The sequence below is a fragment of the Ranitomeya variabilis genome, chromosome 3, assembly GCF_051348905.1.
Source record: "Ranitomeya variabilis isolate aRanVar5 chromosome 3, aRanVar5.hap1, whole genome shotgun sequence".
Lineage (NCBI taxonomy): Eukaryota > Metazoa > Chordata > Amphibia > Anura > Dendrobatidae > Ranitomeya > Ranitomeya variabilis.
Window position 1 is genome coordinate 746,292,168 of NC_135234.1, and position 72,089 is coordinate 746,364,256.

General features: G+C 44.7%; 1 pseudogene; it reads left to right on the top strand.

Moving 5' to 3' along the window:
• Positions 1 to 7,672: 7,672 nt before the first annotated feature.
• Positions 7,673 to 46,496, top strand: LOC143817793 (CWF19-like protein 2 pseudogene; annotated as a pseudogene).
• Positions 46,497 to 72,089: the final 25,593 nt, after the last annotated feature.

Consider the following 72,089-nt stretch of genomic DNA (forward strand, 5'->3'; position numbering starts at 1 on the left):
TAATGGCAACTGGGCAACTGGTAAACTGGTAATGTGGAACTGCGACAGCCATCAGCTTTTGGAAACAGTCTGTATCCACCAGGCGGAAAGCAGCATTTTCATGGCCAACATATTGAAGGTGAAGTTCAATCTCTTTGCTCTGGCATGTGTAGAAGAGAGGACAGGGCTGCACGTGCTGCTGTAGCGCCAGTTCTGGAACTGCTGGGGCCAAGCCTCCTGTTGCTAGAGGGAGCCAGTAACCTGGGTGAAGGGAGCATAGCCAGGGGAAGGTTAAAAAGGGTTGCACGAGAACTGCAAGGGGCTTCCTGCCAGAGTGCTGAATGGGTGCAGACCGCAGATGCAGTGAGGAGAGCGATAGGCCGCAGCACGCAGAGACAGAGCAGCCATGTGAGAGACTCTCCTATATCGGTGGGTGCGCAGGGAGATGCGTGCCGAGCATTGCAGCACAGATGTTCAGGTATCGGCCAGCACACAGAGGAGCGCACGCTGGGCAGAGCAGCCATTGAGATGATGGCAGCTGCTCAGAGAGACACGTGCCAAGTGGAATTTTGCAGAGAGCTCTACTCTTCTACTCCGCAATTGAATGGACTAGGGGCTCAGAGGGAAAAACGGGTGAACACCTGCTGCCACCAGAAGCAGTACCGTGTGTTGGGTGGGGACGCCTGAAGACTAGTGATGAGCAGGTATGCTCGTTGCTCGAGTTTCTCCGAGCACGCTCGGGTGGTCTGAGTATTTCAGCATGCTCGGAGATTTAGTTTGTGTTGGCGCTGCTAAAATTGCAGCTGCTAGGCAGCTTGAATACATGTGGGGATTGCCTAACAAACAGCCAATTCCCACATGTACTCAAGCTGTCTAGCAGCAGCAAATCATGCAGCTGCGTAGACAAAAAACAACAATTGAAAAAAATTATCATTCTAAAACAATGTGCTAAATTCTGCAGACACATGAATAAGACGTGTACTGAATCAACCAGAGCCCTCTATGACTAAGAATGGTGGATTAAAAGAATTGTAGAAAAATCCATCAGTCTCCTTTAATAGAGCAATGGCAGTAAGTGGTGCTGTAAAACTGTTGGAAATCACTAAGAGGTCATTAGCTAATAGAATACGCAGAAGAGATATAAGAGAAAATGCAGCAGACGCACAAAATTCAGTGCAGAATCTACACTTTTAAAATAGGGGACAGTGACAGTGAAGGGCCCCTGTGCAGGACTTGTGTCAGGGCCCCCCACCATCAATCCCCACCCATATAAACAAGCGCATTTACATGTATATTCACATTATATACAATACAACAAAATATTCACATGTCTGTTTACACACTACAGACTTGTACATAGTAAACACGGGCACAAAATATATAAAAGATGCACATACACTACTTTCCATTACTGTGATCCACTTGTTCTCATCATGATAGGATTGAAGAAAAAGAAAAAAAAACCAACTAGGATTAACAGTCGCACCTTTTAGTTACATGTTATGATTCTAGTGGTAGAGAATCTCTGGTATTCAGACTAAGTCCGCAATAACATAGAACTGCTCTAGGGAGGTGGAAACTAGGCTAACCGCATAACTGATCCTAACACACAACTAGAAGTAGCCGGTGAACGTGCCTACGTTGATTCTAGACGTCTCGAGCCAGCCGGAGAACTGACTACCCCTAGAGGGAAAATAAGACCTCACTTGCCTCCAGAGAAATTAACCCCAAAGATATAGAAAGCCCCCAACAAATAATAACGGTGAGGCAAGAGGAAAACACAAACGTAGAGATGAACTAGATTTAGCAAAGTGAGGCCCACTAAACTAGATAGGCAGAAAATAGAAAGTGAACTATGCGGTCAGCAGAAAACCCTGCAAAAACATCCACGCTGAGTATTCAAGAACCCCCGCACCGACTGACGGTGGGGGGGAGAATATCAGCACCCTAGAGCTTCCAGCGAGCTAGAAAATCACATTTTGAGCAAGCTGAACAAAAAACACTGATAATGCAAATGATCCAAGGTATGCAAACTGGACTTAGCTTTTCTTGCATGAGGCAGATGGCAAGGAATCAGGAGGAGACCAAATAGGACTGAATACATCGATACCAGACAAGAGACTGAGTCCTAAGGAGGACTAAATAGGGAAAACCCACAGCTTAATGAAACAGCTGAAGCCCAGGCATGCAGAAAGACATGACTCATACAATACCATTAGTGACCACCAGAGGGAGCCCAGAAACACAGTTCACAACAGTTACACAAGTCTCACTATATCACAAGACGAGCTGTGATTTTGGTAGCAGTGACTTTCCCAAACACACACAAGTGTTACAAATATATTTTCATATGATTTCAATTTTTAAAGTTTCTGTAAGTCCAGGGTGTAACAGGAATTTACCTCGGGGGTGGGATATATTTATGCGGATAGTGGCAGAGTTAAATATACACCGTCCTTCATCGTGGGTAATTCTACTACTAGAACGATTTTAGACAGATTAACAATGACAATTGATGACCCAACCAGAGAGTGTCTACACCTCGTGGGCTGTCCTCACCTCGTGGGCTGTCCTCACCTCGTGGGCTGTCCTCACCTCGTGGGCTGTCCTCACCACGCCGTGTGATTCAACCGTTACGTTCCCCATCATTAGGTTTCACACGAGGGACTTTACTGCCCGCCAAAAAAAAAAACCTCTGCCGATGCTACAGTCCATGCGGCTGACGCTATGGCTTATACGATTGCTAAAAGCTACACTTGTACAATAACGTTCTATTATTCTGTAAGAATTATAATGGTCTTTATTATTAAATACAGATCGTGGTATATTATTGTAATGAATTGCTCTGCTCCATCATTCTGAAATGTCCCGTGTCTGACTCGTGCTTGATCAATGAAGCCTTTAAAAACTTTACAATATTGTGTCTTTTATACAGTTAGTAAAAAATTAACTCTATACTTTATACTTGAGATCTATAAAGAGGTGGGAATAGCATTTTTGGAAATAGTATTATTGGTCATATAGATAAAAAACAATAGGAATTCCATCACACAGTAACAAGGTGGGAATATCACTACCTAAAAGAAGGGGCTGCGAATGAACTAAATTGGGAATCTCAAGTAAATATACAAATATCACTGGCGCTCACTACTAGTGCCCACTAGATGAGTGAGAACAGACTGTGGAATCCCCCAGCTGCTGGTATCCCCAGAAAATGTGCCACTTCTGTAACAATCAGTACATACAACAACTGATACCGCGCTTGGGTGATAGTAAAGGACTAGCCCTAACTACAGGAATGCAATCAAACCACATGAATATGTGCAGTAATAGATATTCAAAATAACACATTGCACATTATAGTGAACCCAATTGCCAACTGCTGTATGGGCCGTCAACCTGCTCGCTCCTTAGAACATGTACCACACATCCATATATTCCAGTAAAAAATGACCATAGACACATGTAGCGCCTGTACCTGGTAGATAAAACACACTTATGAGCTGGAATAAACTTGTCAATGACAGTTCTTACCATGTGGAAGTATAGTCCGCAGGATAATGTGTGTTATGCTGGACTCCCACCAACCTGCTCGTGGTGGGTACCGGGGATGGTGTGCGATATCTCACCGGTGGGAGCGGCAGGTCCGGGGACAAAGTGAAGTGTAGCTGCTCAGTGCAGAGTCAGGAGACGTCCCGGCCGGAGGCGTCCCTGGTTACACTGAAGGAAAAAGATGGCCGCCGCTGACAAGCAGCCTGTGACGTCACAGGCCTACGGAGCCTTGCGTAGGACAAAAAGGCTAACTGACGCGTTTTTTTTTGTGCCTATCTTCATTTGGCAGCCCCACAATGGCAATCAATGCTCTACGCGATAATAGGGAATACCGTTTTACCGCAATTCCGGAGCGTTTTTCCTTCAGGCCTCCTGCATTGTCTGAATCAGTTGTAACAACTAGACTTCTCAAGGATTTGGAGAAACTACTATTTACAGAGATGAAGGATATGTGGGAGGTAGCCTCTCTGGAAAAGTATTCACAAGCCCGAATAATTCCTAAAAGCCTAATAATCCATAAAACGCTTGCAGGAGATTTTGGTGATCCCAATATTAAAACAGAATGGGATGACATGTTTAGAAAATTCTCTTTACCAGCATTGCAGTTTATCATAGACAAACGCTTGGTCACCCTTAAGCGAACTAGCCACCAAATAGTGGAAATATTTGAGAAACTACAAACATGTACCATCACAGACAGTATGCAAGAACTAGCAGATAGTATCCTGCATAGACTAAAGGAAAAACAGAAAGATTATTGATAAAAAAAATTAGGAAATTTAGGAGGGATAATATACCTGAACAGACATAGTGTTTACCCTATACAGAATAGGGGTAATGAATCTGGTAATGATCAACTGCTGGATTCCAGCCAGCTGGTGGTCCTGGATGAATATATCTCCAAACCACAACACAGCGGAATGGATAATTTAATCAATTTATCACTATATGCCGATTCCAATTCAACTCAGTATACACCGGTCCGCAGAAGAGACCAGGATTTAGGGCCGAGTCCCTCAAGTTGTAATAATCACCCGGCCAGGTATCCTCCTGACCCTATTGATCAAGATAGGATATAAGGAAAACTCTAGGGTTCTAACACACCATTGACCATGGAGCCCAGTTCACCTGTAGACTAACATCCAGACAACTGTCCCGGTTCCAGTATCTAATAGATTTTATCCTTTGTCATCATATAGGGAAGAGGACTACATTATCACATCAACGGTAGGGGAAGCGTGTTCCAGCACTGCCCGATTGGGATTAATAAGTGGTACAGAGGTGGGTCATGGGTCAAATAGGGCAACCATCCTCCCTAGTAAAACCAAAACTATAAAACCCAGGGCACACACACACACACACACACACACACACACACACACATTAAGTACTACAGCCAGTAATAGCCCCATATCTGGCGGAATGGTGAAAGGGAAGGGAAAGGGCCCTGCCCCCGCACACAAGATTGAAAGGATCAGGAACACATACACCACTTAAGGATTTTTTTCGGGTAAGACCTCTAAAACCAAAAGAGGCAAGAGGGGAGGGAAACTCACCAAAAGGAAAATAAGAACTACATCCAAAAATTCTCAAAAAATATACAATCTAAGTTCATATCAGCTAACAAGTAGCGATATTTCACTTCTACAGAAGGGTCTCAAATTTGCCCCCACTACTTCTATCAAACCCTTCAGTCTATATATTGGGATGAAAAAGTTTTTGCGTAATATGGCTTTAAAGAAATATTTTTTTAAAAAGGCTCCTTGGGGATTCAATCACCTATAGAAAATTAAATGGGTGATCCAACCCCACAGTATGTGAAGAAATTGAAAGTTCTGGGCCTTAAAGGTAAATCATTGGGCATCCTTAACAAGAAGGAGTACATGTTTGTGACTAATCTTAGTCCAAACGTGGCCTTCTTTTATCATATACCCAAGGTGCACAAGAACTTGGTGGACCCCCCAGGGAGGCCCATTATTTCAGCCATTGGCAGCCTCACGGCAAATTTATCTCGATAGGTGGATACGCACCTACAGAAATGTATGCCCTTGATTCCGGCATACCTAAAGGATACGGGTCATACCTTGGAGATTTTAGAAACAATTAAGTGGAATCCCAAATACCTGCTGGCAACTTTGGATATTAAATCCCTATATACTGTAATCAATCAGGACATGGGATGCCAGGCGTCTGGGTATTTTTTGGAAAAATTAGGGACATACATCAGTCAAATTGAATACATACAGGAGTGCATAATGTTTATTACCAAGCACAACTATTTCATGTATGAGGGCCGTTTTTTCCTACAACAATGGGGCACGGCAATGGGGATGTGTTTTGCCCCTTCGTTTGCGAACATATATGTAGCCAAGTGGGAGGAGTCCGCTATTTATGAAAACGGCCAATTACGCACGGGAGTGGTACTGTGGCGTCGTTTTATTGATGACGTCATACTCATCTGGGAGGGTTCCAGGTCTGATTTAGACTCATTTATCCTTGGTTTAAACACCAATAATTTTGGCTTTGAGTTTACATCCACTGTAAGTGACAGCACCATCAACTTCCTGGATCTGAACATCTTTATAGAAGGGGGCCACCTGTGTACAAAATGTTATCGCAAGGAAGTAGATTCAAATAGTTTTATCCATACCACCAGCTGCCACTTGCCGGAGTGGCTCACTAACATCCCGAAGGGGCAATTCACTAGGATTCGGCGCAATTGCACCAACCTTAGTGATTTTGATCAGGAATCCGAACATCTTACATAACAGTTCCTGGAGAAGGGCTATGCTCTGCCATTGGTTGAACAGGCAGCAAATGAAGCAAGGGCCATACCCAGGAGTACCCTGGTACATAGATCCAGATCAGATTTCAAAAGAACGGAAACCATCCCTGAACAAAATTAAACAACTGCCAATTATAACAGTTTCATGCAGGATACAAGCAATTTTAGGGGATCGTTCGTAAACACTGGGCAACCCTCCAGAGGGATAGGATCATAGGGGAGTATTTACCATCATATCCCAGGTTTGTGTATAGGAGAGCCCAGACGTTAAATAATCTTCTAGCCCCTACAGCCAAACTGGCCTGCAGCAAGCAGGAGCTAGTGCGCAGCCAGCAACCCATTTCTAACATGGGTTTTACACCATGTGGGGGGGTTTTTGCTGTATCATTACAGTTTTCAAAAAAATGTGCCAAGTTACATTCGGAAATTCTGACAATACTGAGATATTTAAGATTCAGGATAAGATAACATGTTTCTCATTGGGAATAATTTATTTAATCCAATGTCCATGTAGAAAATTGTATGTTGGTAGGACTAAGAGGAAATTAATGGTACGAATAAAGGAGCATCAGAGAAATATTCAGAAAGGGTTCCTGGGTCACCCCCTATCCCGTCACTTTAAAGAGAAACATAATAGGAGCATTGAGGATGTGCAGTCTCTGGGAGGTGGTAAACTAAGCCTAATGCTCCCACTGGTAGGCCCTTGATTGTGACGGCCTAACAGCAGAAGTTGGCACCCTAATTTTGCGATGTGGTACCCCCGCTCCTCGATGGCTGTCCCTTCAATCCCTAAATCTATAAATGTAAGGGGGTCAGAAACTCTTCCACGTCCCTACCCCGTTAAAGTAGAGTATAATGCTTTACTGCTATGTATGTATGTATGTATGTACATACAGTATGCACGTACAGTATGCATGTACGGCCCAGGTGTCCATGTAGGGCGGATAGTTCTGCAATGTTAGAGCAAAGTACCCAGCCATCCAGAGTCCAGATGGACAGAAGCTCAGCTGAAGCAGCTGTGCGACAGCAGTGTGGAGCAGAAGCAAGAGAAGAGGTCCTAAACAGTACGGGGATGCAGGTCGCTCATCATGTGGAAGATCATCCCATGGTCAGATTCCCTCAGATCCGATCCAAAACAGACGAGGGAACCCCCAAGCGTAGACTCTTGACATGGAGTATGCTGCGTTACCGCAAGAGGCGGTACGACCCAGGCACGTACTGAAGAACCTAGAAAGAAGTGCAGGGAAAGTAGAGAATGTTAACTGTATGGAACTCTATGCTGATGCTGTATCTGAAAAGGATGTGCAGTGAACAGAGGAAAGTACAGTTTTAAATGGACTGTCTTTATATGCAACAATGCCAGCAGCAGAACTTCAGCCAGCTCGATGGGACCCCGACGATGCAGAAGGTGAAGCAGAAGGTATGCTGCAGATGGGACATTATATTCTTGTGATGGGAGACCAGGGCGCATTAAAGCACATACCCTCAGCCACGGCCATGGCCCTGGCATACCCTCACATAAGGAGAACAGAGCGACAGATGCAAGAGGATCCAAATGGATCCAATTCATTTGTGAAGATTCAAACACACTAGACCACTGAAGTGTATATAAGCTTGATAATACTTTATATATAGGCTGTCAAGAAGAGGAAATATAGCAATAGCAGTTTGATTTTAACGGACTAGTAATAAACTATGTAACTAGCATCCAGATATTATGCTGTATAGATATCATGGACCGACATCCACTCAATTAATACGGTCTCAGAAGCATGTACTTAGGTGTATACTTTATCTATAAAAGGTTCTTACACTGACTAACTCACAATATATGGTGACATAGGATGACCACAAATGTTACAAAGGGAGACTCAAAGATGTACGAGTGTCAGGCTAACAGTATAATGGAAGGCTATGGTGTCAGTTATAAGGTGACCATTATGAGAGTGGCCTTTAGGTCCCTCAAATGAAGGACAAAATACAGAAAAATATTTAAACAATAAAGTGCAAGTGTGCTTGACAAGCAATAGCATATCTTATATAGTGGAGTGTTGTCCTCCACTGCACCTCCTCCCCTGCATCCATTTACTACTTGCATTGAATAAAGAAAGGAAAGTTTTACTGCATCACGGAGTGCCAACTATTTTTTCCTCCTTGGCCAGACTGTCTACAATGTGGTGCTGCTCAAATAATAAGAGTTTTTGATTTTACACAACTATATTTTGTTATATTATTCTGAAATGTCCTGTGTCTGATTCCGCTTATGGTTTGATAAATTAAGTCTTCAAACTTTACAATATTGTGTCTTATTTCATCTAGATGGAAGAGGCTAAAATCCAAACTTCATGTTTGGGGGCAATCAAAAATCAATTTTCTTAGGTTCTTAAAAAAGGGGTCTCCTGTCCTTGTTAATGATATGGAAAACCAGGTAAAACATAAAAAAATCAATAGGATGAAGGCACCAAAGAGCAGTTTCACACAAGGCACCATTCAGGCTAAGGCTGGCCGTGGCCATTGTGATTCATTATGTGAAACAATACTTACCTGGGAGGGGAGATGTCATGCTCTATAAGGTGGATCTCCTGGGGTGGTAAGAGTTAATTAAAATTTCATCATGGCTGGTGCCAAAGTCTCATGTGTAAAAAAACACCATTTGTTTACTGGTTAAACTGGACTTGAATAGAATTGAACTGGAGACTTCTCATTGGATTCCTTTTATTTCCTGCAAGACAATGCTGGTCAAGGGCTTTATAAAGTTTCTTTTGAGACAAGTGGACATTGCCTGAATATTTTCCAGAAGTGGAAAGAGCTGAGTGATCTCCCACAGGTGAAGACTTGGAGCTTTATTCCCCTTTTAGAAAGCCCACCAACATCCTCACGACCCGAAGCAAAACCACAACCTGTCCAAATGCACAGTGAGGAAGAGATGAAGAAGCTCGGTGCCAAGATTGTAAAGGCGGAAATAATGGGGAACACTGAGATGGCTGCAAAACTCAAAGCTCAAATGGAAGAAGCTCGTCAGCAAAAGCGAAATCGACTGGAAGACTATGAGAAAGAAAGGAGAGAAAAATCCCAGAAATCCGAAGCTGGAGAAGAGCAAGAAGTTCTGCTGGTGAAAACGGACCTGTCTGGTAGAGCGTGGCCAGTAAACTCCGTGGCGGGTCCTGCAGAGCCGCGGGGAAGGCGGCGAAAAAGACAACTGGTTGAGACACACGTGGACAAGGAAAGGGTGCGTTACTTCCATGATGACGACCATCAGAGCCTTCAAGATCTGGTCAAGAGAGAAAAGATGGGAACAGCCGAAGACCAGAACAAGCTATACCTGAGAATGGCAGCCAAGCTCAGAGAGAAGACTGACCAGGATTACTACACCCTGGATAATATGTTTGTCTCAAAAGCTGCAAAGAAAGAGCGAGCAAATGAGGAAGAGGAAAGAGAGAGGCGGCAAGCCATGGCCGAGCATCGGAGACTGGCTGCCAGAATGGAAAAATGTCCATTTTGCTTCGATAATGCTGAGCTGCCAAAGCACCTGATCATTGCTAAGAGTGAAGGTATATTTGTGTCTTCCCAACCACCTTTCCCTCACGGAGGGACATTGTCTGATCGTTCCTTTACAACACCACACTGCAGCGACGCTTCTGGATGAAGACCTATGGAATGAAATTCAGATGTTCCGTAAAACATTAGTCAGGCTATTTGCCGATAACGGACTGGACTGCATCTTTCTGGAAACTAACATAAACTTAAAAAAATGCTTTCATCTGGTCTATGAATGTATTCCCCTGCCGAAGGAGGTGGGAGATATGGCACCAATTTATTTCAAGAAAGCAATTCTGGAATCTGACGAGGAATGGTCTATGAATAAGAAGCTAATAAAGCTGTCTACAAAGGATGTTCGGCGATCTGTTCCAAAAGGCTTGCCTTATTTCTCGGTGGATTTTGGACTACAAGGAGGTTTTGCGCACATTATCGAAGACCATAACAAGTTCCCACATTATTTTGGCAAGGAAATCATCGGTGGCATGCTGGATCTGGAGCCCAGAGTCTGGAGAAAAGCCGTGCGAGAGAACTTTGACGATCAGAGGAAGGAGGTTTTACAGTTTGCACAGTGGTGGAAGCCCTTTGATTTCACAAAAACAAAAGAGTAACCTCTGTGCAATAAATGTATTGTAACTGTTATATTGTGTGTGTATATATTACTTCTTACTATATACACCGGGCACTTTATCTTTTTATTTTAAGTGTGATCTGAAAACAAAAAAACCTAAAATTTTAATAAACTTTGTAAATACTTAAAAAAAAAAAAAAAATACGTATGTGGTAATGATTATGGTGCTTGAACCCTGTAGGTTCAAGCAACATATTGTAATCCGATTTCTTATATTTTATTCTTCTCCGCGTTTTCCACAATTAATGCAGCCCGAACCGCTCAGCGTAGAGACCCCGTTAAGGCAGCGTTTCGAAGCCCTCGGTGGGGACAGGTGTGCTATGTATTTTAGGAGTCGATCCGATTTGTAGGTAGTTTTTTAAAAAAAATCGAAGTTAAAAAAAAAAAAAATTCCCATAGGAGTTAATGGCGACCTTTCCATGACCCCCAACTGACATAGATTAAAGCCATAGCGCAGGTGCACTGACCTTACAAAGATGGCAGCTAGCCCCTTAATGACCACCAATACGCCTTTTAACTGACCTGAGATATAAGAGAATAGTATCCCCATGCAGGTGACAATCCAGCAACTGTTGGCTGTACACTATAGCTGACAACTTGCTGCATCAGCCACGATCAGTGTTTGCACCGTCCAAATCTGTTTAACCCCTTAGATGCTGCTGTGAATAGTGACTACATCATTATAAATGGTTAACAGAGTGTGGGGGCTTCCTCTTTATCCCAATTGGTGCCCTCAGATCATGATTGTGTGGTCCTGATGTTTGCCAATGACAATTCATGACCAAATAGCGGCCTTAGAGTCAGACGGCTGTAGTAATCTGTTCAGAAGTTGGCGGCATTTATGTGGTAAAAATACAAATTTTCATTTCTGTCATGCTACTTTGTATTAATTCCTGAAAAGCACCTGAAGGGTTAATAAACTACCTAACAGCAGTTTTCAATATGCCAGGGGGTGCTGTTTTTAAAATGGTATCACGTTTGGGGGTTTCCCAATATATGGTACACCTAAAGGCACTTCAAACATGGATGATTCCCTAAAAAAAATACATTTTGTAAATTTCCTTGAAAAAAATGAAAAATTACTGCTACATTTTTAAACCTCCTAAATGCTAAGAAAATAAAATAAAAGTTTACAAATGGTGCTGATGTAAAGCAGGCATGAGGGAAATGTTATTTATTAATGTCTCGCTGTGGTATGACTATCTGGATTAAAGGGATAATCATTCAAAGTTTGAAAATTGCTAATTTTTTAACATTTTTCTCAAATTTCTGATATTTATTATAAATAATCAAAAAACATATTGACCTAAATTTATCACTATCATAAAGTATAATGTGTCACGAAAAAACAATCTCAAAATCACTGGGATATGTTGAAGCGTTCCAGAGTTATTACCACATAAAGTGACACTGGTCAGATTTTTAAAAATTGGCTCCGTCACTAAGGGGCTAGGCAAATGTACTGTGTCTGTATATAGGGGGATGTCTGTATATAGGGGGATGTCTGTATATAGGGGGATGTCTGTATGTAAGTAAGATAAGTGCCCCCCGTCCTGTGTGTGATAAGTAAGTGCTGCTGTAAAGCTGGCAGCGCTGTTCAAGCACCATGTATTTCCTTCAGGAAATGCCCATCTAGTTTGATTTGTTATTTGATATATCCACACTTAATCATGCACAAAGTGCAAGAGTGCAAGAAAAGCGTACTGGAGGAGTTAGAAATGGTGGTAATATACCTTTAAGGGTCACCTGGTTCCGTAACCACGCACGTTTTGGAAAAAAAACCCTGACGAAGGAAGTTTTAGCGAGACGCACGTTGGGGTGTGCCGAATACTTGACCTGGTGACCCTTAAAAAGTATATTACCCCCATATCCAATTCCTCCAGTACTTTTTTGCACTTTGTATGTGGTAATTATTTGATTTGTTAGTCGATATATCCACACTTAATCGTGCACATTGAGATTTCTTCCCTTTTTTTGCACATGCACTGTAAGTGTGACTAGTCATAATATTATACATACATTTATCCATCTGTATACATTTTTTATATGTGATATTTGGTGTTTGTTGCTCTAATTTAAAACCAGATAGTGGAGATGGCCTTCAATGTCTGCAATCTACTGACATCCAAGTGCAGTCCGATGTTTTCTACAGACTCATTCTGATTGCACTCAGCCATGCAACTCACTATGAGATCAAACTTGGGCATGCTGCAATTTTTCGTACCCAAGGAAAAAATCTGACATGTGCACGGCCCAATAAAAGCCTCAACTCAATCCAAAAAAAAAGTCCCCACTCAGGTTTGTCATCTGTCAATGTTAATAAGAGGGGCTTCCATGTTACTGGTAGTAGAAAAGCTCTGGAGAAACGCTATGACTCCTCGCCCCGCCAAAAGAAATCCAGCAAATCCTGCATGCCCCCATTCTAAGCCCCTGTGTGCCTAAATCACATATAGAATCCATGTGTTTGGCATTTCTGTAGTGATGAGAGCCGCCTAATTTACTGGGTGCATGTCTCCAGAAGCAAACTAAGGAATACAATTAAAGATTTGCAATTCTCCCTGTAACATCCACTGCTGCTTGTTTGTGGAAACCACCAATAGAGTCAAAAATCATTGCTACACCTGTAGATAAATTCCCATAGTGGTGCAGTTTCCATAATGGTGTAATTTGTAGGATAATTTTGCTCTGCCACCATTTAGGAGCTCTGTATATGGAATCCAAATACAATTCTCTGATGGTCTTGTAAGATCTGCCTGAGGTCACGTGCTCAAAAGGCTGCCTAGGACAAACTTAGCACAAGCCTCTCCGTCTGGCAGACTCCAGAGAAATCCCAAGACCCTTTAACCCCTGTACAGGGATCTGGATTTACAATAGGACTCAGTGGAATGCCGCCATGGAAGGGCTGCTGTCCAGAGGTAGGAATGGCCACCAAGCAGGGTCAGAGCAGAGGCACACCATGGACCTCATCAGTTTATCAGTTTATTAAAGTATATTATAAGTATCAAAGTTTAAATATTAAAGTGAATCAAGTGTACAAAAGTATCAGTGCACAAAACTAACAGTGTATTGAAGCAAACAGGAGAGAGGTAGAGTGGAGTCTGTGGACTGTAAATAAATGCATGGGAGTTACCATGTGACCCAAATAAAGGTGCAATATTATACTGGCTTGAGTGGCTTCCTCCCTGGTATGTGACTATGTGTAGGAGGAATGACAAATTGTATGTTTCTCATCATCATCTGAAATGACTTGCGAGTTACCTTTTGTCCCAAATAAAGATACACTTTACTGTGGCCTCATCCATGGCATATATACATATATGGTACTAGATGGTGGCCCGATTCTAAGGCATCGGGTATTCTAGAATATGCATGTCCACGTAGTATATTGACCAGCCACGTAGTATATTGCCCAGCCACGTAGTATATTGCCCAGCCACGCAGTATATTGCCCAGCCACGCAGTATATTGCCCAGCCACGCAGTATATTGCCCAGCCACGCAGTATATTGCCCAGCCACGCAGTAATCACTAAGAGGTCACTAGCTGATAGAATACGCAGAAGAGATATTAGAGAAAATGCAGCAGACGCACAAAATTCAGCGCAGAATCTACACTTTTAAAATAGGGGACAGTGACAGTGAAGGGCCCCTGTGCAGGACTTGTCTGGGCCCCCCACCATCAATCCCCACCCATATAAACAAGCTCATTTACATGTATATTCACATTATATACAATACAACAAAATATTCACATGTCTGTTTACACACTACAGACTTGTACATAGTAAACACGGGCACAAAATATATAAAAGATGCACATACACTACTTTCCATTACTGTGATCCACTTGTTCCCATCAGCAGATGATCGGATTGAAGAAAGAAAACAACTAGGATTAACAGTCGCACCTTTTAGTTACACAAGTCTCACTGTATTACAAGACGAGCTGTAATGTTGGTAGCAGTGACTTTCTCAAACATACACAAGTGTTACAAATATATTTTCATATGATTTCAATTTTCATAGTTTCTGTAAGTCCAGGGTGTTTTGTGTATGTCTGCTGAGTAAGCACTTCTTATTACTTGGATCTAGCTTTTCTATTAACCCATCTTACTCCTTCATCATGTTTACCTATGCCCTTATAGTGTCTGCTCCACTAATCCTCTCTCTCCTTCGATATCACAAACCCCAGCACTCTCTAACCTAGTAATCATCTCCCCTTCCCTCTTTCCTCCCCACCTGTCCTCCTCTGCTGACCTGCTCCTCAACCTCAAATCTGTCCTAAGAAAACATAAAACAAGTCGGCCACTCTTTCGCCCACCTGCTCTCTCTCTCTACATCTCCTCACTGCTGGCGACATCTCCCATCCCTGGACCACCTAATCTCATACCTCCCATTACTACTACCTCCTATCGCTCCCTATCCAACATGAACTACCGCAATCTTTCCAATATAAAACCCGTGCCCCTGACGCCAACCCCCCTGCTCCCTCTCTCTGGATCACTCTGGAATGCCCGCTCAATCTGCAATAAGCTTCATGTGATTCACAACCTTTTTCTCTCCCGCAACCTTGCCTTCCTTGGCCTCACAGAAACATGGCTAACACCCTCTGACACCGCCTCCCCTGCTGCGCTGTGTCACGGAGGCCTCCACTTCACCCACACTCCTCGACCCGGCAACAAACATGGTTGAGGAAAGGAGGAGACCCACTCCTCCAACTGCATCTTTAACCCAATCCCGCCTCTTCCTTCCCTTATCCTCCCCTCTTTTGAAGTCCATTCTATCCGCATCTACTCCCCCTCCAACCTCCAAGTGGCTGTCATATACCGACCTCCAGGCCCAGCCACTGCCTTTATTGACCAATTCTCCACCTGGCTTCTTCACTTTCTCTGCTGACATTCCCACCATCATCATGGGTGACTTAAACATCCCCATTGATAACCTTCAGTCAACAGCCTCCAAACTTCTGTCCCTTACCTCATCCTTTGGACTTACTCAATGGTCCTCCGCAGCCACCCACACAGACGGGCATACACTAGACCTGGTATTCACCCGTCTCTGCTCTCTATCTAACTTCACCACCTCACCTCTCTCCGACCACCATCTGCTCACCTTCTCATCCTTGTCCTCCTCACCGGTCATCCATGACCAGCAACATGCGCACCCCCGCAGAAACCTTGCACACCTAGACACCCACACACTGACTCCATCCTACCACTGGCATCCATATCCTCACTCCACGACACAGACGCTGCCACGGCTTACTACAATGCCACTCTCGCATCAGCTATTGACACGGTTGCCCCTCTCGTCCATGGCAGAGTGCGACGTATCAATAGACAACCTTGGCACAATAACACCACTAAAAAGCTCCGGCAAGTGTCCAGAGTTGCGGAGTGGCATTGGAAGAACACACACTCGCAAGATGACTTCACTGTATTCAAACAAGCAACACTCGCTTTTAAATCTGCTCTCACCTCTGCTAAACAGGCCTACTTCACAACCCTCGTATCTTCCGACCAGATAAGGCAAGTCTTCATAGTTAAACCACCACAACCCCTTTGTATACCAGACCAATGCCCAAACCCCATAACATCCCTATCCAACATCACTGAACGGGGGCTTAACTGTCTCCTCTCCAAATCGCACCTCACCACCTGTGCGCTCGACCCCATCCCATCCCACCTCCTCCCCAACCTCACCACCACACTTATCCCATCCCTAACCCACCTGTTCAACCTATCACTAACTTCTGGCACCTTCCCTTCTGCGTTCAAACATGCCACAATCACACCTATCCTTAAAAAGCCAACCCTCGATCCAACTGCTATGTCCAGCTATCCCCCAATATCGCTGCTCCCATTCGCTTCCAAACTCCTGGAGCAGCACGTCCACGCTGAACTTTCCTCCCACCTCTCATCTAACTTGCTCTTTGACAATCTACAATCTGGTTTCCGCCCCCATCACTCAACTGAGACTGCCCTGACCAAAATCACTAACGGCCTACTTACAGCCAAAGCTACTGGACAATACTCTGTACTCCTCCTTCTAGACCTGTCCTCTGCTTTTGACACAGTTGACCGCTGCCTCCTACTACAGATCCTCTCCTCCTTTGGCATCAAAGACCTCGCCCTATCCTGGATCACCTCGTACCTTTCCAACTGCACTTTCAGAGTCTCCCACACTACCTCCTCATCCCACCCTCTCTCTGTTGGAGTCCCCCAAGGCTCTGTTCTAGGACCCCTACTCTTCTCAATCTATACACTTGGCTTGGGACAACTCAAAGTCCTATGGATTCCAGTACCACCTCTATGCTGATGACACTCAGATCAACCTCTCTGGCCCAGACGTCACCGCTCTGCTGTCCAGAATCCCAGAGTGCCTATCAGCCATATCCTCCTTCTCCTCTTGCTTCCTCAAACTCAATGTGAACAAATCTGAACTCATCATCTTTCCTCCATCCCACAGATCTTCCTTACCTGACCTATCTATCACAATCAATGACATCATGCTTTCCCCCATACCGGAAGTCCGCTGCCTCGGAGCAACCTTCGACTCTGCCCTGTCCTTCAAACCGCACATCCAAGCTCTTTCCACCTCCTGTCGCCTCCAGCTCAAAAATATCTCCAGAATCCATCCTTTCCTCAACCTTCAATCTACTAAAATGCTTGTGCATGCCCTCATCATCTCCCGCCTCGACTACTGCAACATCCTTTTCTGCGGCCTCCCTGCTAACACCCTTGCACCTCTCCAGTCCATCTTTAACTCTGCTGCCCGACTAATCCATCTCTCTCCTCGCTACTCCTCCGCTTCCCCCCTCTGCAAATCTCTTCACTGGCTCCCATTCCCTCAGCGTATCCAGTTCAAATTACTAATACTAACATACAAAGCCATCCATAACCTGTCTCCTCCATATATCTCTGAACTAATCTCCATATATCTTCCCTCACGTAATCTCCGGTCCTCCCAAGACCTCCATCTCTCCTCCACACTTATTCGCTCCTCATCCAATCGCCTCCAAGACTTCTCCCGAATATCCCCCATCCTCTGGATTCTCTGCCCCAAAGTTATCCACCACATTCGGATCCTTCAGACGGAACCTGAAAACTCATCTCTTCAGGAAAGCCTACAGCCTGCACTGACCCCACTGCCTCATCAATACCGAAGCTACCGCCTCACCAACACCGGAGCTCCTGCAACCCCCAACCTACTGTCTCCTTCCCCATAATCCTGCAGAATGTAAGCCCGCAAGGGCAGGGTCCTCGCCCCTCTGTATCAGTCTGTCATTGTTAGTTTGTCTATTGTAAGTGATATCTGTAACTTGTATGTAACCCCTTCTCATGTACAGCACCATGGAATCAATGGTGCTATATAAATAAATAATAATAATAATAGTAATTTACCTCGGGGGTGGGATATATTTATGCGGATAGCGGCAGAGTTCAATATACACCGTCCTTCATTGTGGGTAATTCTACTACTAGAAAGATTTTAGACAGATTAAAAATGACAATTGATGACCCAACCAGAGAGTGTCTACACCTCGTGGGCTGTCCTCACCTCATGGGCTGTCCTCACCACGCCGTGTGATACAACCGTTACGTTCCTCATCATTAGGTTTCACACGAGGGACCTTACTGCCCCCCCAAAAAAAGACTCTGCCGATGCTACAGTCCATGCGGCTGACGCTGTGGCTTATATGATTGCTAGTGTTGAGCATTCCGATACCGCAAGTATCGGGTATCGGCCGATATTTGCTGTATCGGAATTCCGATACCGAGATCCGATACTTTTGTGGTATCGGGTATCGGTATCGAAACAACATTAATGTGTAAAATAAAGAATTAAAATAAAAAATATTGCTATACTCACCTCTCCGACGCAGCCTGGACCTCACCGAGGGAACCGGCATCGTTGTTTGCTTAAAATGCGCGCTTTTCCTTCCTTCCGTGACGTCACGGCTTCTGATTGGTCGCATGCCGCCCATGTGGCCGCGACGCGACCAATCACAGCAAGCCGTGACGTAATTTCAGGTCCTTCTAGGCATTCAGTATTTTAAAATTACGTTCCGGCTTTGTGATTGGTCGCGTCGCGGTCACATGGGCGACGCGACCAATCACAAAGCCGGAACGTAATTTTAAAATACTGAATGCCTAGAAGGACCTGAAATTACGTCACGGCTTGCTGTGATTGGTCGCGTCGCGGCCACATGGGCGGCATGCGACCAATCAGAAGCCGTGACGTCACGGAAGGAAGGAAAAGCGCGCATTTTAAGCAAACAACGCTGCCGGTTCCCTCGGAGAGGTGAGTATAGCAATATTTTTTATTTTAATTCTTTATTTTACACATTAATATGGTTCCCAGGGCCTGAAGGAGAGTTTCCTCTCCTTCAGACCCTGGGAACCATCAGGGATACCGTCCGATACTTGAGTCCCATTGACTTGTATTGGTATCGGGTATCGGTATCGGATTGGATCCGATACTTTGCCGGTATCGGCCGATACTTTCCGATACCGATACTTTCAAATATCGGACGGTATCGCTCAACACTAATGATTGCTAAATGCTATACTTGTACAATAACGAAGAACTAGCAACCACGTGCTCCAGAGGATTTATGGAGCTACTTGCCCAAAGTAATTCGAATAATTTGGAGACGCTCGATCAAAAAATTGAGGAATTACAAATAAGACTTAAACAGGATTTGTCTAGTGAAACCTTGGCCCAATTTAATGCTGAGTTAGATAGTGAATTTAGCAAATGGGAGAAAGGAATATGTGATAATAAATCCAAAAAATTCCAACGTGACCTGAACGACCAACAATCAAACACGGTCTATAGATGGAATAGAAGAAATAACCGGGTGAGGGGATCCTCCCGTGCCAGGTCTGCCTCCATGCTGTCGGTCGCATCAAGTGAAGAGTCAAACCCAACACTTCCAAGATATTATGATTTACGTAACTCTGGCTTTAATCGTGATAAGAGTTCTGTTAAACGCAAAAATCCTCAGACCAATCAGCCAGCTAAGAAAAACAAAAAGGGATTGGAGATAATAAATCTTTCTGAACACACTCTTACTAATGACCAATTGGAAGTGTTACAAAAGGGTTTGACCTTGTCTCCGACTAACAAATTCGATTTTTTCACAGCCGTCAAAGATCTGTTCCTCTTCTCTAGGAAATTGATTTTTAAAAAACTTTATGAAAAAGATGGCTTGACACAAACAAGCGAAGACATCGAGAGGGAGGCATTAATGGCACTGGAGGATCTATTAAATGAACAGACATCATCTGCGGTAAGTACGTTTCCACGAGATTGTAGGCCCAGGTCCACTAACTTTCCCCCCTTGTCTCTATGTCCTGCAGTGGATATATTTACCAAAATGGTAATAAAAGATTTTCAAAAAATATCCACAAGACGAAATAATGATAATTTGACATCTAGACAAAGAGTGGCATTAGAACAACTCCAAAAATATGATTTGGTAATTAAACCAGCGGACAATGGGGGAAATGTGGTCCTGTGGCCTAACTCTCTCTATGAAAAAGAGGCATATAAACATCTTAGAGATAAGGAAACTTACAAAAAATTGGACTCTAATCCAACCAATTCATTCTATCATGAATTAGAAGGGATACTGAAAGATGCCCATGATAGAGGTATCATACCTAAGAATGTTTTGGACGGATTACTCACTCAATTCCCCAGGGTTCCTACCCTTTACTTTATTCCAAAAATTCACAAAAATCCCATCGATCCGCCGGGCCGTCCGATAGTCTCTGGCATGGGGGGGTTGAGTGACCCGGTATGCAAATTTATTGACTATTACTTAAAACCTCTTGTTGAGTCGCTCCCCTCTTATGTCAGGGACACGTCTGACGTACTCCGTCGGATCGATGGGATTCAGCTTGAGGACAATATGTGTCTGGTCACTGCCGATGTGCAGTCATTGTACACTTGTATTGACCATCAACAAGGATTGAAGGCGGTCCGCTTCTTCTTGGATGCTAGCAATTGGGATGGGGCCATATGTGAGCTGGTCATGGAACTTTTGACGTTTATTTTGACAAGAAACTTCTTTGTCTTCAGGGATGTCTTTTATTTGCAGCGGTGCGGCACTGCGATGGGCGCGGCCTGTGTGCCCTCCTTTGCCAATCTCTTCCTGGGATACTGGGAGAGGGAGATTTTTGGTGGGGGGGGGGGACCGCAGGCCGCGGACCATGTGCAGTGCTGGCTGTGTTACATTGATGACCTGTTCATTATATGGCAGGGACCTGAAGACGCATTGCAAGAATTTATGAAACAACTAAATGATAATGTGTATAACATCAAATTGACACACCAGGTGAGTAGGACCGAGGTGGACTTTCTGGACATTAAGATCGAGGTGGATGATAATCTATATCCTGTTGGGCAGCATCTCAGAATGAAGCGGATATGCTCGTCTGTTGCTAGGTTTGAGGCACAAGCGGCTGACCTCAGGGTCAGATTTCAAGCAAGGGGATATAGCAACAGGAGCATTAAGGCGGGATACAGGCGAGCCAAACATGCACCACGTAATGAACTATTATGTTCAGGTGGCAGTAATCTGAAAAGAAATCAGCAAAAAGATGTCACACGGTTTATTTTGACCTATAATGGTGAATGGCTCACAATGAGGAACTGCCTCCAAAAACATTGGGGCATCCTCAGAAGTGACCCTACGCTCGCAAAGTGTCTTACCAACTATCCGGCAATGACTGCCAGAAGGAGCAAAAATCTGAGAGACCTGCTGGTCTCCAGTCATTATGCTCCGAAAATAACTACATACAATTTTGGCTCAGGTGGACCACGCAATGGATGTTTTCCATGCGGAAACTGTGTCACGTGCCCAAATATCAGTCGGACTGCTACTTTTGATTCGGTTGATGGAAGTAGAACTTATACCATCAATTATCATATAAACTGTAATACGATTCAAGTAGTGTACTATGCGGTATGCGGATGTCCAAAGGTGTACGTGGGTTTAACATCTCGCCGTTTGGGCACCCGCATACGGGAACATGTACGTGACATAGTGGCCGCAAAAAATGAGACAGACATTACACGTCTGAAAACAATACCTTATCATTTTAGACAACATCATGGGTGCAATCCCAAATCATTCCAGGCACGAGGCATTGACCTTGTCCACTGTGGAATAAGGGGAGGAAACGTGAAACGTATATTGGCCCAGCGAGAATGTCGCTGGATCACGTTGTTGGGTACCATGGCTCCCATGGGCCTAAATGAGGCCCAGGGTTTTTCATCTTTTTTATAAATTCTGTTGAGGTCCTCTTTTCCTGCCATTTCCCATTGGTTTTAATTTGTCTCTTTGTCTGTTATTAATTTCAATTTTTATTGATTTTGATTTTAGAGTTTTCATATTTTGGCTCTATTTACATGCTATCCGATGATGGGATGATGGGAATATTATAAACGTTGGACATGATACCATGGTGTGTTCTAGAAGGAGAAATTACATGAATTCCGAATATGGAAAACGTCAAGTACAGGAACACTTTATGGACTACACTCTATTATATTATTACTTGCTTTAAAGAATGCAAATATAAAGTCGGACTTTTGGCTTTAAGAGCCATTTTTGTATTTGGATATAATTATCATGTTCTTTTTCTTTATGTATATTCATGTGAGTACTTATATAGATTATACCCATGTATGTCGGTTATGTAAGTAATTTGGGCCATTATATACATATATGTATATTTTAAAATGTTTAAATTATGCAGTATTTACCATAATCGTATAATGAGCACTTTTAAGTTCACTCACTTATCTTATTGTTCTATATATCGTGCTTTTTGCTTTCTGATATCTAATGTAGGTGGTATATAGTCCTACTGGATCAGATAGACAGTACCTTATTATTGGCACTATTTGCACTTTCTCCACTTAATGTAGAAAACCGACTAGAATATTGAAAGGATATATTAAATTGAAAAACCAGAAAAAGCGTACTATCCTTAAAACGATATTTTATTATTAAATTGTCTAAAATCCCAATAAATAAGACTCAAATGTATGCAATCAACATCAGCCAACTGGGTTGGGTAAGCTAGATAAATAGGGTTATGGGTTAAGGACATAAATCTATTCCTGAGGAAATTAAGGTGGAAAAAGTTCTTTGCAAATAGTGATCGTAATAAGTGTCAACAACTTGGCATCCTGCCAGAGGATCTTGGAGATGTATGCCTCTTGGCTGACCTGGCAGAAGAGGGCGGTAGAAATCCGGGAGAAGGTCCGTTTACTGACCTCAAATGGAAAAGTACCAAAATGCCACCCTCTGGTGACCATGGTACCATTGATGCTTTTGAAAAACTTGTTGTGGATGAAATAAAGAGAATTAACCCTAAATATAGGTCAGCTAACCCCAATATATCTAGGGAGGAAAAAGATGCATTACAATGCCTTCAATCTGATGCCTCTTTGATTATAAAGCCATCGGACAAAGGGGGAAACACAGTACTGATGAATAGGGTGGATTATGTCAAGATGTGTATGGACGTTCTTGCCGATAAAACGACATATGAAGTATTACGCCGTGATCCATCTCCCGAATATAAAAATGGCCTAAATGACATTCTAAGCAGAGCATTGGAAGCCCATTTGATCTCAAAAAGTGAATTGAACTTTCTCCTACCTAAAAATCCGGTAATTGCGACATTTTATGCAATTCCAAAAATTCACAAGGGGTACCCCCCGCTTAAAGGTAGACCAATAGTGTCGGGGATAGACGCTCTGGGGCAGAACAGTAGCGTCTACCTGGATCAGGTGTTGAGGCCTTTTGTTGTAGCCCTGCCATCCTACACAAGAGACACAACTGACTTGTTGACCAAATTGGAAGGGGTCTCTGTGGAAGCAGGGACAATACTCATCTCAATAGATGTAGAGGCCCTATACTCGAGTATACATCATGAGGCGGGTCTCAAGGCAGTTAAATATTTTTTGAATACTCGAGGTAATCATCTGGCTTCACACAATGACTTTGTGATGACTCTATTGGAGTATGTTTTGTGTCATAACTTCTTCCTGTTTAATGGGAAGTTCTACCACCAGCTCAGGGGCACCGCTATGGGCAGCCCTTGTGCGCCCACCTATGCGAATTTGCTCCTGGGCTGGTGGGAGGACACGGTGGTCTTTGGGGACGGGGATGTCGTCTGGGGACCCCATATACAATTTTGGGGCCGCTACATAGACGACATCCTCGTCCTCTGGACTGGAGATATACCAACCTTCCAACTCTTCATGAAATCTCTAAATGAGAATCAGTTAGGTCTCAGGTTCACGTATGAGGTGGGTGGAAGAGAGATTTCATTTCTCGATGTGAAATTGTCCATTGAAGACAATGGCTCAATAAGAACTACCCTTTTCCGTAAGCCAACGGCGGCCAATGGCCTATTAAGGTGGGAAAGTTATCACCCTACCTCATTGAAAAGAGGGATACCGAAAGGGCAGTTCCTGAGATTGAGGAGAAACTGCTCCGAAAATGGGGACTATCATAACAAAGCAAGGGATCTGGAAAAAAGATTCACGGATCGTGGATATCCCAGGGCATTACTTGAGGAAGCAAATAAACATGCTGAAAATAGAGAAAGGACAACATTGCTTCATCCCCGTAATAAAGATAATGAGACCCCTATAACAAGACTGATCGGTACCTTTGATGATCAACAGGAAAGGGTGATGAATATATTGAGGAAATACTGGGGGATTTTAAGAACAGACCCAGATCTTAACAGATGGATCTCCCCCTATCCGTCTGTTACTTACAGGAGGGGTAGGTCCATTCGAGATATGGTGGTTGATAGCCACTATAATCCACCAAAAACTAAAGAGACATGGCTGGCGAATAGATCTGTAGGGACCTTCAGATGTGGCCACTGTAGCTTCTGCAATTATATTGCACCTTCCACTACGTTTCAGAGCTCAGTGACTAAAAGGATATATAAAAACAGACAATTTGGTAATTGCAAAACGGAGGGTGTTGTCTATGTCTGTACGTGCTCTTGTCCCATGGATTACGTAGGGAAAACTAAGCGACAGCTGCGGGTCAGAATGGGCGAGCATCTGGGAGACATAAGACATGGGCGAGATTCTCCTCTAGTCAGACATGTAAACTCTGTACATAATGGGGATGTTGACTGCATCTCGTTCAAAATCATTGAGGTGATATATCCATCTATCAGACAAGGAGACTGGGACAATAAGATCCTCCAGAGAGAATGTAGATGGATCTTTTGGCTGGAGAGTATGAGCCCTGGTGGGCTCAATGAACAACTGACATATACCTGCTTCATTTAGGACTGCTCGTGTAGAGGATTTAAAGTCTGGAAGATAACCCTTTTGGTCCATTTTATTGACTAACAGTGAGTCTAAAGACACTGTGGGTTATCCCTTTCCCCAACAGTGATATTGTCATCAGCAGAGGTCAGATGGCCTCTTAATGTGGGCTTATATGCCTTCTTTTAAAAAACATGATATACATACTATAGTGGTGTGTGCGGAGGAATGGTAGCAATATATGACAGTATCTGGTGCTATTTAAGGCCGGGAGCATACAGAATATTACTGATTTTGAGTATGCATTGTAGCTTAGAAGTATTTTGATATGGAATTAAGAAATATGCTCAAGTTTTTCTTTATTATTGGAAGACATATTTAGACCTTTCCCCTTTTTCTGAATATTATCCTATGCCAATGTACATGCTCTAAAAATATGGGCCAGCAGTACTTTCATGAGTGGAATTGGTATCCTGTCGGCAGATAGGCTCATATAAGATTTGAAGTGAGCCAGTGCGTATGTCGGCATCTGCTGACACGCATTTGCGTTCCATTATTCTGGGAGCGCCGTAAGGCATGGGATGTAGGGGTGGGTTCCAGCCGCATTGGGCAGAATTAGCACGCCTGAGTGGTGCTGGGACTACTTACTGGTGACACGCATTTTTTATGAGCATTTTTTGAGCACTGTGTATGTCGAACTGGTGACATGCAGTCTGCGTATTAAGCCCCCGGGAGGCCCGGGTTGGAATGTGACTCTGTGGGGAGTCACTTAAGGCCATGAGGCATATTGTATCTAAGAGCTGCGCAGACATCCTTTAATGCTGCCTTGCTAAAAATAAGATAAGACATTTGTTTCTAAGCATTACGGTAACATGAGTCATTAAGAATAACATCTGCTACTTCCGCACGCTGTAATCCACGTGTGTAGCCATTGCTGCTAGACTTCTGAAGCCACTGTTGCTATACCCGAATTTGTCCCCTGATGAGCCCCTAAACTGGGAAGGGGTGAAACGCGTAGGGATGGCGAGATGGGACTGAATATGTCACCTACTCAGATAAGTTTTTTTCTTTATGCTTCTCTGTCAAGACAGACCAAGTTTAGTACTTGCTTATAGGACAGCAATGAGGGATTGGCCTCAGTCATTTTGGGCTTATAGATGCACTAATCTAATGCTATTGAGAGACACTTTATGTGATACCAATTTATTTTGTGTTTCTTTAATATTTTGCTAATTTTTTCTTTGGTATGAGATGCGGAACTCGTATGGCATCTAGAGTGCAGACTAATGTGCTACTGACAGCAACAAAAGTGTATCAGATTATCCATTATAGAGAGGGTAATGAGGGATGGCTCTTAGCTGTTTCTGTACTCTGATGTACATTAGCCCTTAAACCAAATGAGAAATACTATATGTGATATCCTATAAGGGATTGGCCTCAGATATTTTGGGCTTGTAGATGCACTAATTTAACGCAATTGAGAGACACTATATGTGATACCAATTTGTTTTGTGTTTCTTTCTTTTTTCTGATTTTGTCTAATATTTTTGCTGATTTTTTCTATGGTATAAGATGCGGAACTCGGATGGCATCTAGAGTGCAGACTAATATGCTACTCATAGCAATAAAAGCTTACCAGATCATCTAATATAGAGAGAGTAATGAGGGATGGTTCTCAGTCGTTTCTGTATACTGATGTGCATTAGCCCTCAAACTAAATAAGAAATACTATATGTGATACCCTATAAGGCAGATAATTTTTTCATTTGGGTTTATTTTGTTTTTTGGTTTTTGATGAATATTTTGTTCTGTTTATTTTTGGACAATTTAGGGTGGAATATCTATATCACCCAACAACATACTTACATCCATTGAGTGTACTTATATATCTGCTAACCTTTTCGGAGGGGTGCTATCTTGCCTAGGGATCCACTCTGTACATTAGCTTTATTGGTCTGTCTATGATTTTTGGGTCATCAATCACTAACAAAGACAGTGACCTATTGTTACATCTATTAGAGGCTTCACTACTCATGACCTCCGAATATTTAACTGAGCACACTCCAACTGTGCCCTGCTGTACCCCATAGCTCTGCACTATATATTTTTTCAAATATTTTTTGAGGTAACTGTGGGGTACATGCTATTTAGTGCATTTATGCAGCTATGTCTGCAGTGTTTTTAGAATTTTTCGTTCACTTTTTTCTTTTTTCACTTTTTCACGTTTTTTGGTTAGTGTGACCTATTGGTCAATTTGTGTGTGTATGTCTGTGGGTACCTGGGTGTGGGTAGCAAGTAGGACCCTACTAGGGTAAGAAGGGACAGTCGACGGTGAGCGGGGGCGCCATATCGTAATCTAGGGTGCCAACCTCCGCTGGTAGGTAGGTTTAAGACATTTTAGGGCCACCTACAGGCATATCTATTTTCTCCCTATTTTTCTAGCTTACCCAACCCAGTTGGCTGATGTTGATTGCATACATTTGAGTCTTATTTATTGGGATTTTAGACAATTTAATAATAAAATATCGTTTTAAGGATAGTACGCTTTTTCTGGTTTTTCACTTTCTCCACTTACATGCACTATTTAGCACTTTGTAGCACACCCATTTGCTGCAGTTTTCTCTGTATGGTGGAGTTTCCGTCGCTCCGGGGGCGTGGCGTGGACCAGGCGCCGGCCCGCTCACGTGACCTGGATGGGCGGAGCTCCATTGTATGGATTGACGGAGAAGAGGGATGCAAGACCTGCGTAATCACAGCAGGATATGACACACACTTATTATTATTAGAAACGCACATTAGCGGCGCCTTGGCGCTATGGTTTACTATAGCGTTAGCACACTGAATTTACATACATGTACATCAGATATATATACATTATTGTACACCTAGGGCTGTTCTGGTCATGGGTTTCCATGGCTGCAGAACGCTATGTTAGCGCTTGCGCACTACAATTGAGCACGGATAGGTTGCCGTAAGGTCTTGTGACCGGAACGGCTTAGTATTTATATGGGACCAAGACACAGATTAAGCCACGCCCCCTGAGGAAGCGAGGCTATTATTAGCACGCGAAACGCGCGTTGGGGTAACCCTTGGCACTAGAATTGGATCTGCTGCACTACCATGGGTAATTATGTCTAATTTATTTGTGTGCACATCATAATCTGACTATTACTGGGCTTGTGGCTAAGTTACATGCATGAAATGCATTGATCTTACCATAGTTAGAGTGTCACAGCCCATACATGTGTGGTCAGATCTGATAGCAGCAATACAGATGCACTTTGTTACATGGTATATCTAGACACATTTAGCAGTATCCTGTTCTGTGTACCTTGGATTTTGGATGCACCTATGGATTTATCACATTTATGTATTGAATATGGTATATTATTTTAATGTTATATGTAAACAATTTTTCAATAAAATTTAGATTATTTTAAATAATTTTTTGGCTATTTATGACTTATAGTTCTCCTCAGTTATGATACTTGTACAATAACGTTCTATTATTCTGTAAGAATTATAATGGTCTTTATTACTAAATACAGATCGTGGTATATTATTGTAATGAATTGCTCTGCTCCATCATTCTGAAATGTCCCGTGTCTGACTCGTGCTTGATCAATGAAGCCTTTAAAAACTTTACAATATTGTGTCTTTTATACAGTTAGTAAAAAATGAAATCTATACTTTACACTTGAGATCTATAAGAGGTGGAAATAGAATTTTTGGAAATAGTATTATCGGTCATATAGATAAAAAAAACAATAGGAATTCCATTACACAGTAACAGGGTGGGAATATCACTACCTAAAAGAAGGGTCTGCCAATGAACTAAATTGGGAATCTCACAATTAAATCCAAATAAATGTGAGGACGGAGAGGAGCACCGACTCTGACAGATGGTCCGATATTGTAGAGGCGATCACGGTGGGGGGGGGGGGGGACTTACAAACTTTGATATAGTTTTTCTTTTTAGGAGTGCGGCACCTGTCAGATTATATTTGACAAGAAATATAGAAGCATCACTAATAAACGGAGTGGTCTAATTTTTGGCATTTACTTTAAAAATGCCCAATTCTTATATTATCACAGGCTGACGCAAGACCAACATGTGTTTTTTCACTTTGCAATATCAGTCACGTTACAATTTACCAGTTTGGCCCACATTCATCACTGCCTTTGTGACTGTTTTTTGCATTGTTTCGTTTGCACCCAATTTTTCTATTTGTGCTTTTTTATGTCTATTTGCTATGATTTAGAATTTCAAATGTACATAGAGATTATATTACCTGGGAAGATTATAACCATATAAATCAGCCTTGTTCCTTAGTTAGACTTCCCTTATGTATGTCATTGTAAATACCTTGTTTGCAATAAATCCCCTTTTAAAGATCCAGTAATTCTTGTTAATTAAGGTACCTTCACACTAAACGATATCGCTAGCGATCCGTGACGTTGCAGCGTCCTGGCTAGCGATATCGTTTAGTTTGACACGCAGCAGCGATCAGGATCCTGCTGTGATATCGCTGGTCGTTGGTTAAAGTCCAGAACTTTATTTGGTCGTCAGATCGCCGTGTATCGTTGTGTTTGACACCAAAAGCAACGATACCAGCGATGTTTTACACTGGTAACCAGGGTAAATATCGGGTTACTAAGCGCAGGGCCGCGCTTAGTAACCGATGTTTACCCTGGTTACCAGTGTAAAAATCAAACAGTACATACTCACCTTTGCGTCCCCCGGCGTCTGCTTCCTGCACTGACTGAGCGCCGGCCGTAAAGTGAAAGCACAGCACAGCGGTGACGTCACCGCTCTGCTGTTAGGGCCGGCGCTCACAGTCAGTGCAGGAAGCGGACGCCGGGGGACGCGAAGGTATGTACTGTTTGTTTTTTTACATTTTACACTGGTAACCAGGGTAAACATCGGGTTACTAAGCGCGGCCCTGCGCTTCGTAACCCGATGTTTACCCTGGTTACCCGGGGACCTCGGCATCGTTGGTCGCTGGAGAGCGGTCTGTGTGACAGCTCTCCAGCGACCACACAGCGACGCTGCAGCGATCGGCATCGTTGTCTATCGCTGCAGCGTCGCTTAGTGTGAAGGTACCTTAAGTATTAACTGGCACCCCCAAGACTCAGCAGATTCCACATTTGGCACCCCCAGACGGGACTGATTAAATTCCACAGAGAATCCGCAAGAAATTAATCTGCTTTATTTCACATTTGGAAAAAGTGTGGGAACCAAAGAATCGAGGAGTCTGGATCTTGATTTAAAAGAAAATATTGGTGAGTAAAGAATTTCCTTGTAGATTATTTTGTGTGCTTGTGTGTGTTGTATTGACAGTTTGTGGTTGGATGCATTTAGCAAAAGGGAAATATCTTTTGTAGATAGGACAGTATTTTATATTAGAATTGGATCTGTGTTTTCTAAGTGTAGGAGTATTGGAGCAAAGAGTGTAGACTTTTGGGAAGATTGTAGGGTAAGGGTACTGTCACACAGTGCAATTTTGAACGCTACGACGGTACGATTCGTGACGTTCTAGCGATATCGTTACGATATCGCAGTGTCTGACACGCAGCAGCGATCAGGGACCCTGCTGAGAATCGTACGTCGTAGCAGATCGTTTGAAACTTTCTTTCGTCGCTGGATCTCCCGCTGTCATCGCTGGATCGTTGTGTGTGACAGCGATCCAGCGATGCGTTCGCTGGTAACCAGGGTAAACATCGGGTTACTAAGCGCAGGGCCGTGCTTAGTAACCCGATGTTTACCGTGGTTACCAGCGTAAAAGTAAAAAAAAACAAACCGTACATACTCACCATCTGATGTCCGTCAGGTCCCTTGCCGTCTGCTTCCCTCTCTGACTGAGCGCCGGCCGGAAAGTGAGAGCAGATCACAGCGGTGACGTCACCGCTGCGCTCTGCTCTCACTGTACGGCTGCACTCAGTCAGAGCAGGAAGAAGACGGCAAGGGACCTGACGGACATCAGATGGTGAGTATGTACGGTTTGTTTTTTTTAACTTTTACGCTGGTAACCACGGTAAACATCGGGTTACTAAGCGCGGCCCTGCGCTTAGTAACCCGATGTTTACCCTGGTTACCAGCGAACCTCGGCATCGCTCCAGCGCCGTGATTGCGAAGTGTGACCGCAGTCTACGACGCTGGAGCGATACTCATACGACGCTGCGACATCACGGATCGTGCCATCGTAGCGATGAAAATTGCACGGTGTGACAGTACCCTAAGGTCTAGTTTTTAGTTCTTTCACTTTGTAATTTAGTTTTGTAAAGTGTTTGCAGTGTGTTGCTGAAAATGGAGTTTGTGGAAAAGTTTGTGAAGAAGTACGCCCTGCTGTTTACCATGTCAGTGTCGATAAATCTTTGGAAGTCCAGTACAATGACTTGATAGCCCAATGTAAAATATTTAATAATAAGTTTAATAGTAAAGTGCTGAGCAAGATTTTGAAAAAGGAAAAGTTAAGCAATAAAATTTCAGTGTTGCTGAAGATGAAAGAGTTGGCTGAATTGAAAGAAGCAAATTATTTGATGCAAAGGCTACAAGTCAAGGAGAATATAGACAAAATTAGTGATTCTGTTATTGGAATTTCTGATAATACAGCTAGTAAAATGCATGATTTGCAATCAGATGTAAATGAATTAGCTGTGAGAAATAGACAGTTGGAGGAACAATTGAAGGAGTGTAGACTGAGCCTCACTTCACATGCAGCTCAGGTTTATTCTTTAGAAATGAAAAATAGTCAAATGGAGAAGTTAATTGCAACACTGGAGAGTCAACTGGATAAAGCTAATTGTCAATTGCATAGCAAAGAGCGATGTATACAGTCTCTTACGTCAGAGAAATGCAGCACTGAGACAGTCAATGTATGTACGCTTTCTAATGAGGGTACAATGGATGCTGGATATAGATCTCCATTGATTGATAATTCTCCATTGCTCACTATTTCTGAGAAGCTCCATCTGTGTCAACTTCTTGATAAATTTGAGTCACATTTTTCCAGTCATTCTGTCCAATAGATTTAAACATGTTGTCCAACAGTATAATCTGAACAATAAAAATGCTTGGTCTCTATTACAAGTTTGGCTTCCAGGGCCAATTGCAACACAACTAAAAACAGAACAAATGGGTGATGGTTGTAATGGTGCAGAGATTAGAAGAAAGGAATTACAACGCATCATAGGTGTACGAGACATTAGAGGTGAAAATGCCCTAGCAATGACCAGATTCAGGCGATATGATGATCCATTGTTCTTTTGTAATAGTTATCTGTCCCTATATAGGACTGTTTACAACTGTCAGGAAATTAGCATCATCCTGAGACATTTCCAATGTTCAATGGCAAATCAAGATTACACCACAAGAATGACTCTAAAGGTACCGTTACACTAAACAACTTACCAAACATCACGACCAGAGATACGACCTGGCCGTGATCGTTGGTAAGTCGTTGTGTGGTCGCTGGGGAGCTGTCACACAGACAGCTCTCTCCAGCGACCAACGATCAGGGGAACGACTTCGGCATCGTTGAAACTGTCTTCAACGATGCCGAAGTTCCCTGCAGCACCCGGGTAACCAGGGTAAACATCGGGTTACTAAGTGCAGGGCCGATATTTACCCTGGTTACCATTGTAAAAGTAAAAAAAAAAAAAACACTAAAACTCACCTTCTGATGTCTGTCACGTCCCCTGGCGTCCACGCACTGCTGCAGAGAGCTTTCCCTGCACTGAATGTGTCAGCGGCGCCGGCAGTAACAGCGGTGACGTCACTGCTGTGCTCTGCTTTACGGCCGGCCGGTGCTGACAGTCAGTGCAGGGACACCGGGGGGACGTGACAGACATCAGAAGGTGAGTATGTAGTGGTTTTTTTTACTTTTACAATGGTAGTAACCCGATGTTTACCCTGGTTACAAGTGTCAAACACGCCGATCCAGCCGATGACAGCGGGTGAACTGCGACCAAATAAAGGTCCTGATCATTACCTACGACCAACAATCTCCCAGCAGGGGCCTGATCATTGGTCGCTGTCACACTATAACGAGATCGTTAGCGGGATCGTTGCTACGTCACAAAAAGCGTGACGTTGCAACGATATCGTTATGTGTGAAGGTACCTTAAGGAATACTAGCTCCTATGAGAACTTTGTGAATATACTTAGGGACTGGTGTAATGAGTCTAAAGAGCAATATGGACTGTCAGAAAATGTATCTGCTGTATACAGACCCAGGAGGCGAGGATATGTTAGGTATTGTTATAAATGTGGTCAACAAGGACACATTAAACAGTATTGTAATATACCTAACATTTACCCAGAAAGAAAAAGTCATTCATTGCACCAAGAAATTGATAGTGTTGAGGCGGAAGAGGAAAGTATCTCCTATCACACAGTTCATAGAGACATGTGAGGAGATACTGTAAGTAATGTAGAAACTGACCCTGATACAAATGCACCAAAACCAGAAACATTGCGGAGCCCAAATGACAAAACCAAGACAGAAAAAAGTCAGGAGATGTCATAATAAACAACAAAAGGAAGGCGCTAATATCCCTATGATCGATCCATGGGTATCTCTACCATTCTGGTTATTTTGGAGTTGGTCACAAATTGCCCTACCACTGTTGCTGAACTGCCCAGCACCATTTGCCAATATGGTTGGGTAAACAGATACTTTGACTGCCATGTTAGATGTGAATCAATTAGCATACGGATAATGGACAGGATAAAGGGATAAAGTTATGTTTTGTGTATGGTTTGAATTTGTGTTTCAGCTATGTCTGTTTCTTTTTAGACTGGAGACCATGTATCGCGTGATATTAAAGCAAGGAGATTAACCAGTGTGTTTTGTTCAACAGGTCATATACAGCACTGTATCCATAGATGAAACAGGTTATTTCTCTGTAATAATTAACTATATGAATGCATTCATAAGGCCATCTTTAAATCCACATGGTTTAGACCAGGGGTGTCAAACTGCATTCTTCGAGGGCCTCAAACCATGCGTGTTTTCAAGATTTCCTTAGCATTGCACAAGGTGCTGGAATCATTCTGTGCAGGTGATTAAATTATCACCTGTGCAATAAGAGGAAATCCTGAAAACATGACCTGTTTGCAGCCCTCCAGGAATGCAGTTTGACACCTCTGGTTTAGACAATGAGCTCAAAGTTAAAGGTTTAAGTAATTGTTTGCAAACAATTCAAGGAGTAGTCGTCCCATTGTGATGACTGTGTATTGTATTTACCTAATGCGTGATTGTTTGTTGTGTATGTATGCTCTTTATCTTGTTTCACAGGTAATAGTCTTCAATCAGGACCTGAAGTTGTGAATGGTTCATTTACATGATAGAAACCTCAGCTTTGCACTAGTTGGCACTATGTGAAATCTGCAGATCCAGCTTGACCACTTTGTTCATCTTTAGTCATCATGAGACAGATAAAGTTGAGTTGCCCTAATTGTTTTGTTTGTTTTATGTCTTCCTGTGCAATGCATTGAATCATAGTATTTTTTCTTCTTTTAAATATTCTTGCTGCTCAGAATTTTTTAACATCCCTAATCATTATTTTGAATATTTTCTTACCTCACATTTAAATTCTATTTTTTTTCTCCCTTTCTTTGTTTGATACCAAGTTTTGGTATCAAAGGGACGCAAGTGTAACAATTACCCTGCAATACCATAAATGCAATGGTGTTAGAATTTTTGTTACTAAAATTTTATTTTTGGAATTTATTTTTCCAAGTAATTTATTTATTTTTTGATTCTTGGAAAATAAACAATATATAGATTACAACTGCTAAGAATCTGATACTGCTCTTATTCTTTATTTCCAGGATCTATTATGGAGCATAAATTTGAATCCTGGATGAGCTATGATTTGATGGCAAATTTGATTCATAAACAACTTTTATGGAACATCTTGACATGGATTAACCTGTATCTAAACACTCATGGAAGGCCATGTTTTAACCGGGCATTGGATACCCCTTATCTATTGATACCGTGTGCAGCAGCAGAGTCTACATTAGCAGCATGAGTCGCATGTGATATATTGTTGTAAACTATTCATGTTCTGAATGTATTAGATATATTCAAAGCAGAAGGGGATTGTCTCAAAGTATGACTAGCAAACATGATCAAAATGAATTAAATGAGGTTACCCATCTATTGGAAAACAATGCTTGGTGGGAGGTAATATTTTGTCATTCAAATGCAGCAAACGGCAATCTGAATTATTTAATCCATCTGATTTTTGAACTACTCAATATTTCTCCAATTTTGTCCCTACTACTAAATATACATGTGCTATGTAACCTGTTACTTATATAAGACGATTCAGATCTTAAATGTGAAAGAACAAACCGCTGTTAAAATTGCATCATGTGACACAAATGTACAAAGTCCCATTGAGCTAGAGGAAATCGTAGCATGTGAGAACTGTGACAGAAGAGGGCACAGTAGGAAAGACTGATTCCAGAATGAAACAAAATAGGAAAATCCTAGTGGGAATAGAAATCAAGCTATAACAAAGTAAATTTTTTTGGGAGTGAATGTTGGCAGCTGGTGAGTGGATGTGTCAAGACTCCTTGCCCTAAGAAGAATTGACTACAGTGGTGAAGAGGATTATGGAATGGTAGCCTCTTAACAGTTATGTGTCCTTCAGACACAAAGGGGTGTAAGCTGGAGACAACATGGACAATGCACGTATCATAGAAATCACTGAGATATATTGAATTTATGAGTGCTGAATATTTCCAGGACTCTGTTGATGAGATAAACCAGATACAAGTAAACCTATTTTGCAGTCAGGCCAGTGTTCTTTTGTGTGATGTCCTTTGTTTTAGTGATAAGGCAGAGGTGCATCTACATACGAAATGACTATTGGCCCTAAAGCCTAATGGAGGACACAGGTATACACTGTGGAAATCTTGAATGAATAGCCTCTATCCTGTTTGTGACCTATTGTTATCTACATATGTACACAACTCCTGTGGGTTTCCATTATAAGCCAGTGGTCCTGAGATAGACATCCTGTCTTCGGCCTATGGATATGTATATTGACACACAATGCCTGTGGTGTTTTAGCGATAAACCATTGTTCTTTGAATGGACATATTGGAGCCAGCCCAAATGGAGTTGAACCTGTCCTACACAAGAACTTTCTTCCCAAGTACGAGGATGCTATCTGCAGGAAGGTGATGACTACTGCAGCCAATGAGAGTGTTCACATTGCCAGAAGACGATTGGACATTTGCCACAGAAGATACCATAAGCAAGGGTGGAGTCATGGCTTGTATGTGGGTGTGGAGTATTGGTTTAATATATATGTAAGGATCAGTTATGTATCTCTCCTTCCCACATCCCAGTTTCCTCTACCCTCTCCTATTACCTCTTCCCTTTAATTGTACCCTTGTCCCTTAGTTAGGGTATGTTTCCACGGTCAGGATGGCCGGCGGTATCGCCGCAGCGGCGAAGCCGCTCGGCGCTAAGCCCCGCCCCCTTTCTGGGACGCAATCATGCCGGATGTGTTAACTCTTCACATCCGGGATGATCGCTCTCTCCCATAGCGCCCTGTGATATGCCTTGCGGGGACGCTGCGTCCCCGCAAGGTGTACGGACATGCTGCGATCTGAAAAGACGCGCAGCATGTCCGGAGTCGCAGGGCCGCCGCATGCGGCTTTCCACGCATAGTGGAGACGGGATTTCATAAAATCCCCTCCACTATGCTGGAACATCTGGACGTTGCTTGTTTGACGCTGCAGCTCTGCGCAGCGTCAAACAAGCAGCGTTTCCTGACCGTGGAAACATACCCTCAGACTTCCCTTATGTGTGTCATTGTAATTACCTTGTTTGTAATAAACCCCCTTTTAAAGATCCAGTAGTTTTTGTTAATTAGCATTAACTAGCACCGCAAAACTCAGCAGATTCTACATAAAGATCTTAAGGGTAAGACCCCACTAAATATTACCCCTGTCTAACAGGTGCATAAAACAATCTTTAATGCATAATATTCAAATAATTCATTTAGTAGTGTAATAAGTTAAAAAAATACATATTTGACATTATTAATTTATTTAGTATATGTCCAGTAGCTATTGCTTATCTTTGTATTAGTGATATCACTTCGGGGGACCATGAATAAGTAATAAGGGAAATACTGGGTATGTAATATCAAAAAAACATTAAGAATGAGTTCAAAGAGAGGTAGTGTGTACCAACCACAAACCCAAAGAAAACCAACTCCTTAAAAAATAACTATTTAAATATCAAAATAATAAAAAAAAAAAATTACAGAATAGCTATGAAACACCCCTATAGGGATAAACAAGGGAATTCAAGGCAGCAGTCTCTGGGAGGTGGTAAAGTAAGCCTAACGCTCCCACTGGTAGGCCCTTGATTGTGACAGCCTAACAGCAGAGGTTGGCACCCTAATTTTGCGATGTGGCACCCCCGCTCCTCGAGGGCTGTCTGTTATGACCCCAATGGCAGAGGGTCTCAGGAATAATGCTAAGTCTGTAAATACAGAAAACCAGCTCATAGGGCAGTGGTAACTGGGCTGACCATATAACTAATCCTAGCACCACAAATACCAGCAGCCGGGGAACGTTCCTACGTTGATCCCAGACGTCTTGCGCCAGCCGGAGAGCTAACTACCCCTAGAAGGGAAAAGAAAGACCTTTCTTGCCTCCAGAGGAAATACCCCAAAAAGTTGGATAGAAGCCCCCCACAAATAATAACGGTGAGGTAAGAGGAAAAGACAAACATAAGAATGAGCTAGGAATTTAGCAAAGAGAGGCCCACTAGCTAATAGCAGAATATAGAAAGATAACTTATATGGTCAGCAAAAAATCCTATCAAAAATATCCACACTGGAAATTCAAGAACCCCCGAACCGTCTAACGGCCCGGGGGGAGAACACCAGCCCCCTAGAGCTTCCAGCAAGGTCAGGAATCACATTTAGTACAAGCTGGACAAAAATGATAGCAAACAAATAACCCAAAAAACAAAGAAGCAAGACTTAGCTTAATTTAGCACGAACCAGGACCAGCAAACAGGAGCAAACAGAATGTGTCTGATAACACCGATGCCAGGCACTGGACTAAGGTTCCAGGAGGTTAATATAGCGACACCCCTGAAGTAACGACCCAGCTGGGTGCAAACTGAGGGAAGGAAATCCCAGAGTCATATCACTAGTAACCACAAGAGGGAGCCAAAAAAGTCTAATTCACAACAGCTGTCCCTTCAATCCCTAAATCTATAAATGTAAGGGGGTGCAGAAGCTCTTCCACGTTTCTACCCCCTTAGAGTATAATGCTTTACTGCTATGTATGTACGTACAGTATGTACGGCCCGGGTGCCCATGTAGGGCGGATAGTTCTGCAATGTTAGAGCAAAGTACCCAGCCATCCAGAGTCCAGATGGACAGAAGCTCAGATGAAGCAGCTGTGCGACAGCAGTGTGGAGCAGAAGCAAGAGAAGAGGTCCTAAGCAGTACGGGGATGCAGGTCGCTCATCATGTGGAAGATCATCCCATGGTCAGATTCCCTCAGATCCGATCCAAAACAGACGAGGGAACCCCCAAGCGTAGACTCTTGACATGGAGTATGCTGCGTTACCGCAAGAGGCGGTACGACCCAGGCACGTACTGAAGAACCTAGAAAGAAGTGCAGGGAAAGTAGAGAATGTTAACTGTATGGAACTCTATGCTGATGCTGTATATGAAAAGGATGTGCAGTGAACAGAGGAAAGTACAGTTTTAAATGGACTGTCGTTATATGCAACAATGCCAGCAGCAGAACTTCAGCCAGCTCGATGGGACCCCGACGATGCAGAAGGTGAAGCAGAAGGTATGCTGCAGATGGGACATTATATTCTTGTGATGGGAGACCAGGGCGCATTACAGCACATACTCTCAGCCACGACCATGGCCCTGGCATACCCTCACATAAGGAGAACAGAGCGACAGATGCAAGAGGATCCAAATGGATCAAATGCATTTGTGAAGATTCAAACACACTAGACCACTGAAGTGTATATAAGCTTGATAATACTTTATATATAGGCTGTCAAGAAGAGGAAATATAGCAATAGCAGTTTGATTTTAACGGACTAGTATAAACTATGTAACTAGCATCCAGATATTATGCTGTATAGATATCATGGACCGACATCCACTCAATTAATACGGTCTCAGAAGCATGTACTTAGGTGTATACTTTATCTATAAAAGGTTCTTACACTGACTAACTCACAATATATGGTGACATAGGAAGACCACAAATGTTACAAAGGGAGACTCAAAGATGTACGAGTGTCAGGCTAACAGTATAATGGACGGCTATGGTGTCAGTTATAAGGTGACCATTATGAGAGTGGCCTTTAGGTCCCTCAAATGAAGGACAAAATACAGAAAAATATTTCAACAATAAAGTGCAAGTGTGCTTGACAAGCAATAGCTCAGGTTAAAACTTAGCTGCAGATGTATATAAGACAGATGTCCTGTGCTCAGAACTTCTGAGGAGGGCAGATTGTTATCCCACTGTAGCTCTGTTGGCCCATTGTGAACACTAGCAAAATCTAATGGGGGAGAAACGCGTCAGGACAGAGGATGAATCTACCTTCATGGCTGACACAGGACATCTGTCATATCTTATATAGTGGAGTGTTGTCCTCCACTGCACCTCCTCCCCTGCATCCATTTACTACTTGCATTGAATAAAGAATGGATTGTTTTACTGCATCACGGAGTGCCAACTATTTTTTCCTCCTTGGCCAGACTGTCTACAATGTGGTGCTGCTCAAATAATAAGAGTTTTTGATTTTACACAACTATATTTTGTTATATTATTCTGAAATGTCCTGTGTCTGATTCCGCTTATGGTTTGATAAATTAAGTCTTTAAACTTTACAATATTGTGTCTTATTTCATCTAGATGGAAGAGGCTAAAATCCAAACTTCATGTTTGGGGGCAATCAAAAATCAATTTTCTTAGGTTCCTAAAAAAAGGGGTCTCCTGTCCTTGTTAATGATATGGAAAACCAGGTAAAACATAAAAAAATCAATAGGATGAAGGCACCAAAGAGCAGTTTCACACAAGGCACCATTCAGGCTAAGGCTGGCCGTGGTGTTATGACCCCAATGGCGAGGGTCTCAGAGGAACGTGGAAGTCTGCTAGATACAAAAATCCAGCTCATAGGGCAGTGGTAACTGGGTTGACCATATATCTACTCCTAACGCCAACACTAGAAATAGCCGGGGATCATTCCTACGTTGATTCTAGATGACACGCGCCAGCCGGAGAATCTAACTACCCCTAGTAGAAGAAAACAAAGACCTCTCTTGCCTCCAGAGAAAGGGACCCCAAAGAAGGATAGAAGCCCCCCACAAATAATAACGGTGAGGTAAGAGGAAATGACAAACACAGAAATGAACCAGGTTTAGCACAGAGAGGCCCGCTTACTAATAGCAGAATAAAGAAAGGTAACTTATATGGTCAACAAAAACCCTATCAAAATCCACACTGGAAATTCAAGAACCCCCGAACCGTCTAACGGTCCGGGGGGAGAACACCAGCCCCCTAGAGCTTCCAGCAAAGATCAGGATACAGATTTGGAACAAGCTGGACAAAAATACAAAACAAAACAAATAGCAAAAAGCAAAATAGCGGACTTAGCTGATATAACCGGGACCAGGATCAGTAGACAAGAGCACAGCAGATTAGCTCTGATAACTACGTTGCCAGGCATAGAACTGAAGGTCCAGGGAGCTAATATAGCAACACCCCTAACTAACGACCCAGGTGAGGATAAAAGGAATGACAGAAAAACCAGAGTCAAAAAACTAGCAACCACTAGAGGGAGCCAAAAAGCAAATTCACAACAGTACCCCCCCTTAGTGAGGGGTCACCGAACCCTCACCACGACCACCAGGGCGATCAGGATGAGCGGCATGAAAGGCACGAACTAAATCGGCCGCATGAACATCGGAGGCGACCACCCAGGAATTATCCTCCTGACCATAGCCCTTCCACTTGACCAGGTACTGAAGCCTCCGCCTGGAGAGGCGCGAATCCAAGATCTTCTCCACCACGTACTCCAACTCGCCCTCAACCAACACCGGAGCAGGCGGCTCAGCAGAAGGAACTACAGGCACAACGTACCGCCGCAACAAGGACCTATGAAATACATTGTGAATAGCAAACGACACAGGAAGATCCAGACGAAAAGATACAGGATTAAGGATTTCCAATATCTTGTAAGGACCAATGAAGCGAGGTTTAAATTTTGGAGAGGAGACCTTCATAGGAATAAAGCGAGAAGAAAGCCACACCAAATCCCCAACGCGTAGTCGGGGACCCACACCGCGGCGGCGGTTGGCAAAGCGCTGAGCCCTCTCCTGTGACAACTTCAAGTTGTCCACCACATGATTCCAGATCCGCTGCAACCTATCCACCACAGAATCCACCCCAGGACAGTCAGAAGGCTCCACATGACCCGAAGAAAAGCGAGGATGGAAACCAGAGTTGCAGAAAAAAGGCGAAACCAAGGTGGCGGAACTAGCCCGATTATTAAGGGCAAACTCAGCCAACAGCAAGAATGTCACCCAATCGTCCTGATCAGCAGAGACAAAGCACCTCAAATAAGCCTCCAAAGTCTGGTTGGTTCGCTCCGTCTGTCCATTAGTCTGAGGATGGAACGCAGATGAAAACGACAAATCAATGCCCATCCTATTACAAAAGGATCGCCAGAACCTAGAAACGAACTGGGATCCTCTGTCTGACACAATATTCTCAGGGTTGCCGTGCAAACGAACCACGTTCTGGAAAAACACAGGAACCAGATCGGAAGAGGAAGGCAGCTTAGGCAAAGGAACCAAATGGACCATCTTGGAGAAGCGATCACATATCACCCAGATGACAGACATGCCCTGAGACACCGGAAGATCAGAAATGAAATCCATGGAGATATGTGTCCAAGGTCTCTTCGGGACAGGCAAGGGCAAGAGCAACCCGCTGGCACGAGAACAGCAAGGCTTAGCTCGAGCACAAGTACCACAGGACTGCACAAATGACCGCACATCCCTTGACAAGGAAGGCCACCAAAAGGACCTGGCCACCAGATCTCTGGTGCCAAAAATTCCCGGGTGACCTGCCAACACTGAGGAATGAACCTCGGAAATGACTCTGCTGGTCCATTTATCCGGGACAAACAGTCTGTCAGGTGGACAAGACTCAGGCCTATCAGCCTGAAATCTCTGCAACACACGTCGCAGATCCGGAGAAATAGCTGACAAGATAACTCCATCCTTAAGGATACCAACAGGATCAGCGACTCCAGGAGCATCAGGCACAAAGCTCCTAGAAAGAGCATCGGCCTTCACATTCTTTGAACCAGGTAAATACGAGACAACAAAATCAAAGCGGGAGAAAAACAATGACCAGCGGGCCTGTCTCGGATTAAGGCGTTTAGCAGACTCGAGATACATCAGATTTTTGTGATCAGTCAAGACCACCACACGATGCTTAGCACCCTCGAGCCAATGACGCCACTCCTCAAATGCCCATTTCATGGCCAACAACTCCCGATTGCCCACATCATAATTTCGCTCGGCAGGCGAAAATTTCCTAGAGAAAAAGGCACAAGGTTTCATAACAGAGCAACCAGGGCCTCTCTGCGACAAAACGGCCCCTGCTCCAATCTCTGAAGCATCCACCTCAACCTGAAAGGGAAGTGAGATATCGGGCTGGCACAAAACAGGCGCCGAAGTAAACCGGCGTTTTAACTCCTGGAAAGCCTCCACGGCAGCAGGAGCCCAGTTAGCTACATCGGAGCCCTTCTTGGTCATATCCGTCAAAGGTTTCACAATGCTAGAAAAATTTGCGATAAAACGACGGTAGAAGTTAGCGAAACCCAAGAACTTCTGAAGACTCTTAACTGACGAGGGCTGAGTCCAATCAAGAATAGCTCGGACCTTGACTGGGTCCATCTCCACAGCAGAAGGGGAAAAAATGAACCCCAAAAAGGGAACCTTCTGTACACCAAAGAGACACTTTGAGCCCTTGACAAACAAAGAATTTTCACGCAAAATTTTAAAGACCAACCTGACCTGCTCCACATGCGAGTCCCAATTATCAGAAAAAACCAAAATATCATCCAGATAAACTATCAAAAATTTATCCAGATACTTCCGGAAAATGTCATGCATAAAGGACTGAAAAACTGAAGGCGCATTGGAGAGCCCAAAAGGCATCACCAAGTACTCAAAATGACCTTCGGGCGTATTGAATGCGGTTTTCCATTCATCACCTTGCTTAATGCGCACAAGGTTGTACGCACCACGAAGGTCTATCTTGGTGAACCACTTGGCACCTTTAATCCGGGCAAACAAGTCAGACAACAGCGGCAAAGGATACTGAAATTTGACAGTGATCTTATTTAAAAGCCGATAATCAATACAAGGCCTCAAAGATCCGTCCTTTTTAGCCACAAAAAAGAAACCTGCCCCAAGAGGGGAAGAAGAAGGACGAATATGTCCTTTCTCCAGAGACTCCTTGATATACGAACGCATAGCGGTATGTTCAGGTACCGACAGATTAAACAGTCTTCCCTTAGGAAATTTACTGCCTGGGATCAAATCTATAGCACAGTCACAGTCCCTATGAGGAGGCAATGCACTGGACCTGGACTCGCTAAAGACATCCTGATAATCAGACAAATACTCCGGAACTTCCGAAGGCGTAGAAGAAGCAATAGACACAGGCAGGGAATCCCCATGAATACCACGACAGCCCCAACTTGACACTGACATAGCCTTCCAGTCCAGGACGGGATTATGGGTCTGTAACCATGGCAGCCCTAAAACAACCAAATCATGCATTTTATGTAAAACAAGAAAACGTATCACCTCGCGGTGTTCAGGAGTCATGCACATGGTAACCTGTGTCCAATACTGCGGTTTATTTTCTGCCAATGGCGTAGCATCAATACCCCTAAGAGGGATAGGATTCTCCAATGGCTCCAGAACAAAACCACAGCGCTTAGCAAATGAGAGATCCATAAGACTCAGGGCAGCACCTGAATCCACAAACGCCATGACAGGATAAGATGACAGTGAGCAAATCAAAGTTACAGACAGAATAAATTTAGGTTGCAAATTACCAACGGTGACCGGACTAACAACCTTAGCTATACGTTTAGAGCATGCTGAGATAACATGTGTAGAATCACCACAGTAGTAACACAAGCCATTCCGGCGTCTATGAATTTTCCGCTCATTTCTAGACAGGATTCTATCACATTGCATTAAATCAGGTGTCTGTTCAGACAACACCATGAGGGAATTTGCGGTTTTTCTATCACATTGCACCGAATTAGGTGTCTGTTCAGACAACACCATGAGGGAATTTGCGGTTTTGCGCTCCCGCAACCGCCGGTCAATTTGAATAGCCAGTGCCATAGTATCATTCAGACCTGTGGGAATGGGAAAACCCACCATAACATTCTTAATGGCATCAGAAAGGCCATTTCTAAAATTAGCGGCCAGTGCACACTCGTTCCAATGTGTCAGCACGGACCATTTCCGAAATTTTTGGCAGTACACTTCAGCCTCGTCCTGCCCCTGAGACATAGCCAGCAAGGCCTTTTCTGCCTGAATCTCAAGATTGGGTTCCTCATAAAGTAAACCGAGCGCCAGAAAAAACGCATCAATATCGGCCAATGCCGGATCTCCAGGCGCCAGCGAAAAAGCCCAATCTTGAGGGTCGCCCCGTAAGAACGAAATAACAATCTTTACTTGCTGAGCGGAGTCTCCAGATGAACAGGGTCTCAGGGACAAAAACAATTTGCAATTATTCATGAAATTCCTAAACTTAAACCTGTCTCCGGAAAACAGTTCAGGAATCGGTATCTTAGGTTCTGACCTAGGACTTCTGATAACATAGTCTTGTAAGCCCTGCACACGAGTAGCCAGCTGGTCCACACTTGTAATCAAGGTCTGGACATTCATGTCTGCAGCAAGCTTAAGCCACTCTGAGGTAAAGGGGATGAAGAAAAAAAAAATGAGAGAGGGAAAAAAAAAACTCAGAATCTTCTTTCTTGTAATCCCTTTTTTGCAATGCATTACACATATAATACTGGCCTGGCAAACTGTTATGACCCCAATGGCGAGGGTCTCAGAGGAACGTGGAAGTCTGCAAGATACAAAAATCCAGCTCATAGGGCAGTGGTAACTGGGTTGACCATATATCTACTCCTAACGCCAACACTAGAAGTAGCCAGGGATCATTCCTACGTTGATTCTAGATGACACGCGCCAGCCGGAGAATCTAATTACCCCTAGTAGAAGAAAACAAAGACCTCTCTTGCCTCCAGAGAAAGGGACCCCAAGCAGGATAGAAGCCCCCCACAAATAATAACGGTGAGGTAAGAGGAAATGACAAACACAGAAATGAACCAGGTTTAGCACAGAGAGGCCCGCTTACTAATAGCAGAATAAAGAAAGGTAACTTATATGGTCAACAAAAACCCTATCAAAATCCACACTGGAAATTCAAGAACCCCCGAACCGTCTAACGGTCCGGGGGGAGAACACCAGCCCCCTAGAGCTTCCAGCAAAGATCAGGATACAGATTTGGAACAAGCTGGACAAAAATACAAAACAAAACAAATAGCAAAAAGCAAAATAGCAGACTTAGCTGATATAACCGGAACAGGATCAGTAGACAAGAGCACAGCAGATTAGCTCAGAGAACTACGTTGCCAGGCATTGAACTGAAGGTCCAGGGAGCTTATATAGCAACACCCCTAACTAACGACCCAGGTGCGGAAAAAAGGAATGACAGAAAAACCAGAGTCAAAAAACTAGTAACCACTAGAGGGAGCCAAAAAGCAAATTCACAACAGATTACTACACCCTGGACGATATGTTTGTCTCAAAAGCTGCAAAGAAAGAGCGAGCAAATGAGGAAGAGGAAAGAGAGAGGCGGCAAGCCATGGCCGAGCATCGGAGACTGGCTGCCAGAATGGAAAAATGTCCATTTTGCTTCGATAATGCTGAGCTGCCAAAGCACCTGATCATTGCTATAGGAGTGAAGGTATATTTGTGTCTTCCCAACCACCTTTCCCTCACAGAGGGACATTGTCTGATCGTTCCTTTACAACACCACACTGCAGCGACGCTTCTGGATGAAGACCTATGGAATGAAATTCAGATGTTCCGTAAAACATTAGTCAGGCTATTTGCCAATAAGGGACTGGACTGTGTCTTTCTGGAAACTAACATAAACTTAAAAAAACGCTTTCATCTGGTCTATGAATGTATTCCCCTGCCGAAGGAGGTGGGAGATATGGCACCAATTTATTTCAAGAAAGCAATTCTGGAATCTGACGAGGAATGGTCTATGAATAAGAAGCTAATAGACATGTCTACAAAGGATGTTCGGCGATCTGTTCCAAAAGGCTTGCCTTATTTCTCAGTGGATTTTGGACTACAAGGAGGTTTTGCTCACATTATCGAAGACCATAACAAGTTCCCACATTATTTTGGCAAGGAAATCATCGGTGGCATGCTGGATCTGGAGCCCAGAGTCTGGAGAAAAGCCGTGCGAGAGAACTTTGACGATCAGAGGAAAAAGGTTTTACAGTTTGCACAGTGGTGGAAGCCCTTTGATTTCACAAAAACAAAAGAGTAACCTCTGTGCAATAAATGTATTGTAACTGTTATATTATTACTTCTTACTATATACACCGGGCACTTTATCTTTTTATTTTAGTGTGATCTGAAAACAAAAAAAACTAAAATTTTAATAAACTTTGTAAATACTTAAAAAAAAAAAAATACGTATGTGGTAATGATTATGGTGCTTGAACCCTGTAAGTTCAAGCAACATATTGTAATCCGATTTCTTATATTTTATTCTTCACCGTGTTTTCCGCAATTAATGCAGCCCGAACCACTCGGCATAGAGACCCCGTTCAGGCAGCGTTTCGAAGCCCTCGGTGGGGACAGGTGTGCTATGTATTTTAGGAGTCAATCCGATTTGTAGGTAGTTTGTTTTTTAAAAATCGAATTTAAAAAAAAAAAAATTCCCATAGGAATTAATGGCGACCTTTCCATGACCCCCAACTGACATAGATTAAAGCCACAGCGCAGGTGCACTGACCTTACAAAGATGGCAGCTAGGCAAATGTACTGTGTCTGTATATAGGGGGATGTCTGTATATAGGGGGATGTCTGTATGTAAGTAAGATAAGTGCCCCCATCCTGTGTGTGAAAAGTAAGTGCCCCCCGTCCTGTGTGTGATAAGTAAGTGCCCCCCGTCCTGTGTGTGATAAGTAAGTGCTGCTGTAAAGCTGGCAGCGCTGTTCAAGCACCATGTATTTCCTTCAGGAAATGCCCATCTAGTTTGATTTGTTATTTGATATATCCACACTTAATCATGCACAAAGTGCAAGAGTGCAAGAAAAGCGTACTGGAGGAATTAGAAATGGTGATAATATACCTTTAAGGGTCACATGGTTCCGTAACCACACACATTTTGGAAAAAAAACCCTGACGAAGGAAGTTTTAGCTTGGGGTGTGCCGAATACTTGACCTGGCGACCCTTAAAAAGTATATTACCCCCATATCCAATTCCTCCAGTACTTTTTTGCACTTTGTATGTGGTAATTATTTGATTGGTTATTCGATATATTCACACTTAATCGTGCACATTGAGATTTCTTCACATGTTTTGCACATGCACTGTAAGTGTGACTAGTCATAATATTATACATACATTTATCCATCTGTATACATTTTTTATATGTGATATTTGGTGTTTGTTGCTCTAATTTAAAACCAGATAGTGGAGATGGCCTGCAATGTCTGCAATCTACTGACATCCAAGTGCAGTCCGATGTTTTCTACAGACTCATTCTGATTGCACTCAGCAATGCAACTCACTATGAGATCAAACTTGGGCATGCTGCAATTTTTCGTATCCAAGGAAAAAATCTGACATGTGCACGGCCCCATAAATAAAAGCCTCAACTCAATCCAAAAAAAAAAAGAAAAAAAGTCCCCACTCAGGTTCGTCATCTGTCAATGTTAATAAGAGGGGCTTCCACGTTATTGGTAGTAGAAAGGCTCTGGAGAAACGCTATGGCTCCTCGCCCCGCCAAAAGAAATCCAGCAAATTCTGCATGCCCCCCATTCCAAGCCCCTGTGTGCCTAAATCACATATAGAATCCATGTGTTTGGCATTTCTGTAGTGATGAGAGCCGCCTAATTTACTGGGCGCATGTCTCCAGAAGCAAAAGCTGGGCACAATGTACGGGGCACTAAGGAATACAATTAAAGATTTGCAATTCTCTCCATAACATCCACTGCTGCTTGTTTGTGGAAACCACCAATAGAGTCAAAAATCATTGCTAAACCTGTAGATAAATTCCCATAGTGGTGCAGTTTCCATAATGGTGTAGTTTGTAGGGTAATTTTGCTCTGCCACCATTTAGGAGCTCTGTATATGGAATCCAAATACAATTCTCTGATGGTCTTGTAAGATCTGCCTGAGGTCACGTGCTCAAAAGGCTGCCTAGGACAAACTTAGCACAAGCCTCTCCGTCTGGCAGACTCCAGAGAAATCCCAATACCCTTTAACCCCTGTACAGGGATCTGGATTTACAATAGGACTCAGTGGAATGCCGCCATGGAAGGGCTGCTGTCCAGAGGTAGGAATGGCCACCAAGCAGGGTCAGAGCAGAGGCACACCATGGACCTCATCAGTTTATCAGTTTATTAAAGTATATTATAAGTATCAAAGTTTAAATATTAAAGTGAATCAAGTGTACAAAAGTATCAGTGCACAAAACTAACAGTGTATTGAAGCAAACAGGAGAGAGGTAGAGTGGAGTCTGTGGACTGTAAATAAATGCATGGGAGTTACCATGTGACCCAAATAAAGGTGCAATATTACACTGGCTTGAGTGGCTTCCTCCCTGGTATGTGACTATGTGTAGGAGGAATGACAAATTGTATGTTTCTCATCATCATCTGCAATGACCTGTGAGTTACCCTTTGTCCCAAATAAAGATACACTTTACTGTGGCCTCATCCATGGCATATATACATACAGTGGGGCAAAAAAGTATTTAGTCATTCAGCAATAGTGCAAGTTCCACCACTTAAGAAGATGAGAGGCGTCTGTAATTTACATCATAGGTAGACCTCAACTATGGGAGATAAACTGAGAAAAAAAACAGACAATGTGATTTTCTGGATTTTTTTTTAACATTTTATTTGCATATTATGGTGGAAAATAAGTATTTGGTCACAAACAAAATTTCATCTCAATACTTTGTCATCTATCCTTTGTTGGCAATGACAGAGGTCAAACGTTTACTGTAAGTCTTCACAAGGTTGCCACACACTGTTGTTGGTATGTTGGCCCATTCCTCCATGCAGATCTCCTCTAGAGCAGTGATGTTTTGGGCTTTTCGATTGGCAACACGGACTTTCAACTCCCTCCAAAGGTTTTCTATAGGGTTGAGATCTGGAGACTGGCTAGGCCACTCCAGGACCTTGAAATGCTTCTTACGAAGCCACTCCTTCGTTGCCCTGGCGGTGTGCTTTGGATCATTGTCATGTTGAAAGACCCAGCCACGTTTCATCTTCAATGCCCTTGCTGATGGAAGGAGGTTTGCACTCAAAATCTCACGATACATGGCCCCATTCATTCTTTCATGTACCCGGATCAGTCGTCCTGGCCCCTTTGCAGAGAAACAGCCCCAAAGCATGATGTTTCCACCACCATGCTTTACAGTAGGTATGGTGTTTGGAGGAAAAAGAATACCGAGTTGCATCCATCAAACACGACAAGTTGTGTTTCTACCAAACAGTTCCAGTTTGGTTTCATCAGACCACAGGACATTCTCCCAAAACTCCTCTGGATCATCCAAATGCTCTCTAGCAAACTTCAGACGGGCCCGGACATGTACTGGCTTAAGCAGTGGGACACGTCTGGCACTGCAGGATCTGAGTCCATGGTGGCGTAGTGTGTTACTTATGGTAGGCCTTGTTACATTGGTCCCAGCTCTCTGCAGTTTATTCACTAGGTCCCCCCGCGTGGTTCTGGGATTTTTGCTCACCGTTCTTGTGATCATTCTGACCCCACGGGGTGGGATTTTGCGTGGAGCCCCAGATCGAGGGAGATTATCAGTGGTCTTGTATGTCTTCCATTTTCTAATTATTGCTCCCACTGTTGATTTCTTCACTCCAAGCTGGTTGGCTACTGCAGATTCAGTCTTCCCAGCCTGGTGCAGGGCTACAATTTTGTTTCTGGTGTCCTTTGACAGCTCTTTGGTCTTCACCATAGTGGAGTTTGGAGTCAGACTGTTTGAGGGTGTGCACAGGTGTCTTTTTATACTGATAACAAGTTTAAACAGGTGCCATTACTACAGGTAATGAGTGGAGGAAAGAGGAGACTCTTAAAGAAGAAGTTACAGGTCTGTGAGAGCCAGAAATCTTGTTTGTTTCTGGTTTGTGATGTTTGTCATTTTATACTGTCAGAGCTGTGGTGCTCTGTATTATGACGGTCTTCCACAGCTCTGTGTTTATCTACGCGCTATGTTGCCATGACCATATGTATTCATTCCCTGTATATCCTTTGCATATGTGCTAAGTGAGCAATATACTTGTATATGTACCCTTGATGGTCTTATTGGATATTCAGGGCTATACTAGCATTGAGGCGGCTTGCTTTATTTATTTATTCTGTATATGCGTACTATTGCTGTGCAGTTGTCTGGCGTCCTTGCGCCTGCGCACTTCTGTGGTCGCGGTTGGGCGCTTTTGATCACATGGGGCCCCTGTGTTCTTCAGCGTCCTTCGGCTTCCTCTGGAGTGTGCCGGCGTTATGGTTGCCATAACGCTGTGTGATCACTTCCGGGTTACGGTAGCTTGTACTTCCGGGGTCTCTCCTTTTTATACCTTGTGCTCAGTCATTATGCATGCTCCCTGACGAAGGTTTTATCACCGAAACGCGCGTTGGGGCGGAGGCGCGTTCCTGGGACCCCCAGTCCACTCTGCGGTGGGTACTATTTTGCGGCGGTTTATCCACTCTTCATGTTCCAGACCAGTAGTCCTATACTTAATTGACAGTGCACCATATAGAAATCCACATTGATTAGCGGTCCTATGACTACGGCCTGTAGTGATTTCTTCTGATTACTGCTAGCAGCTTGGTTTCCCACCTTAAATGGATTATTCCATTTATAGCTATATTTAGTTTGTTTTGTTTGTTTTTTAGGTTAATTTAAATATATTGTGTTTAATTTTTTTCTTGATGATATCTCTGTGGACTGGTAATCCTGTGCACGCGCCCCCTGTTCTTTATTGCAGCGTCTTCCGCTGTGGCGCCATTGCTTGTATCACCTTCCATGCATTTGTTTTAAACAAACTTTAATAAAGGTTATATATTTTTGTATGATATTTTGTCCGACCGTGTATCATCTTTTTCCATTTTGCTATTATGTATTTGATGATAGGTCTCTATGTCCTTTTTTTGACTAGTGGTACAGACTTCTGAAATATTTATTGTTACCATGCTAGTTGGCTATATAAATCGTTATCTAGACTTGTACATAGTAAACACGGGTACAAAATATATAAAAGATGCACATACACTACTTTCCATTACTGTGATCCACTTGTTCCCATCAGCAGATGATCGGATTGAAGAAAGAAAACAACTAGGATTAACAGTCGCACCTTTTAGTTACACAAGTCTCACTGTATTACAAGACGAGCTGTAATGTTGGTAGCAGTGACTTTCCCAAACACACACAAGTGTTACAAATATGCAGCGCCCCAGAGTCCTGGTCGTTGCAGTACTGTGGCTCCGCCACTATGGGGAGCTATGGTGCGTCCGATGGCACTGAAGGAGTTCATCTGATCAGGTATCACAGACACCAATACATTTCACAGCCGGGCCTCCGGGGGGAGCTAAGGGTGCTATTCATTAGGTGACTCCCCACCATAGTGGGTAAACTGGGGGTCAGGCAGGAAGTTAGATCAGAAAGCTGACTGGGTTGGAACCAGGCAACACCTTGTGGCAGAGGGTGTTGTAGGGGAAGATACAGTAGGGTCTCTGTCAGGGGTGGGATCCTGACAGAGGCTTGGCAACGAGAACGAACGTAACGGGACCGTGCCTGCTCCGGGTAGCGGCGGTGCCCAAGAAAGGATTAGAAGAGAGATAGATTGTGCTGAGTGAGAAACGGGGTCACGCAAAGGAGAAATACCAGTAGGAGTCGTGCTGTAAGACCGAAGCAACATCCTACTGAGGCGCACTACCGGTGGCCGGAACGCCGAGGGGGTAGAATAACATTCAGCTTCAAGCAATACTCCAAACAGCGGCAGGACAGTCAGTCTCAGGCGGGCTGTCTAACTCAAATCACCTATGAAGTCTTGGGAGGCAATTGTGGGAGAGGGGCGTCTCTAGGGTCCCGGAAGAACTCCAGGCCTACCCGTCAAACGGGTGCTGTTCCTACCCGAACCTCAGGGAGGGACAGAGGATTAGCAGAACATCATCTAGTCGAGTTGTGAGGGAACTTAAACAGACACAACAGTTGTGGGGTACTTTCCGTAAGCACAGCAGGGAAGGACTACAACACATAGCGCTAGGGGGAAGGCACAGATTTCCTCCTGTGAAGAGAACTCTGGAAGTGTCATTGGACCGGCCGGACTTGCGCAGCCTGGTGAGCCGTATTCTGGACTGAGGACTCAGAGATCTTCAGTAAAGAGGTAAAGAGACTGCAACCTGGTGTCCTCGTTATTTACCGCGACCTGCACCCCACAACTGCACCGTTACAACACCACTTATTGCACCGGACGTCCCCCACTGACAGACAGGGCCACGGACCGGGTCTAGCCACCGTGACAACCCCAGAGCAGAGACTCAGAGGCCCGGCTCCGGGTACCCCTCGGCCCTGCGGCGGTGTGGGGGCGCTCCAACTATATTTTCAAATTATTTCAATTTTCATAGTTTCTGTAAGTCCAGGGTGTTTTGTGTATGTCTGCTGAGTAAGCACTTATTACTTGGACCTAGCTTTTCTATTAACCCATCTTACTCCTTCATCATGTTTACCTATGCCCTTATAGTGTCTGCTCCACTAATCCTCTCTCTCCTTCGATATCACAAACCCCAGCACTCTCTAACCTAGTAATCATCTCCCCTTCCCTCTTTCCTCCCCACCTGTCCTCCTCTGCTGACCTGCTCCTCAACCTCAAATCTGTCCTAAGAGAACATAAAACTAGTCGGCCACTCATTCTCCCACCTGCTCTCTCTCTCCGCTTCTCCTCACTGATGGAGACATATCTCCCATCCCTGGACCCCCACATCTCATACCTCCCATTACTACTCCCTCCTATCGCTCCCTATCCAACATGAACTACCGCAATCTTTCCAATATAAAACCCGTGCCCCTGACGCCAACCCCCCTGCTCCCTCTCTGGAGCACTCTGGAATGCCCGCTCAATCTGCAATAAGCTTCATGTGATTCACGACCTTTTTCTCTCCCGCAACCTTGCCTTCCTTGGCCTCACAGAAACATGGCTAACACCCTCTGACACCGCCTCCCCTGCTGCGCTGTGTCACGGAGGCCTCCACTTCACCCACACTCCTCGACCCGGCAACAAACATGGTGGAGGAGTGGGTCTTCTCCTTTCCTCAAACTGCATCTTTAACCCAATGCCGCCTCTTCCTTCCCTTATCCTCCCCTCTTTTGAAGTCCATTCTGTCCGCATCTACTCCCCCTCCAACCTCCAAGTGGCCGTCATATACCGACCTCCAGGCCCAGCCACTGCCTTTATTGACCAATTCTCCACCTGGCTTCTTCACTTTCTCTGCTGACATTCCCACCATCATCATGGGTGACTTAAACATCCCCATTGATAACCTTCAGTCAACAGCCTCCAAACTTCTGTCCCTTACCTCATCCTTTGGACTTAGGGTACCGTCACATTAAGCGACGCTGCAGCGATAGCGACAACGATGCCGATCGCTGCAGCGTCGCTGTTTGATCGCTGGGGAGCTGTCACACAGACCGCTCTCCAGCGACCAACGATGCCGAGGTCCCCGGGTAACCAGGGTAAACATCGGGTTGCTAAGCGCAGGACCGCGCTTAGTAACCCGATGTTTACCCTGGTTACCAGCGTAAAAGTAAAAAAAAACAAACAGTACATGCTCACCTGCGCGTCTCCCAGCGTCTGCTTCCTGACACTGACTGAGCTCCGGCCCTAACAGCACAGCGGTGACGTCACCGCTGTGCTTTCACTTTCACTTTAGGGCCGGATCTCAGTCAGAGCAGGAAGCAGACGCTGGGAGACGCGCAGGTGAGCATGTACTGTTTGTTTTTTTTACTTTTACGCTGGTAACCAGGGTAAACATCGGGTTACTAAGCGCGGCCCTGCGCTTAGTAACCCGATGTTTACCCTGGTTACCAGTGTAAAACATCGCTGGTATCGTTGCTTTTGGTGTCAAACACAACGATACACGGCGATCGGACGACCAAATAAAGTTCTGGACTTTATTCAGCGACCAGCGACATCACAGCAGGATCCTGATCGCTGCTGCGTGTCAAACTAAACGATATCGCTAGCCAGGACGCTGCAACGTCACGGATCGCTAGCGATATCGTTTAGTGTGACGGTACCTTTACTCAATGGTCCTCCGCAGCCACCCACACAGACGGGCATACACTAGACCTGGTATTCACCCGTCTCTGTTCTCTAACTTCACCACCTCCCCTCTCTCCGACCACCATCTGCTCACCTTCTCATCCTTGTCCTCCTCACCGGTCATCCATGACCAGCAACATGCGCACCCCCGCAGAAACCTTGCACACCTAGACACCCACACACACTGACTCCATCCTACCACTGGCATCCATATCCTCACTCCACGACACAGACGCTGCCACGGCTTACTACAATGCCACTCTCGCATCAGCTATTGACACGGTTGCCCCTCTCGTCCATGGCAGAGTGCGACGTATCAATAGACAACCTTGGCACAATAACACCACTAAAAAGCTCCGACAAGTGTCCAGAGTTGCGGAGTGGCATTGGAAGAAAACACACTCGCAAGATGACTTCACTGTATTCAAACAAGCAACACTCGCTTTTAAATCTGCTCTCCCCTCTGCTAAACAGGCCTACTTCACAACCCCTGTATCTTCCCTATCCTACAACCCCAAACAGTTATTCAAAACCTTTAACACCCTCCTCCGCCCCCACTGCCCCCTCCAACCTCCCTCATCTCTGCTGAGGACTTTGCCACACACTTTAAAAATAAGATCGACCAGACAAGGCAAGTCTTCATTGTTAAACCACCACAACCCCTTTGTATACCAGACCAATGCCCAAACCCCATAACATCCCTATCCAACATCACTGAACGGGGGCTTAACTGTCTCCTCTCCAAATCGCACCTCACCACCTGTGCGCTCGACCCCATCCCATCCCACCTCCTCCCCAACCTCACCACCACACTTATCCCATCCCTAACCCACCTGTTCAACCTATCACTAACTTCTGACACCTTCCCTTCTGCATTCAAACATGCCACAATCACACCTATCCTTAAAAAGCCAACCCTTGAACCAACTGCTATGTCCAGCTATCCCCCAATATCGCTGCTCCCATTCGCTTCCAAACTCCTGGAGCAGCACGTCCACGCTGAACTTTCCTCCCACCTCTCATCTAACTTGCTCTTTGCCAATCTACAATCTGGTTTCCGCCCCCATCACTCAACTGAGACTGCCCTGACCAAAATCACTAAGGACCTACTTACAGCCAAATAATATATTTGAAAAAACTGACCGTCACATCCATACATAGACTAAGTGTGAACAGGTTTTGAACCCAGAGTAACCAACTCATATATAGTCAAGTAAAAAAGGCAGCACACTGCAGCGCTAAGACATGCAAACATGAAACATGAAAACTGAACTGCAATACTGCACTAGAAATATGAAAAATGAGAGTGTTTAGCGCATAAAAATGGCCAATTTTATGTGTACCTGATAGCCCCTTTACGGCATCTCTCGTATATCAGGTCCTACGCTTGCCTACCTCGCTGAGAATAAACGTCTCCATGTGAATGGGTACCTGTGAAAACCTCTGCCTAGACTCATATTCTCTCTCTCTGTGGAGGGGTGCTGGACCTGCTGCGATTAAAACACCTGGGCTAGGAGGCGGAGTGCTCAGTCAGAAGGCTAAATAATATATTTGAAAAAACTGACCGTCACATCCATACATAGACTAAGTGTGAACAGGTGCTGAACCCAGAGTAACCAACTCATATATAGTCAAGTAAAAAAGGCAGCACACATAAAAATGCCTCTGCCTAGACTCAGCGAGGTAGGCAAGCGTAGGACCTGATATACGAGAGATGCCGTAAAGGGGCTATCAGGTACACATAAAATTGGCCATTTTTATGCGCTAAACGCTCTCATTTTTCATATTTCTAGTGCAGTATTGCAGTTCAGTTTTCATGTTTCATGTTTGCATGTATTAGCGCTGCAGTGTGCTGCCTTTTTTACTTGACTACTTACAGCCAAAGCTACTGGACAATACTCTGTACTCCTCCTTCTAGACCTGTCCTCTGCTTTTGACACAGTTGACCACTGCCTCCTACTACAGATCCTCTCCTCCTTTGGCATCAAAGACCTCGCCCTATCCTGGATCACCTCGTACCTTTCCAACTGCACTTTCAGAGTCTCCCACACTACCTCCTCATCCCACCCTCTCTCTGTTGGAGTCCCCCAAGGCTCTGTTCTAGGACCCCTACTCTTCTCAATCTATACACTTGGCTTGGGACAACTCAAAGTCCTATGGATTCCAGTACCACCTCTATGCTGATGACACTCAGATCAACCTCTCTGGCCCAGACGTCACCGCTCTGCTGTCCAGAATCCCAGAGTGCCTATCAGCCATATCCTCCTTCTCCTCTTGCTTCCTCAAACTCAATGTGAACAAATCTGAACTCATCATCTTTCCTCCATCCCACAGATCTTCCTTACCTGACCTATCTATCACAATCAATGACATCATGCTTTCCCCCATACCGGAAGTCCGCTGCCTCGGAGCAACCTTCGACTCTGCCCTGTCCTTCAAACCGCACATCCAAGCTCTTTCCACCTCCTGTCGCCTCCAGCTCAAAAATATCTCCAGAATCCATCCTTTCCTCAACCTTCAATCTACTAAAATGCTTGTGCATGCCCTCATCATCTCCCGCCTCGACTACTGCAACATCCTTTTCTGCGGCCTCCCTGCTAACACCCTTGCACCTCTCCAGTCCATCCTTAACTCTGCTGCCCGACTAATCCATCTCTCTCCTCGCTACTCCTCCGCTTCCCCCCTCTGAAAATCTCTTTACTGGCTCCCATTCCCTCAGCGTATCCAGTTCAAATTACTAATACTGACCTACAAAGCCATCCATAACCTGTCTCCTCCATATATCTCTGAACTAATCTCCATATATCTTCCCTCACGTAATCTCCGGTCCTCCCAAGACCTCCATCTCTCCTCCACACTTATTCGCTCCTCATCCAATTGCCTCCAAGACTTCTCCCGAATATCCCCCATCCTCTGGAATTCTCTGCCCCAAAGTTATCCACCAGATTCGGATCCTTCAGACGGAACCTGAAAACTCATCTCTTCAGGAAAGCCTACAGCCTGCACTGTCCCCACTGCCTCATCACTACCGAAGCTACCGCCTCACCAACACCGGAGCTCCTGCAACCCCCAACCTACTGTCTCCTTCCCCATAATCCTGCAGAATGTAAGCCCGCAAGGGCAGGGTCCTCGTCCCTCTGTATCAGTCTGTCATTGTTAGTTTGTCTACTGTAAGGGTACTGTCACACTCTGCAACTTTCCAACGATCACGACCAGCGATACGACCTGGCCGTGATCGTTGGAAAGTCGTTGTGTGGTCGCTGGGGAGCTGTCACACAGACAGCTCTCCAGCGACCAACGATGCCGAGGTCCCCTGGTAACCAGGGTAAACATCGGGTTACTAAGCGCAGGGCCGCGCTTAGTAACCCGATGTTTACCTTGGTTACCAGCGTAAAAGTAAAAAAAAAAACAAACCGTACATACATTCCGGTGTCTGCCAGGTCCCTCGCAGTCTGCTTCCCGCTCTGACTGAGTGCCGCCGTAAAGTGAAAGCAGATCACAGCGGCGACGTCACCGCTGTGATCTGCTCTCACTTTCCGGCCGGCAGTCAGTCAGAGCGGGAAACAGATGGCAAGGGACCTGAAGGACACCGGAATGTGAGTATGTAGGTTTTTTTTTTTTTACTTTTACGCTGGTAACCACGGTAAACATCGGGTTACTAAGCGTGGCCCTGCGCTTAGTAACCCGATGTTTACCCTGGTTACAAGCGAATGCATCGCTGTCACACACAATGATCCAGCGATGACAGCGGGAGATCCAGCGACAAAATAAAGTTCCAAACGATCTGCTACGACGTACGATTCTCAGCAGGGTCCCTGATCGCTGCTGCGTGTCAGACACAGCGATATCGTATGGATATCGCTGGAACGTCACGGATCGTACCGTCGTAGCGACCAAAGTGCCACTGTGTGACAGTACCCTAAGTGATATCTGTAACTTGTATGTAACCCCTTCTCATGTACAGCACCATGGAATCAATGGTGCTATATAAATAAATAATAATAATAATAATAATAATAATAATAATAATAATAATAATAATAGTAATTTACCTCGGGGATGGGATATATTTATGCAGATAGTGGCAGAGTTAAATATACACCGTCCTTCATTGTGGGTAATTCTACTACTAGAAAGATTTTAGACAAATTAAAAATGACAATTGATGACCCAACCAGAGTGTCTACACCTCGTGGGCTGTCCTCACCACGCCATGTGATTCAACCGCTCCGTTCCCCATCATTAGGTTTCACATGAGGGACTTTACTGCCCCCCCAAAAAAAGTCTCTGCCAATGCTACAGTCCATGCGGCTGACGCTGTGGCTTATACGATTGCTAAAAGGTACACTTGTACAATAACGTTCTATTATTCTGTAAGAATTATAATGGTCTTTATTACTAAATACAGATCGTGGTATATTATTGTAATGAATTGCTCTGCTCCATCATTCTGAAATGTCCCGTGTCTGACTCGTGCTTGATCAATGAAGCCTTTAAAAACTTTACAATATTGTGTCTTTTATACAGTTAGTAAAAAATGAAATCTATACTTTATACCTGAGATCTATAAGAGGTGGGAATAGCATTTTTGGAAATGGAATTCCTATTGTTTTTTATCTATATGACCGATAATACTAAGACACAGTAACAAGGTGGGAATATCACTACCTAAAATAAGGGGCTGCCAATGAACTAAATTGGGAATCTCACAATTAAATCCAAATAAATGTGAGGACGGAGAGGAACACCGACTCTGACAGATGGTCCGATATTGTAGAGGCGATCACGGTGGGGGGGACTTACAAACTTTGATATAGTTTTTTTTTTTTTAGGAGTGCGGCACCTGTCAGATTATATTTGGCAAAGAATATAGAAGCATCACCAATAAACGGAGTGGTCTAATTTTTGGCATTTATTTTGAAAATGCCCAATTCTTATGTTATCACAGGCTGATGCAAGACCAACATGTGTTTTTTCACTTTGCAATATCAGTCACGTTACAATTTATCAGTTTGGCCCACATTCATCACTGCCTTTGTGCCTGTTTTTTGCCTAGTTTTGGGACTTTCGTTTGCACCCAGTTATTCTATTTGTGCTTTTTTATGTCCATTTGCTATGATTTAGAATTTCAAATGTACATAGAGATTAAATTACCTGGGAAGATTATAACCATATAAATAAATATCTTAAGGGTAAGACCCCACTAAATATTACCCCTGTCTAACAGGTGCATAAAACAATCTTTAATGCATAATATTCAAATAATTCATTTAGTAGTATAATATACTAAATAAATTATTAATGGCAAATATGTAATTTTTTAACCTACTGTATGTTCAGTAGCTATTGCTTATCTTTGTATTAGTGATGTCACCTCGGGGGACCATCAATAAGTAATAAGGGAAATACTGGGTATGTAATATAAAAAAAACATTAAGAATGAGTTCAAAGAGAGGTAATGTGTACCAACCACAAACCTAAAGAAAATCAACCCCTTAAAAAAATAACTATTTAAATATCAAAAAATACAAAATAAAAAAATTACAGAATAGCTTTAAAACAACCCTTTAGGGATAAACAAGGGAATCAAGGCAGCAGTCTCTGGGAGGTGGTAAAGTAAGCCTAACGCTCCCACTGGTAGGCCCTTGATTGTGACAGCCTAGCAGAAGTTAGCACCCTAATTTTGCGATGTGGCAACCCTGCTCCTCAACGGCTGTCCCTTCAATCCCTAAATCTATACATTTAAGGGGGCTATGTATGCATGTACAGTATGCATGTCCCGGGTGCCCATGTAGGGCGGATAGTTCTGCAATGTTAGAGCAAGTACCCAGCCATCCAGAGTCCAGATGGACAGAAGCTCAGATGAAGCAGCTGTGCGACAGCAGTGTGGAGCAGAAGCAAGAGAAGAGGTCCTAAGCAGTACGGGGATGCAGGTCGCTCATCATGTGGAAGATCATCCCATGGTCCGATTTCCTCAGATCTGATCCAAAACAGACGAGGGAACCCCCAAGAGTAGACTCTTGACAGGGAGTATGCTGCGTTACCGCAAGAGGCGGTACGACCCAGGCACTTACTGAAGAACCTAGAAAGAAGTGCAGGGAAAGTAGAGAATGATAACTGTATGGAACTCTATGCTGATGCTGTATCTGAAAAGCATGTGCCGTGAACAGAGGAAAGTAAAGTTTTAAATGGACTGTCGTTATATGCAACAATGCCAGCAGCAGAACTTCAGCCAGCTCGATGGGACCCCGACGATGCAGAAGGTGAAGCAGAAGGTATGCTGCAGATGGGACATTATATTCTTGTGATGGGAGACCAGGGCGCATTACAGCACATACTCTCAGCCATGACCATGGCCCTGGCACACCCTCACAAGGAAAACACAGAACGACAGATGCAGGAGGATCCAAATGGATCAAATGCGTTTGTGAAGATTCAAACACACTAGACCACTGAAGTGTATATAAGCTGGATAATACTTTATATATAGGCTGTCAAGAAGAGGAAATATAGCAATAGCAGTTTGATTTTAACTGACTAGTATAAACCATGTAACTAGCATCCAGATATTATGCTGTATAGATATCATGGACCGACATCCACTCAATTAATACGGTCTCAGAAGCATGTACTTAGGTGTATACTTTATCTATAAAAGGTTCTTACACTGACTAACTCACAATATATGGTGACATAGGATGACCACAAATGTTACAAAGGGAGACTCAAAGATGTACGAGTGTCAGGCTAACAGTATAAGGCCAGTCTCACACGTCCAGATAATTCCGGTACCGAAAAAAAACGGTACCGGAATTATCCGTGTCCGTGTGCCCCTGCGTCTGTGGCACATCAGTGTGGCACACGTGTGCCTCCCATGTTCCCACTGGGTACCACACGCACCGTGCAAGAGACAGCGCTAAAGTTTAGCGCTGTCCCCTGCATCGTGCTGAAGCCGCGATTCATATCTTCTGTGCAGCAGCGTTTGCTGTAAAGAAGATATGAATAATCCATTTTTTTAGTGGTATTTCATGTTTAAAATAAAGCTCCATGTCCCCACCCCCTGTGCGCCCCCCTGCTGTTCTGAAAATACTCACCCGCCTCCCTCGCAGTGTCCTGTCCTGGCCGTACCTTCTACTGTATGCGGTCACGTGGGGCCGCTCATTTACTGTAATGAAAATGCGGCTCCAGCCCTATGGGAGGTGGAGCCGCATATTCATGACTGTAATCGGCGGCCCCACGTGACCGCATACAGTAGAAGGTGCGGCCAGGACAGGAAGCAGCGACAGCCAACGAGGGAGCTGGGTGAGTTTTTTCAGAACAGCGGGGGGGCGCACAGGGGGTGGGGACATGGAGCTTTATTTTCAACACGAAATACCACTAAAAAAATGGATTATTCATATCTTCTTTACAGCAAACGCTGCTGCACAGAAGATATGAATCGCGGCTTCAGCACCATGTGGGGGGGACAGCGCTTACTGGAGCGCTGTCTCCTGCACGGCACACGGAGAACGTCCGTGTGCAATACTTGTTTTACACGGAGCCATTGACTTTAATGGGTCCGTGTAATACGTGCACTCCCATGAACACTGACATGTCTCCGTGTTTGGCACACGGAGACACAGTCTGCAAAAAATCAATGACATTTGCACAGATGCATTGATTTCAATGTGTCTACGTGTGTCAGTGGCTCCAGGACGTGAGGAAACTGTCACCTCACGTACCGGAGCCACTGACGTGTGAAACCGGCCTAATGGAAGGCTATGGTGTCAGTTATAAGGTGACCATTATGAGAGTGGCCTTTAGGTCCCTCAAATGAAGGACAAAATACAGAAAAATATTTCAACAATAAAGTGCAAGTGTGCTTGACAATCAATAGCTCAGATTAAAACGTAGCCGCATATATAAGACAGATGTCCAGCGGGGGGGCTGTAGGCATGTAGGTAATGAAAGCCCCCCCATGACTGCGTTGCCCAGGGGACTGGGAGAGCAGTTTTTAAATTTAAAGCAGGGCCAGTGGGGGATTGGCCAGAGGGAGGAGTAAAGGGGGTGGCCTGTAGTTTGTAGGGCGGTTTTTGGAGAAAAGTGCGGGAAGGGGGCCATTACCTCATGAGACAGCAGAGTGAGAAGACGCACGATGTCCTCGGTGGATTCATTGGTGGCGCAGCTGCGGGACGTGGCCCGGTCCAGGCACGGTGGCTGGCTTGAAGAGCAGCTGGCATCCCTTCTCGGCGGTTCCGGTGTCCAGGGGACCAGATCCAGGAGGACCCGTCCCCCGGAGCGTTTGTCCCCGGAGCGCGCTGCAGACGCCGTCCACGGAGCCCCTCTCGGGACCCTGCAGAGGGTGCGGGCCGCAGGTCACCTCCTCTCCCCGGCCCGTCCTCTGGCAGGAATCCGCCGGCCGGCGCTGCAGGTGCTGGGCGGCGATCTGGAGCATCAGCGGTGCAGGCCCAAAGTGAGGCGCAGGCTGCACCGGAAGTACCTGGGTTTGTTCCGGTTCCCAGGCAGAACATGGCGGCGGTGAGCAGGAGAGTTACCCGGCACGGAGCAGCACGGACGGCTGCGCCAGCGACGAACAGGAGCCCTCAGGGAGCGGCGGTGGTGCGGAGGGCCAGCGGGAACAGCAGCAGCGGTCGGGCGGCGGGTACCGTGGGGTCTGACCCACCACTGGTGCCTGGCAGGGGTGGCGTGGCAAGAGGCAGGGCGACGGGCAGGTGCACTCCAACCCCACAGCCTGGCCCAGTTCGGAGGGGTCGCGGTTCCGCAGACGCTGGGGCCTGTGGCAGGGCCCAGCAAGAAGACAGGCGTGGAGACGGGATGGCAGCGGCCAGGTCCAGGTCGCCTAGAAGATCAAGGGAGACGTCCGTTTCATCTGCTCCGGTCCCCCCTGGTGACGAGGAGGCCAGGGGCGCGGGCCAGGAGCATCACAGCACGGAGGAATCCGGATCCGGGAGTGACCCTCGCGACTTCAGTGATCGTACGGCTGGCAGGGACACAGCACCTGCGCAGCTTCGTGAGTATGAGAATGATTCTTTTGCGGGGTTTGATAGTGGAATACGGTCTGGGAATAGCTTGTATGGGGGGGGACAGTTTGGTAGAGAGAGGAGGGTCTAGTGCTGTCGGTGTTCCGGGGGTCAGGGAGCTGTTGGAGGGTATGTCTCAGTTTTTGCGGAGATTGGATCAGGGGGGCTCAGATCGTGCACGGTCATCTCCGGTAGGCGCATGGTTGCCGGTGTCCGGCCAGGGTGCTGGGGCGGCAGTGGGATCGGGTGGTACGAGTGGCAGTGAGCCAGTGTTTGCAGCAGGGGTGTCAGTGTCGGTTCAAACAGAAAACGAAAGAGTGGATGCGAATAAATTGGATGATAGAGCTAAGGGAGAGGTTTATGTGTGTTTTGAGGGGCCGCTGGGGGCTCATTTAAAGAAAGAAATAAAGGAGAAAATTTGGAAGGATGAATACATGGAGATTTTCTCCCTCTTGCCTTTGGAGAAGTTTAATCTAGATAAGGATAAGAAGGAGGATAGTAAAAAGGAGGAGGAAGAAAAGAGGCATTGGCGTTTAATACCGCAGACTTTTGTAAATTGGCAGCAGGCGTTTTCGATCTTGGCGAGTGTTATTGGGGAAAAATTTTCAGAGAACTGTTCGGGCCTGTTTTGTTACCAGGATGCTATATAGGGGAAGCGCACAGGCGTACGGGGGCCAGGCATGGCTAAGGTACGATGAACAGTTTCGGCAAAGGAAGGCGGTCAGGCCAGAGATAAAATGGGAGCAAAAGGACATAGGGTTATGGTTGAAAGTTATGGCCCCAACGCGGTTTGGGCAGTCCTTTCATGGGGGGGAGCGGGTAGCAGTCAGCAGTCAGGGCAGGGAGCTGGGGGACAGGGGTCACAAGGGGCTAAGGACAAAACAGGGACGTGTTGGCAGTTTAATGACGGCCAATGCAAGTACGGGAGTACGTGCAAGTACAAGCACTTTTGTTCTCACTACAGCGGGGCCTCTCATGGAGCGGCCAAATGTTTTAAAAAGGCAAGGGGTAAACCAGCAGTGGGTGGCGGTCAAGGGGGCGACACCAGTGAAGGTTCAAAGGATGGCCCCCTATCTAAATAGGTATCCAGATCAGGAAAAGGCAAGGTTACTATGGGATGGTTTTTCTGAGGGTTTTCGGATTCCTCAGCCGACTCCTCAAATTCTTTTTTGAAAACGGCATAGGATGTCGGCTAATTTGCAGGCAGAGGTAGTTACGGCTAAATTGGCGAAGGAGGTTGAGTTAGGACGTATGGCGGGGCCATTTAGCGTTTTACCAATGGAGGGGGTGGTTGTTTCGCTTTTGGGGGTTGTCCCTAAAAAGGAGCCTAACAAGTTCCGCCTGATTCAGCATCTGTCGTACCCGAAGGGCCAGTCGGTTAATGATGGCATCGCTGAGGAGCTTTGTTCGGTGGTTTATACTTCCTTCGATGCTGCGGTACAATGGGTGCGTAGGTATGGTGCTGGGGCCTTAATGGCAAAAACGGATGTCGAGTCGGCTTTCCGTTTGCTTCCGGTTCACCCCGATAGTATCCCGTTGTTAGGATGTTTTTGGAACGGGGTTTTTTATTTGGATAGGTGTTTGCCTATGGGTTGTTCGATTTCATGCTCGTTGTTTGAGTCGTTTAGTACTTTTCTTGAGTGGGTTGTTCGGGACGTTTCCCAAATTCTGTCTGTCATCCACTACTTGGATGATTTTTTGTTTGTTGGCCCGCCGGATTCGTTGTTGTGTGGAAATTTGTTGGCTAGCATGGAGTGGGTGGCAGGACAGTTTGGTGTGCCTTTGGCGCAAGGAAAAACGGAAGGTCCTTGCACGGCTTTGAGTTTTTTGGGTATTCTCATTGATTCGGAGCGGATGGAGTGCAGGTTACCTGAGGAGAAGTTGCTGGCGTTACGACAGGAGGTGCTAAGATGTGAAAAATTGCGCAAGGTTACGTTAAAAGAATTGCAGTCATTGTTGGGGCGGTTAAATTTTGCGTGTCGTATCATGCCTATGGGCAGGATTTTTTGCAGAAGATTGTCAAGGGCGACTGCGGGTGTGCGGTCTGCACATCATTTTATACGCTTGACCAAGGAGCATAGGGAGGATTTAGTCATCTGGCGGCGTTTTTTGGATAAGTATAACGGCCGGGCGTTGATTCAGCAAGAGGATGTGAATGACTTTGATTGCGAAATCTTTACGGACGCAGCTGGCAGTGTTGGCTATGGGGCCTATTGTGCTGGTAAATGGAGCGTTGGTGGATGGCCTGATTGGTGGTGTGAAATTGGTTTGACGAGAAATTTGACATTGCTTGAGCTTTTTCCAATTGTGGTTTAGGTGTTCATTTGGGGTCGTTCGTTTCAGGATAGGCGTGTACGTTTCCATTGCGATAACTTGAGCGTGGTGGCGGTGATTAATAGCCTTTCGTCCTCCTCTCCCCCGGTTATCAGATTGGTTCGGGAGTTAGTGTTACGGTGCTTAGAGTTGAATACTTGGATCTCGGCGGTGCATTTTCCCGGCGTTCAAAACTCTATAGCCGATGCTTTGTCTCGTTTGCAGTGGCAGCGTTTTCGGGAGTTGGTTCCAGAAGCGGAAGATGCAGGAACACCATGCCCTTCTCATTTATGGCGGATTGTTGCGGACGTGGAGGTCGGCTGATTCAGGCCTCGGTGTCGGGTCGGACGTGGTCAGGTTACCAATCGTCGTGGCACATGTGGGAAGGCTGGTTGGAGCAGTTGGGTTCGGTTCATTCAGATGGTGACAAGGTGATGGCGTTGTTGTTTTTGATTGGGTCAGCGAAGCAATGGGGTTGGTCGGTGTCACGGCTGAATAAATTTATAGCTGGTTTGGCTTTTAGTTTTAAGCTTCAGGGTTCAGTGGATGTTACTAAGGATTTATTGATTCGGCAGGCGTTGAAAGGTTTTCGGAAGGGTTCATCTACTTGCGATTCGCGGCGGCCCATTTCTTTTGCGACGTTGGAACGTTTGGGGGAGGCGTTGGAGGGTATTTGTTGTTCTCATTTTGAGGCTGTGTTGTTTCGGTTGGCGTTTTCATTGGCCTTTTTTGGGGCGTTGAGACTTGGTGAGTTAGTATCCCCTAATCGGCTTGCAGTGGGGGGTTTGTTAGCGGAGGACGTGGAATTTTGGGCTGGTGGAATCGCGTTTTGGATTAGGCGGTCAAAGACCGATCAGTTGGGTAAAGGGAAACGTGTGGTTTTAGGGAAAGTGGTTGGGGGTTTGATGTGCCCTCATCGATGTTTGGAGGATTATTGGGGATTGTGGCCTGGCAGGTCGGGCCCACTTTTGCGGCATCGTCAAGGGGAGTTTTTGTCTCGTTTTCAGTTCACGGCAGTATTAAAGAAAGGGCTGATGTCGTTAGGCCTGGATCCACTTTCTTTTGGGTCACACTCGTTCCGGATTGGGGCGGCTTCTGAGGCTGCTGTTTTGGGTTTGGGCCCGGAAATTATTAAGCGTATTGGCAGGTGGGCGTCTAATCGGTACCTGTCTTATGTTCGATATTGATATTTGGTGTTGGTTTGGTGGTTATTAATTGTTGTTATATTTTGCAGGTCGGACCCCACTTTTGGCCTGGATATTTGGACATTCTTTTGTGCATTGGGGTGCGATTCGTGCGGATGCTAGGCCTGATGGTAGGCAAATGGGGTTTAAGAGGAACGAGGTGTTGGTTCGTTGGTTGGGTTTTCGGGGCATGTTGTGGTGCAGGATATTATGCGAATTTGCCCGTGCGGCTAGTTTGGATCGTTCCCCTGACATTGTTGTGGTACATTTGGGAGGGAATGATTTGGGGTCTAAGCCGGTTAGAGAGTTGATTCGGGATATCCGATTTGATTTCTTGAGATTGTGGGTATCCTTTCCAGGAATGGTGACAGTTTGGTCGGACATCGTGCCCAGAAAAACTTGGAGGGCGGTACGTTCCCTTAAGGGGATTAATAGGGCCAGGGTGAAGCTGAATAGGGCTGTGGCAAGTTTTGTCTCCCGAAATGGGGGTGTGGCAGTTCGGCACTTTGAATTGGAGGCTGGTGTTGGAAATTTTTGGAGGCGGGATGGCGTTCATTTGAACGATATTGGTATGGATTTGTGGATGTTGGCTATTCAGAAAGGTGTTGAGAGAGCCATGGCGGTGGTGGGGCACTCGCGAGCATGAGGCGTCAGTGCTGCTCGTGGTTGGCGGGGGGCGGGGTTCTTGGAGTTGGTGTTTTTATGAGGCTGATCTGGCTTTGTTTACTGGCTCTGGACGGGGAGTTTACCCTGGGAGCTTGGGGTTTTGTTTGCCCGGAAAATCGGGTTACATGGTGCCCTCGAGCTGGTGGTTACGGCTGAGGGTAAAGAAGGTTTTCGTTTTAAAACTTGGTTTGGGCTTTTGCCTATTGGGGGCCAGATTTTTATTAGCTCCAAGGACCCTCCCCTCAAGTTTTTATACAAATGTATAATTGGTTATTTATGTTGTTTGTTAATAAAATGGCCGCTGTGGCCAAAATATCCAAAAGAATTAATGGTCGTGTTTTAATTGTGGGTAAAAATATATTTTGGGGGAAGGTGGTCAGGGGTAGGCTTTATGCGGCCTCTGGAAGGACTAATCTTGGGATACGCAGTCAAGCGGGGGGGCTGTAGGCACGTAGTTAACAAAAGCCCCCCATGACTGCGTTGCCAAGGGGACTGGGAGAGCAGTTTTTAAATTTAAAGCAGGGCCAGTGGGGGATTGGCCAGGGGGAGGAGTAAAGGGGGTGGCCTGTAGCTTGTAGGGCGGTTTTTGGGGAAAAGTGCGGGAAGGGGGCCATTACCTCATGAGACAGCAGAGTGAGAAGCCCACCCACCCTCCCTTGTTTACTTTGGTTTGGGTGTTTTTGTATTTGGGTTGGGGGGGGGTGGTGGTGGTGAGTTAAAATTAGTTTTTTCTGAGGGATTTAAGTTATACTGTCGTCACAGTGGCTGTTGGCGGGGGGCGGGGTTCTTGGAGTTGGTGTTTTTATGAGGCTGATCTGGCTTTGGTTTACTGGCTCTGGACGGGGAGTTTACCCTGGGAGCTTTGGGGTTTTGTTTGCCCGGAAAATCGGGTTACATGGTGCCCTCGAGCTGGTGGTTACGGCTGAGGGTAAAGAAGGTTTTCGTTTTAAAACTTGGTTTGGGCTTTTGCGTATTGGGGGCCAGATTTTAATTAGCTCCAAGAACCCTCCCCTCAAGTTTTTATACAAATGTATAATTGGTTATTTATGTTGTTTGTTAATAAAATGGCCGCTGTGGCCAAATTATCCAAAAGAATTAATGGTCGTGTTTTAATTGTGGGTAAAAATATATTTTGGGGGAAGGTGGTCGGGGGTAGGCTTTATGCGGCCTCTGGAAGGACTAATCTTGGGATACGCTGTCATGTGCTCATAACTTCTGAGGAGGGCAGATTGTTATCAGACTGTAGCTGTTGGCCCATTGTGGTCTCACTAGGAGAGTCCCCTGATGAACACTAGCAAAATCTAATGGTGGAGAAAGATGTCAGGACTGAGGATGAATCTACCTTCATGGCTGACACAGGACATCCGTCATATCTTATATAGTGGAGTGTTGTCCTCCACTGCACCTCCTCCCCTGCATCCATTTACTACTTGCATTGAATAAAGAAAGTTTTACTGCATCACGGAGTGCCAACTATTTTTTCCTCCTTGGCCAGACTGTCTACAATGTGGTGCTGCTCAAATAATGAGAGTTTTTGATTTTACACAACTATATTTTGTTATATGATTCTGAAATGTCCTGTGTCTGATTCCGCTTATGGTTTGATAAATTAAGTCTTCAAACTTTACAATATTGTATCTTATTTCATCTAGATGGGATAGGCTAAAATCCAAACTTCATGTTTGGGGAAATCAAAAATCTATTTTCTTAGGTTCTTAAAAGGGGTCTCCTGTCCTTGTTAATGATATGGAAAACCAGGTAAAAATATAAAAAAAATCAATAGGATGAAGGCACCAAAGAGCAGTTTCACACAAGGCACCATTCAGTCTAAAGGTACCTTCACACGAAACGACTCTACAACGAGAACGACAACGATCTGATCGCTGCAGCGTCGCTGTTTACATCGCTGTAGAGATGTCAAACACAGCAGCTCCAGAACGACGCAGGAGCGATCCTGTGACGTAGCGGTGACGCACTTATCGTTCTCACAGGTCGTTAGCTCCATGTTTAACATTGCTGGCATCGTTGCTTTTGCTGTCAAACACGACGATACACGCTGATCTGACGACCAAATAAAGTTCTGGACTTCTAGCTCCGACCAGCGATATCACAGCAGGATCCAGATCGCTGCTGCGTGTCAAACACAACGAGATCGCTATCCAGGACGCTGCAACGTCACGGATCGTTGTCGTTCTCGTTGTAAAGTCGTTTCGTGTGAAGGTACCTTAAGGCTGGCCGTGGCCATTGTGATTCGTTATGTGAAACAATACTTACCTGGGAGGGGAGATGTCATGCTCTATAAGGTGGATCTCCTCGGGTGGTAAGAGTTAATTAAAATCTCATCATAGCTGGTGCCAAAGTCTCATGTGCAAAAAACACCATTTGTTTACTGGTTAAACTGGACTTGAATAGAATTGAACTGGAGACTTCTCATTGGATTCCTTTTATTTCCTGCAAGACAATGCTGGTCAAGGGCTTTGTAAAGTTTCTTTTGAGACAAGTGGACATTGCCTGAATATTTTCCAGAAGTGGGAAGAGCTGAGTGATCTCCCACAGGTGAAGACTTGGAGCTTTATTCCCCTTTTCGCCATGGCTGAAAAGCCAGTGACGATCCACCTCTGCAGCCCTTTCATAGAGCTGGCATATGTCATGGCCTTCTTAAAAAGATACTGCAGTTCGGTCAGAGGAGGGACAAAATTGAGGAATAGCTTTAATATTCCCAATGGGAAAATTCTTTTCTGGGTGCGCTTCAAGCAAGATCCAGATGGTATCGGAGGAGTTTCCCACCCCCCAGCCACCTTTTCCGTGGGAGGTAATCGGGGCTACCTGGTCTACCCAGGGCAGCCGGAGTATTGTCGATCGTGCTTTCAGTTCACTCACACTGAGGACTCCTGGTCCAGAGGACGATGCTGTCACAAGTGCGGGATGCCCATTTATTGGGCTGGCACCGATGTGGCCAGATCTGGAAGAGGCACCAGTTTCCTGGATATCTCAGACGTCCAATCTCCACCACTGAGTCATCTAACACCCTGGAGACCTCCCCGCCAGAATCTATAGACCACAGCCTCTTGGAAGCCACATAGAAAAAGGACTTTACCACCCACAGCAGACTCATGAGTAGGAGCTCCCCTCTGTTCCTGCCTGAAACTGGTAGCTCTAAAACCTCTGTGCAGCCTGCCTCTGGATTGGCATCACAGTCAAATCTGGATGGATTTGAGACCGTCCACAAGAACGCTAAAAGATTTAAAGCAGACCCAGCTAGTTGTGATGCTGACATTGGGTCCTGTCACTGCGGGCACATTTTTAATTTAACGCCTCATCCCTCCTTCCCCCAATAGGCAACATTTACTTGATATAAAAGCAAAATATATTGATTGTCCATTTCCATCCTTCATTCTGTATTCTATTGTACACTTGTTTGATTTGTACGATTTTTTTTTTTAAATTCGTTTATTTATTAAGCACAAATAAAGTACAGCATACATATTTGTCTCTGTCGTTAGTGTACATGGTTACATTTCCAAGGAGTGAAAAAGACAGACAGAGCATACATATGCCAATCATTTACATATAAAAAACATATGTGAAATTATGGAACTGTCAGTAGATAAGTTCTTAAACTACAGCTAAACTAAGCCTCTAAAACTACTATGCCGCCGTTTAACAATAGCTGAATGTGTCCATTACGCAATATCTGCAGAACAAAAGAACAAATAAATCATACCCTCACCAATTAGTCAGGTCACAGAGTGAGGTGGGAGGTGTTCAATCTATCCCAGATTTTGTTAAATTTACCCGGGCAGCCGCTATTTTGATAAAGTGCGTTCATAGGGGACAGTCGCATTCACCAATTCAATCCAGGACTTAAGGGAGGGGGGTGATTCTCCCATCCACCACAAAGCTAACATTTTCCGTGCTAAAAAAAAGTGTTTCTCGCAGAAAAATCCCAACACAAAGTTCCCAAGCCTCCTCGTCCCATACTCCAAACAGGCAAACCAAGGGTTCCAGAGGGACCGGAATTGACAGTATAGAAGTCAATAACGACGCTACACCCCCCCCCCAATATTGAAAAACAATGGGGCACTGCCATATTATATATATAAAATCTGCATCTGGCGAGTGGCAACGCCGACATTCCGATGTCGAATATCGACCCATCAGAAAAAGTCTCATCGGAGTCAAATATGACTGATGGATTATATATAACTGGGTCATCTGTTATTAATCGATGGGGATACTTTAAGGGGGGAGTCCAGAATTTCCTCCCACTCTTCACTTTGTACATCAGGGATAAGTTCCTCCCACTTGCCCCTCACCAAATCTATAACAGAATTCGCTCCCGTTGATAACAGATATGTATATAAAGACGAGATAAAACCCTGAGGTC